The sequence below is a fragment of the Heterocephalus glaber genome, unplaced genomic scaffold, assembly GCF_053883595.1.
Source record: "Heterocephalus glaber isolate CG9 unplaced genomic scaffold, H.glaber_assembly_v1.0 deba00000122, whole genome shotgun sequence".
In the NCBI taxonomy this organism is placed as follows: Eukaryota; Metazoa; Chordata; class Mammalia; order Rodentia; family Bathyergidae; genus Heterocephalus; species Heterocephalus glaber.
This window is the reverse complement of record NW_028258138.1, coordinates 16,173,650-16,245,738: the sequence shown is the minus strand read 5'-3', so window position 1 is coordinate 16,245,738 and position 72,089 is coordinate 16,173,650. Positions and strand designations below refer to the sequence as shown.

The 72,089-nt window shown below is 34.6% G+C and overlaps 1 long non-coding RNA gene across 2 annotated transcripts; it reads right to left on the bottom strand.

The window, feature by feature from the left end:
* Positions 1-16,120: 16,120 nt before the first annotated feature.
* Positions 16,121-45,731, bottom strand: LOC101698810 (uncharacterized). Of its 2 annotated transcripts, XR_015452159.1 has the most exons (4): positions 45,484-45,731; positions 44,946-45,084; positions 21,073-21,131; positions 16,121-16,493 (listed from the first exon to the last, which is right to left on the bottom strand). It is a non-coding gene; the product is annotated as an uncharacterized LOC101698810 (long non-coding RNA). The 2 variants fall into 2 exon arrangements; XR_205135.3 differs by lacking the exons at positions 16,121-16,493; positions 21,073-21,131 and adding an exon at positions 36,893-41,369.
* Positions 45,732-72,089: the final 26,358 nt, after the last annotated feature.

Here is a 72,089-nt window from a genome sequence, read left to right as displayed (position 1 = left end):
CTAGATCAAGCCACCTCTGAAAAGCCCCACCTATGACTACATAAGACTTTGGATGGACAACTAGATACAAGCCACAACACTCAGGTTGTTATGAAATGAGAGAAAATGCCAAAGGAAGAAAAGAATATTCCAATGATATAGTGCTTCCAGCTTCCAGGCATCCTATGTCTATCAGGTATTTAAAGCTCCGTATTACTTGCAATGTATTTTGTGTGTTTCTTGAAACAATTTATTGGCTTCTTTAAACTATAGCTTCCATGATGTGACTGATGCCTCTCTGTGATCCTACCACTGTAATTCACTTTACTTTTTTCCACCAGGAACCATCTGCTAATGAAATCTTTGTTCATTAGGCAGCTGTCTTATGAACAACTATCATTTTAGTGGCCTCAAGCTAATATTCTACCACACATTATCACACCCAGTCTCTAGGATCTATGCACTTTGACCTGTCTGTTCCCAGTGGAAGCACAATTACTTCTCAGCTGCAGCTTCCTCAACTGCCAAGGATACTTTGCCTGTTTTTCTTTGTCATGAATCTTCTCTGTATCTTCCAGTGGAAGGAATACATTGTCAAGTTTGCTTCTTGTACCTATGGAAATTTCTCACACTAGACTTGGACATAGTTCACCTTTGTGAGAAGGGATAATGAGAGTCCTAGCACAGCAATTTCCCTCACAAAACCCCCATTCTCTTGGTGCTTAAATTATTTCCAAGCTTTACAAGTTTTACTTTAATCTGAATATGAATCCTGTGGGTGAGGAGCTGAAGTCTTATATAATTAATTCTCAGATATTTTCATTAAAAATTAATTGCAATGTAACAATTGATAACATATTTTATCAGTTATCTCTCATAACTGAAACTTAAATTGAATCTTCCAGTTCAATATCTTGCTTGTATAAATGACAAAAAATTTAGGGAGGACTTATCTACATCTCTGACCTGATTAATCACTACACTTAGGCAGAAACATCATGGCTGAAGGAAACAAAACTACTCATTTAATAGAAATACAGAGCACAGAGCAAAACCCAAAAAGAAAAGGACCAGGGACCAAGGATAACCCCCAGCATCGTGTTCCCATAACTCACTTCCCCAAACTAGGCCCCGCCACAAAGTAGCCCATTCAACTATAAGAGTCACTGAATTCATCCACTGATCCATATAATTCCCTTACAACCCAATCACCTCTGCAGGATTCCCTTAATCCAGAGGTGCCTAAATGCCTTGCATGAACCAGAACTTCTCTGTGGCCTGTTAGGAAGGAGGTCACACATCATGAATTTGTGTTTACAGTTGCTCCTCATTGCTTGCCTTACTGTCTGAGCTCTGCCTTCTATCAGATCTGCAGTTGCATTAGATTGTCATAGGAGCTCAACTCTACTGTGAACTGTGCACATGAGGGAATTAGGTTGTGCACTCTTTATCAGAATATAATGCCTGATGATCTGATGTGGAGGTGAGTTAATGATGCTGGTGCTGAGAAACAGTTGCAAACACAGATTAACTTTAGCAGAGATGTTTAAGTGCACAGAGAAAATAATAAGTCAATTGATGTGGATTCATATCAAACCCCTAAGAGTGAGTACCAAGTGACAGTTAAGCTATGTCTGATAGAAGGCTTTACAGTGACAAAGTGAGTTGATTTTCTTCCATTGTACAGTTGCATCTGGTGATAGGCTTTAAGTCAGAATCTCACACTGATGCTAGTTCACATACGGACTGCCAATTGTTTTGTTTTATTTTACTTTTTCTACTCTGCATAGTCTTAGCCCACAAATTAACCCTAGCCAAAAGGAGTAAAACACAAATATCGCTGGAGAGCTTCTTTGAAAACTGGCAGAGGCCCAGTGATTGGACAGCAGAAAACCAAAGACTGTCAACAAACAGAAAGCTGCACTTTTAAAAAATACCAAGAGCCTACTTAAATTATATGTTAATGGCAGCAGGTGATTTGCATTCTCTAAACCCACTTTATAAAATAGGCGGTGATGAATAAAGCCATGAAACCTTCAAAACTGGTTTACTACATGTTGCCTAAGCACCCCAAATTAAGAGACAAGCCTTTGGAGTTTAAAAAATTAAACACAAAAAACAGAAGCAATTATTGAAGACCACCACTCATCAATATACCTACACTAGGAGCACCATTCTTAGCAGCTAATGACTACCACTCATCAATATATCTACACTAGGAGCACCATTCTTAGCTGCTAAAGGCATGGCTAAAGCTAATAAACTCTTTATTATTGGTAAAGAGTTAATCCTGCCTGCTACTAAGGACATTTATCATTAATTTTTAGAAGGGGCTGGCACATATTCCTCTCTCAGAAGAACTGATGAAATAGCAGAAGATATTGAAGTACAATTGTAAGAGTATTAATGAGGCACAATTCTATCAAATCCAGGTTAATGAGTCTATCAATTTTGACAACAAAGCAACAATGCTTGTTTTGTTTGATATATCTTTCATGAGTACGTGCATGAGTATATATTATGCATATTTTTTATTGCCAACCAATGCCATGGCTGAGAACCATTCATGTCTTTGAGTGATTACATAATTAGGAGAACCAAATCCATCATTTTTCTTCGTTGTATGAATGGATGAAGTGGCTGCCAAGACTAGACAGCTTTCTCATTTCAGTACTCTGGTCAAAGAGGTCACTTCTGAATGTGAGTCTCTGCACTGACTCATCCACAGAGAAATGCTGGCTAGCCTAAAAATGTCACCTGTGCTTAATATTTTATAGAATATGATTAGAATATCAAATATATTAAAGTAAATTCCCTTAACTCAGTTCTGTCAAGAAGTAGATATAGATCATATGTCTTCTCTTATAAACAAATATGAGATGGCTTTCTAAAGGTAGACCACTGGCCAGAATTCTTGAGTTAGGAGATTTCTTAAAAAAAAAAAAAAAGCATAGAAGGGATAAGAAAGAAAATGAGAGAAAATTGAAGGAAAAAACAGAAACAAAGCTTTTGTATATAGTGAAAAGAAGAGCCAATATATATTATATAGTGGTACAAATTCCTTATGATGAATGTTATCATTATGTATACCAATAAATATTTTGCTAAAAAAACAGTATATTTCAGTGCACAGAATGGGTTGCAAAAAACACTTAGTTGTGTGACATATTCATCCTATTCAATGAACTCATTCTGTAACTTTAAGGGAAAATGACAACCATGTTAAATTTGGCAGATAAAGTGGCTGTATTCAAAACTAAACTGTGATTATGGGGGTGAGGAGCAGATATTGGGATTAACATGTTTCACTATTAGCAGAGATTTTGAAAAAGACTGAGCCTGGGATTTCTTTCTCCCAGCTGGTGTATGATCGTGGGTCTGGGCTTTCCAAAGAGTTTGAGTATTGCCTCCAAACCACAAAAGATCTCCAAACTGAGCAGGAAAGAATCTGTAAACCAATTGTGAACAAGTCAGTGAGCTAACTTTGTTAGCACTACATGAGGATCAGCTGGTTGCTATCACAAAAGACAGTGGCCTTAAAAGTATGTTTGAGACAACTTTAAATTTCCATATGTTCTGGATTAAAGTAAAGGCAAAATATTCTGAAATTGCCACAAAGGCACTGAGAAGCCTGCCTCCATTTCCATCTTTCTATCTTTGTGAAACAAGGTTATTTGCAGTTACAGCAATAAATATAAGATTATAGAGTAGAATGGACATAAGATATACACTGCAAATGTCACTATCTCCAATCACCTCTAGATGCAACTTTTTATTAGCAGGAAACAAGCTTAGAGTTTGCAGTGAGTTCTGTAATTATTACATTATATTTCACAATGTAATAATCCAAAAAAGTGCATAATAAATGTAATGCTATTGAATCATCCTGAAGCTATCAGGAAACATGTCCCTTGTGGAAAAAGTTTAGGGACCACTGTCCTAATCTAGTCAATTTGACAATCAAAGTTAGCCAGCACATCTGACTTCTAGAACTATGAAAAAAATGTGTTGCTTAGTTACCCAGTCAATAGTAATTTTTATGAAAGTAGCAACAAATTAATGCACAGCTTTACCTATATTTATTGTATTTAATAAACACCAACAGTATGACACTTGGAAAATACAAAACTAGAAAAAGAGAAATGGACAAATAAAGACAAATTTTCTTTTTCCAATTCTATTTCCATTCCCCTTGTCTATAATGGTGCTCTAAAAGTCCATATTTTAGCTCCTATAAACACCAGTCTAACCATGCATGATCTTTGAGCTTTTTAAATAACCACAGGCTATTAGGTATATAGAATGGAATAAATTCATAGCTTTCACAGAACTGTCTTTTGGAACATTTATCCATTCTAATTTCAATATTATCTGTTTATGTGCATGCCTCTGTGTGTGTGTGTGTGTGTGTGTGTGTGTGTGTGTGTGTGTATGGAAATAATGGATAAAGAAGTCAAGGTGGCAGAGAAATACACAGGGGTTTGACTATAATTAGTTTATATTTCATTGCATTATTGAATATTTACCTTTCTCACTTCTTTTAAAGGAAATTTTACCATTAATAGTCACCTTCTTTTTATTATTTCTTACTGTGGATAAAATTATTGTGAAATCACACTTTCTATGAAGTCAAAAGATGTTTGAAGATATAAAAGTGAAAGACCTACTTGAATATTAAATGTAACATAGCTGTCTAACTAAGCATCCATGATATTTTACACTTGGTGAACAAAGTGACATTCACTTGGTAAATTCTTACGAGCATCAAAGTTCTGTGCTTCAATACTCCAAGCTTCCCTTTTGACTTTAAATATAAAGCCACTTTGGTCCAAAACTCTCAACCAATGCTCTCTGACATTTACATTTAACTTATGTTTTCTTCCTAACCACTTTTAAATTCAAATTCATTTTTTCAATTAAATAATTGATGCCCTCTGTTTTGTTTTCCTTCAGTGGAGAATGAAGAATAACCTAAGCAAAGCAACTGACCATAGATAGTAATTGTGTCTTAAACATGGACGAACCCTTATTGTCCTTCAGATGCTGTGGGAATTTTCATGAGGTTTGTCATTTCAATGCTCCTATAAATAGTAAATAAAAGAAAAAAGGCATAGTTTATTCAAACTTACATGAGAAACTGTTTTGTTGTAGATTTCATCCTGATGGAAAAACATCATACAAAGATTATTTAAATTTGAAATTAATATTTTATGTATCTATAGCAAAGAGTGTTTTGGTCTTTTCAGAAATGTTTTCCAATTATTTTTTAGTCTAGCAATAAAAATTATACACATATATAATATATACTCATGCGTTGTTTAAAAATATTCATATGTGCAATGGCTAAATGAAAATATGCATTATCTCACATGATTACCATTTATTTTGTGGTGAAAACATTTGGAATATATTCTCTTAGCAGTTTTTAATAATACAATGTATTGTTATTAGCTATAGGGTACCATACAAAAGATCTATTAAACTTATTCTTTGCATGTAACTTAATCTTGTACCTCTGACCAACATCTCACTAACCTCTGTCTATCCCATCCCTTTAGTAGCCACCATTTTACTATTTATATTTTTAGTTAAATTTCTTTAGATTCCACAGATAAGGGAGATCAGGCGATATTTCCCTTTCTGTGGATGGTTTATTTCATCTAACATCATGTCCTTGAGGTTTATCCACACTGTGGTAAATGAAAGGACTTTTTTGCTTTTTAAAGGCTGAATTGCATCTCATTGTATGCATACATACTACAATTTCTTTATCAATTCATTCTTGACATAGGTCTTGTGTATTATGAATGACCCTGCAATGGACATAACAGTACAGATATCTTTTCAACATACTCATTTCATTTCATTTGTACATATACCCAGGAATTGGATCATATGACAGTTATATATATATATATATTTTTTTGGAGGAACTCCACATTTTTCAATAATCCCTGTACTAATTTACATTCTCACCAGCTGTGGGAAGGATATCCTTATTCTGTATATACCTATTTTTATCTTTCATCTTTTTTGTTAATTGGCCATCTTAATAAGTATGAGGTTTTACACTGCAGTTTTAATTTGCATTTTCTTAATGATTGGTTGTCTTGGGCACTTTTTCATGAACTAGTTGCTCATTTGTATGTCTTCATTTAAGAAATATCTATTCAGAACTTTTGCCCAATTTTTAACTGTATTTTTTGTTTGTTTGTTATTGAAAAATTTGAGTTCCTCATTCTTGGGATACTAACCCCTTAACAGATATATGAATAATACAAATATTTTCTCCCCTGCTGTAGGTAGTACCTTCACTCTGGTGATTCTTTACTTTGGATGCCCAGAAGCTTATTTGTTTGATGCAATATCATTTTTCTATTTTTGATTTTGTTGCCAGTACTTTTGGGTTCACCATGTTCTTTATTATTTAATAATTTTAAAATTATTTCTTTGAGTTGTGATTTATTGTAAATAGTAATTTACTGGCAATTCTGGGAGTGAAAATATGGAGAATATTGACGATGAGACATCACAGTGCCTTGTGAGCTTACCACTTAATATAAGACTTTAAAACTTGGGAGCTATAAGAAACTATTTTAAAGAAATCTAACATGACCTCAGATGAAAGGCTAAAATATTTTCAATTAAATGTATCCTTTCACAATTCTATTCCTTTTTATCTACATTGTAAGAACAAAAATAACTTCATGAGAGGATAAATATATGAGAAAAGTGTAGCATTGTTAATTCTGACAAAGAAACACAATAATAACTATAAAAGAAAGAAAAAATTATAGTGCGCAGACAGCATGAAGCTATTTGAGAAACATGAATTAAAAGTATAAACATTGAAATTGAATACATTTTCAAAATGCATTGTTGAATGATAAACATGTATTTAAGACAAATATAAGAAACAATCTTGCCTTGTTTTATAATACAAGTATCTTTTTGGTGTATTAAATAGGTCTTGGAGAAAAAATTTATGTGGACATGTAATACAAATAGAAGTATGCTAGGGCATTTAGATAGCTTACAATTCATTTTCCCTTGTGAGTTCATATTTCTCATTTTGAGTTTTACATCATTATTTGAACTATATTTATATCACACATAGCTTGAGTTGGATGTTAGTCATCAGTAATTATATGATGATAATTTTAGTGTGATGATTTGATATTCAGATATAGAGGAAAGGCTGTTTGCTTTGCATTCATATTCATTGTGATTAGTGTCTATATGAACATGTGTCTTTTCCATTTCATTATCTGACTTTCATTTGGCCAAATAATTTATATTTAATATGTGTTAATATATTTGGTGTTAAGTCTGTCACATTATTATGTATTTTACATTTCTTTCCTCTGTTATTTACTTCAGTTGTTCTTTTGCTATATCTTGTGTTTTATTTGGACTTTACTTTTATTCAATTTCATTTCTTCATTATGTTTAAAATAATACGTCTTTTGTGTTTATTTTTACTGGTGGCTCTAGGGAAGATAATATACATGCTTAAGCTTTAGATGTCCATTTAAAATAGTTTACTCCTTCAAGTGAAATACAACAGGCTTACCAGAATTTTGACCCCTTTACTCTACTTTTATATTGTTTCCTTATGTATTATAGCCAAAAATTCCATGAAAATCTTATAATTTTCCTTCAGCTGTCAACCAGATCTTAAAACTCAAAAGTAAAATAATAATCCCTGATATTTACCCAATATTTACCATTTCTGTTGCCATAGAATTTCATTACTGATATTCAAATTTTTCCTCATGTTTTGTGTCTAGGTTCTTTAAAAATAGTTTTAGTGGTGATCTGCTGATAATTAATGTTTTAAGTACTTTCCATATAATTATACCTTTACTTTCATTCTGGATATCAAAGTCCAGACTGATAGCTTTTCTGTTCAGCACATACAATGTTTTACCAAAGGTAATTCTGTAAAGTGATGAATATGTTAATTAACATGACTTTGGTAATAATTTTACAATGTACATGTACACTGACACACCATGTTATACATCTTAAATATAAATAATTTTTATTATCAATTGTATCTCAATCAGGATGAGCAAAATATTCTATTTCTTCCTGTTCTCCATATTTTCTGATGTGAATGCTGATGCTATTCAAATAACAATTGTTTAAAATACAATTCAAAATTATGCAGCAAAGGAAGGCCTAGGAAAATCTCAACTTGGGTAGGATAAAGCAATCAATATATACAGTTGACTGTGAAATCCTTGGTAATAGGTGAAAATGAAGATTGAAAAACCATGCTTAGGATAAACAAATAGACAAAATTTCTTCACATGCTCCTGAATTTAATCCAATAAAATAAGCAAAGCAGTGACTAGTGGTGTATGCAAATATAGGAGCGTTTCTTATATACTGGTAATGTGGGCTGTTGTTTTATTCATAAATAGTCAATAGGTTTAAAAAGAAAGGTTTACACACAGGGCCAGGGTTTAAACTCGGTGCCGCCGCCTGCCTCGCAACCCCCAGGTCCCGAGTTCAATTCCCGGTACCAAAAAAAAAAAGATTTACAGAAAGTTTCTCTTCTATTAAGATCTATACTCTGATCAACTTTCATCAAATCCTAGCATTACTAATTAGCTACAATAATTATCACACCCATGACTCTAAACTCAAAAGTTTTCATTTTGCGGCGGAAGGATCACTGCAGAAAATTCTCATTTTATATATACTTTTCCTTTGTATAAAAATCACTCTATTTTTCAGTAATGTAAAAACATCTTTTTGTTGTACGACTAAGGACAAATTAGGAAAAGAATAATGCACTATTTACATAGAGTAAAAATTGTCAGGTTAGAATAACATTAATTTAATTTTATTCATTTCTTTGGCGGTGAGTGAGTCAAGTGAATTATCTGTGTGCCCAAGATGGTGCAGTAAATTAGAGAGGCAGAACAAACCCCTGGTTTCCTTTTCCTAGAATTAACACAGTGGAGTGTTTAGAGGATTTAGGAACAGAAATATTACTTCAATGTATTGGACACAGATTAATATCGGATGAACATTAAAATATTTTTAAGTGCCAATTTTAGAAATAGCTGAAATGATTTCATTTTGTTAGAATTCATCTTCAAAACTAAAGGAAACAGGGTCCAGGGATTCAGCTCAGTGGTGACGCTGCCTTGCCCTGCAAGCGCAAGGTCCTTAGTTCGATCGCCGGAAAAAAAAAAAAAAAAAAAAAAAAAAAACTAAAGGAAACAGGGTTTATGGGAATAAAGCATATATTTGGGGTCTATAGGCCACTGAATTCCAACCAGTTTTCTGTTCTTTACTTGCTATGAGATACTTTTCCAGAAAATGTAAAGAGAATGAATTAAATTTGTTTTAAATGGAGAATTGAGCTTGGAAGTTAGTGCTATGTCAGACACATATTAAGTAACCATTTTTTTTTCTCTATTTTCTTTGGCCAAAACATAATTTAATGAGATGCCTTTGGCACATACTAGTTGTATAACATAATTTACCAATCATTAGTCCAATTATTCATACACAACTAAGAATAAATCAATCTAAATAATTCATATGTTATTTAAAAATTCACATACAACTTACCCCAGCCACCATTACATTTAACAGTTTTGACTGTTGTAGTCCTACATTCAATAGGCTGGCTAATATATACAGTACCAAGACTTATGGCAGAAATAACTGATTTCCAGTTACTATGCCCCAAAGTTGTGTCTCCATGCAGCAGGATGTGAAAATGTTTTCTTAAGAAGAGAAGCAGGTCTGAAAATGATCAAACTGCAAAAAGAAAAACTAAAATCCATGACACATCTCTTAGGGAAGGGGTGGTTAAGTCTGACTGTGAGATCGGAAGTGGCAGGTAAATTCACTGATTTTCTGCATACATGAGAAAGTGAGCCTCAGCAGACTCCCTTGATGAGTCACATATTTTGTGTTACTAATTTTTTTCTGTTTTTATACAACACAGAAACAGAAATCCATTAGCTCATATATGTGAGAAATCTTGTAGCTCAGACCTGGGAAGGGAGGAAATAGTCATCAAGTTCTCTGTGGCTACTTGACATTTATTTTTCTGTTAGCTTATTTATTTGTGCTCTGCTTTGCTACACACAGACAACACACATGTAGAGCATATGCAAGTGAAGGGAAAAGAGGAGAAGGAAAATTTGGGGGAATAAGGCTTTTCAGGGTCTGAGGACAGTGGAGGTTCAGCTTAAAGTGGTAAAGACTTATTCTGTTCCAAGATATTGTTCAAAAACAGGTACACACTAAAAGGTTACAATAAAAGGTGATGGATACACATTGTAAAAATGATTACCACAAGCTATAAATTTGCTTGTCTGCATTAATTTTTTTAAAGTCCTCACATATTCTGTGGCTTATGAAGTTTCCTCTCATACTTGATCTTCTTTTAACAGAAAATGAGAGTTTGGAATTTCCTGAATTTCCTCTGAAAAAATGAGTTGTCTTCTACATTTCCATGGGATCTGTGGGACAATGAGAGGACAAGTCCTGTCCTGGTTTGACACAGCATGATATTCTTATGGAACATTCTATATACCCACATCCTGTGCCAGTGCCAAGATCATGCCCTTCATGTCCTCGCCTATTTATTATGGCTCCTTCCTCCTCCAGAGACAATATGCTTCAAACCAAAGTCATCTCTTACTGCTCCATACTCTACCACTGCCCATGGCATACCAATAGATGCATGTGAGAGAAGCACTATTTAGCTCTATTTGTAGGAATCCAGTGTCCCCTTAACATTGTTTGTGTAGAAGGAAAATCAAAGCCATCGACACATGCTCTTGCCCAGTAGGTGGTCGTTTTATACAAAAGTATAAAAGGAGGTATACTTAAGAGAAAACTCAAACCAGACACATGAACCAGAAACAATCTCTAGAAATTGCATAAGATTCTTAACCTCATTCAAGCAAAAAAAAATATGAAACGTATCTGAGAAGAAATAAAAAAGTGACTGAAAATTGAAAAGTACCTAGGAAGAGAGCCTAACTATGCCAAGGCCCAAAGTCCCTGTGCTCCTCCTTAGCTCCATCCATTTCTCATCTGTAAAATTACTAGTAACCCCTAGATCTCAGCTCAGCTCAAGTCCCAAAACTAGATTTACATCTTGACTACTATCTCGAAACCTGGTTTCTTCCACTACCACTTCTGATCCAATACATTACTTTCAAAGCAAGCTGCTGACTCAACTTATACTAAAAATGGTTGGTGTCTTAACGTGCAATGTTTTATTAACGTTTGAAGGAATTTTCTTTTTAATTAAAAATTATGTTTAATTAAAATTGGCTTTGGTTTTTTGGTATGTGGAATTTGTTGAGAAGAAGTATTACTGTGATTATTATTAAATTATACATGGAATATTTTCTGCTTGGCCGATGAGAAAAGTTAAGAAGAGTGAGATTTCATGATCTCATAGGAAGAGATACTTTCTATTTCTATCCTACTCCTACTTTTAGTAGCACCCTACTATTTCCAGCTCCTGTATATCTCAGTAGTTTTTCTTCTGTCAGGATTTGATTACCTAGAGGTCAGAAAATGAAGTACAAAATCATAGTATATAAATCTATCATATAATTTATATTCATTATATCAATAAAATTACTTAAAGTTCCCTTCTAATAAATCCCCCAAATGTACAAAATCTTTCATTCCTTCCAGTTTCCATTTCCTGTGCCATGTGACTGAAAGCTCTTCCACTTAAGAAGGGGAGTGTGTAGGCTCTGGTATTGTGGCTCTTGGTCTTGTGGCTTGCTGTCATCAGTGGAATGCAGTAATTCACTGTCAATGTGCTTTTGTCAAATCCAGGTCTCCAGAGGCCTTGCACAATCCTACCTGTTCAGCTGGGACCTCCACTTTGCTTGTGTAGACCCAGATTAGTCTACTGCAGGAAGAGGTGCTGTGCAGCCCAGAGTTCAACACTCTCCTGCTTACTCCATCTTAGTGTGGATGGATAAGGGCCCTGGGGGCTGGAGAAGTGTCTTCCTGAACTCAGACCATATTGATGATCCAAAGAGTCATTAACTAAAAATGATGGGTTTTGAACCACTGGATTTCTTATTAGTTTGCTATGCTGCCAAATATTTGTCATTTTAAGCCACTGTATTTTGTGACAGTAAAAAGGTCTATAACCCACAAGATAACTTTCTAATGTTTTAGCATTATAATCAAGGCCCTTTATCATTTTCTCTAGGCCTGTATTCCTCATCTCAATCCTGTTACTTCTTCTCTTCTAACATATCTTCAATTTATATACTGGTCATGTTTTCTTAATCAAATAGTTTTCTGTGATTCTGTATTTATCTATTTTATATGTGCTACACTCTGACATCATACTTTTTCCATCTATTCTCTACATAAGCGCATATGTTTATGCAGATTTAGTTCTAATTTTATTGAATCCATGGATATTTTTCCAATTCTGCTAAAGAAATTATAACAGGGATTTAGGGGCTGGGACTGTAGGTGCCTAGTGGGTAACAAAAAGCAGGATGAAGCCTGGTACCTCTAATTTACTTTTATATATGTCTTCTATATTACCTTACAGCTGTGGAAGAGATTTGTGCTCAGCTCTCAGCTCTCAGTATAGGAATGTTAATCTTTTAAGGAGTATCTAAAAGCTAATTGTACAAGTTTTATTAGCCCTAAATTTACCTGGAAGTATCTCATTCCCCTTAAGATTTAGGAGACCAAGATAAGAGTAACTAAAGTAATTTTCAAGATTTGCAGGGCTATCCAGTTACCAGCTTTTACAACATCCAATTCCAGAACCCCTGGAACAATGCCTCAGAAGTTTCCAGTCATTGTCCTGAACCTGCAGTCACTTCAGATTCCAGGAAAAACAGAGCCTCCTGGAAAAGTAAAGCTGCAAAGATGCCCTGTGTCCCAAATGGGAGCAATTATCCCATGATGGAAGCCAAACCTTTCTCTCTAAGCAAGAGACATGATCCCACAATGGAACAGAATTGCCTCTCAAGTGATGACGTCCCCCCTAGAAACTCTCAGAATTGGTCCTAAGATAAAGATCAACAAGATCACTGCTTGACCAGGATTATCAATCCCACCAGCTATGCAAAGTCCCCACCTATTCAACCCCCCCCAGCTCTTGCCTTTGTGCACCTTTTTCTTTAAACCTCAAAGCTTCTGTCAGTAATTTGAAGACAGGTCTTAAATCTGTCCTCAGCATGCCTGTGCTGATTAAAGCTGCTTTCCTGTCCTTCACCGCAGCTTATCTCCTTGAGTGACATTTTGAGATAGGGTGGCCAAGCCTGGTCTGTTGGGTCTCCCTGCTCGAGCCAGGTCTCTCTTCCTAAAATTCCCATAACAGAAACCAGTCCTTCAGCTTCTACATGCAAAACCATTTTCATCCATGTCTAATCTATGGCACTTATCATATGATGCCACATTGTTCTCTGTCTCTAGCACCTGTCAAAGTGGTAGAAAGCTTCAGTCACCTGGATCATTAGTGATCACAATTCACATCCTGCTGTCCAACCCCTGTCCATAAGAGGCATGCACTTGCTTCTCCACTGCAGCCAGCTCTGCCCCAGGTCATAAGAACCATCTTGCTTCTGCTTCTGCTTCTGTTTTCAGGATCTTCCCAACACCCTTATCTAGTCCTTTCAGAGAAACAAAGCTGCTCTCCACCCTCAGAACATGGGAGCTACATGAGTTTATAGGACAATGTATGAAGCATTTTTGTTTCACGATCAGCAACAGCTAACTGAGGCAATAGTTGAAATAATATTTGAGGGAAAAAGTTAAGGGCATTCTAATATCTTAATATAGCTGTAGAAGAAGAAATGAGTTGAATCAAAACTTAGGAAATTTTGGTCAAAACAAATTAATTTCCTTAAAAGACTAATGAATAATACATGTGTCATCAAAGGAAGCCAATGATATGTATGTATCATTTCTTTACATTTGCAAACATTATCATCAATTTTGTCAGAGATTTTGTCTTTGAGGATTTCTAATTACACTGAAATCTCTGTTAATATTTTGTGGGTTAGATAAAACATTTAAGTTGTTTTAAATGTTAATCATCTATCCCTAAGTACGTGTAATCTAAAATGATAGAACAGAACAAATACAAGTTTTAAAAAAGTGATACTGATTTCTTCTTACTTCAGTTTCTAAAATAACATATGTAGAATGTAAAGCTTTTTAAAAACTGAAATCAGATGCTGTAAGGTAAAAACCTACAGTTTTGCATCTTAGAGCAAGTACCATTAGTATATTAATATACAATGTTTCATTATTTATTTTTATTCTGTGACTATAACCATTTAAGTCTTACCATGTTATCCCTTCTAAGAATAGTGAGCATACAATCATTATTTAAATAGTGTTCATGTATGAAAGGATTTTACTAGATTTCTAATGAAAAGCTATAAGTCATTCTTTGCTTTTAATTCTGAATAAGGTCCATGGGGAAGAAGCTTTGTATTTCTCTCTCTTGAAAATCTGTGCAATGCACATAGTTTTGTGATGCCAGGTTGTGACTTATGAATTTTAAAATGTAAGTGTAAACACTTGGCGTATTTCAGAAATACAAGTGAGATTTTCCGTTAGCTCTTTCATTTTATGAGTTGTGGTTTAACATTCTTACCACACTGCAAACATCTAACCTTACAAAACAGAGATGGAATTGGCACATTAAATGAGGAGGCTGGCATCCTGCAGCATTCTTGTTAAACCTTTCTTGATGAAAATATTTGTCTTGGAAAAATAAGATAGGTACATTTTACTTTAGTGACAAAAAAGAAAAATTTTAAATAGTCTTGTATGTGTTCACTAATTGATTGTCTGAAGTGTAATGTAAAATTTTTATGTATGTCTAAATTTTTATGATAGCAAAAAGTCAGTATTTTGAATATGCATTTTCTGAGCTATCCCAGGAAAACATGAAATTTTATTTTTTCCTCTTTGGTAAATCATTTGGTTTATGCCAAAGGCCTTCAAACCTGCAAAGCTTTGACTTGTCCTTTGCTATGCAAGACTTAGTGTGACTTCCTTTCTGCTTCTAAATTTATTCAGCCAAAGTTTATTATGAATTACATGAACCATGCAGAGAACACAGTCTACACCTCTCCAGTCAAGTCATTCAATTCACTAACAAAGAGAAAGGAGTAATAAATACAGGGTTCTGTATATATAGTAGTAACAACTGATACAAATATGTTAATAGAGTTTAAGTAGAAGTTGACATTTTACATACAGAATGAAAAGAAGCTCTAAGATGGTTTGTGAATGTAAGAATAACTATTCATTAAATATTATTGAATATTTATTTAGTCATTGCTATAAATATGTTAGTTAAATTCTGAGGGAGTAAGAACTAAGAGAAGGGCAGAAAAACTATGAATTTAGATATTTGTTTACTATTGAAGAAAAATCTGGGTAATATATTTAATAGACAGGAAATTGAAATACAAACACCAGAAAAATAGATCAAATTGTTAAATGGCTATTATAAGCCAGGAAAGAAGTACAATCAACCCATTTCATACCAGTATTCTATTAGACTCACTATATATAAGACAGAAAGAATGAGTGTTTTGCACAAAATCAAATAGATGGTGAGTAGCAAATGTGGGATTCAACTTCAGGTCAAAAGTCTCTTGAGTCCCTTCTCTCAAAATTTCCTACTACTTCCTACCTACACATTCATAAATGTGGCTGGGATTTCACATGAGCACCTGACATATATAGGTAGTCCTGACTTGCAAAATTTTTAGTCTACAATTCTAGTTCCATTCATGGATTCATACAACCGCTGCATCTACTGCTTGCGTAGAGGGAAAGAACAAAACTGTAATGAAAAGTGTTAGTTGGAAAGAGGAACAAATAAGCATGCAGGGATGTGCAGACAGCCTATAATTTAGAGATTGAATTCTAGGTTTGATATTCACCCAGGCAGAATTTTTTCTTTTTTACTTGAAAAATGCCTGTCCTTGCTGATGAAGCCACAATGTAAGCTTATAATTATTTATCCTTTAAATTTCAGAAGCTGACGAAGGAACTTACAAGTGGAATATGAAAATGAAGGCTTACTTTATGTTCCAAGGAAACAAAATAATTGAAATGAGGAGATTTGGAACTATGTATTTAAAATATTAAGGAATCTGAAGCCTGGAAGAGCAAGTAAATTTGAATTATCGCAAAGAAAATACAAAATTGGCATTTAAGAATTTTAAGAAACAATTTTTGGATCACAATTTTTAACAAATGAGACTCCATGAGTTTGACACATATTAGGAAGTATATTTTATGAATTTGAAATACAATAAATGACGGTCTAGAGTTAAGAATAAAAGGAAATACATACCTAACTGGTACAAGACCATTGTGAATGGTAATGTTGCAATAGGTTGACTTAAAAATAATACAGTATTATATTTAGGCAGATAAATTGGACAGTAGCAATCAGGATAGACTACAAGGAAAGCAGATCTTGCATATGAGCAGGCTGGAATCGATGATTCCTGAAAAACATTAAAAGGATGTAAAATTTGGTGCATTAGCTTTTCCATCAATGAGACACAATACCCCTACACTCACAACTTAGGGGAGAAGTTTAATTTTTTCACATTTTCAAGGAATTCAGTCTACATTCAGTTGGATCCAAGGCAGTAACATCCTGGCAGAGGAAATGACAGAGCAAACATGGTGACTGGGAAGCAAAATAGGAGAATAGGCCCAGAGGGAAAGGGTCCAGGGACCATAAATGATATACAAAATCATACCTGCATGACCCACAAAGACACACTCCCAAGTGATCAAGTGCTCAGCTCCCAAGCAAGTTAAGTTGACAAAAGCTGAGCCACTACATTGCACCTGTTGTTAACTTGACACCCAGACACATCTATTTAAACTAAGTCTCCAAATAAAGACAACAAGAAGTTTATATTTCAGCCTAACATGACATGAATGTCCCATGTAGAAGTAAAAATTCATTAATCCCTCCCCCAAAGTCTAGCATTTTTTTCAAAAGTTCTAGTTAAAAGAGTTTTGTGAGAATCAAGGAAAACTCTTTCTTTTTTTTTTGTTAGCACAACATTTGGCTTTATTTTTTTCCCATTATGTTTATTGGTACATTTTAGGTATAAAATACAGTTACATTCATCATTGGGATCTTGTACTTTTACATGAGTATTTTGGTTCTTATCCTTTTCCCCTTTCCCTACCCTCCCTTCACCCATTCCACCCTTCCTTATTTGCAAAGACTTTGTTTCCATTTTTTTCTTTTTCTCCTATGTTTTCTTTTCCCTTCTTTCCTTTCCCCACCCCTCCCACTTCCCCTACTCCTTTAGACCTTTTCTTCCTATTACACAGGAATAGTCAACTTGTATGTGCAAATCTATTGTGAATGCATGTTTTCATTCCTCTTAAGTAAAAGTTTAAGAACAGAGATGTTGGTTCTTAACAGCAATACAAGAAATTTCTATATTGTTTTCCAAAGTGGTTTTATCATTTTACATTCACATTAGCAGTATTAGAAAGTTCTAACTGGTTCACATCTAAGCTGACATTTGTTCTTTTAAAACTTTTAACTTCATCTCCCTAATTAGTGTGTAATTCAATCTTGTTATTGTACTGATTAGTATTTTTCTGATTTTAGTGTTGCACACCTTTCCTTGTGCTGTACTGGTTATTTATTATATTCTTGTGTCTACTTTTTAATTGGGTTGTCTATTAATGAGCTGTAAGAGTTCTTTATCTATTCTGGTCATAGGTTATATGCATCATAAATATGATCTGTTTAAGGACTACTTTTGATTTTCTTTCTCTTTTTTTGGAGATGGTAGCTACTTTATTTATTTATTTGGTACCGGGGATTGAACTCAGGACCTTGCATTTGCAAGGCAGGTGCCGGAACCACTGAGCTAAATCCCCGGCCCCTACTTTTCATTTTCTTAAAGATGTCATTTAAAGTTCTAAATTTTGATGGAATCTCATTTATCATTTTTTTTCCATTTGCTGAAAACACTACCTTTTTCTCTGCTCTTGAATTGAGTTCATGATCTATAAAATGTTAATGTTAAATAATCTTTCAAAACTCAGTGGACTATATATGAGTAGTTCTATTTCTAGATTCTCTGTTTTATTCCAAATGATCTATATGTCTTTCCTTACACCAACACTGCCTTGATTACTGTAGCTTTAGAGGACGTCTTAAAATTAGGTACTAAATGTCTTCCATCACTGTATTTTTTAACTTTTCTAGGTCCTTTGTACTCCTACATAACTTTTAAATTTCAATATCCAATTCTTCATTTATAGCAAGTATATATAGACCTGAATTTTTATATATGTCTTGTGTTTTCTCATCCTGCTAAATTCAAATATAAGTTCTAGGGGGGTCCTAGAGATTTCTTAGTATTATCACTGTTGATGATTATTTCATCTACATATAAAGATTTTGCTTCTACCTTGCCAGTCCTATCCTAATTGTGTCATTTTATTGCCAGACTATTTTTGTTTAGGCCTATGTTTCAAAGTTTAATGGACAGATGAAGAGTAGGCATATCTGCCCTGTTCCCCAACTTAGGGAGAAAGCATTATATCTTCTCCATTCATATAAGGCATTTTTGCTGGAAGTATGGAGTACATGGCTTATCTGTTGAGAAGTTTCTGTTCTACTTCTAGTCCCTGATAGCTTTTTACTATGAACAGCTGTAGAATTTATTCCAATACTTTTTCTCCAACTACTGACATGATCATATGGCTTTTTCCTTTCCTCTGTTAAAATAATGACTTTTGGGGGTAGATCTTCCAATGCTGAACCAACACTGCCAATGCTGAACTAACACTGCCATTCCTATAATAAAACCACTTTCTACATACTTGTCAGATCTGACTTCTAATAGTTTGTTTGGTTAAACAAATTTTTATCTATGTTCATATTTTTTTCTCCTATTATCTTTATCCAATTTTAGTATTAGCACAATGTTTATTTCCTAAAATGAGGGGAGAAGTGTTCCTTCTTTTTTCTGCTTTAAATATTTGATATAATTTATCAGTTAAAATGTGTATGAGTCTGTTGTTGTCATATAGGTAGGTTTTCAAGTTAAGAATATACTTTTTTTAATAAGTGCTATTCAAATTTTATATTTCCTCCAGAGTTAGTTTCATTAATTTGTCTTCCAAGGTACTTCTTAGAAGTTGTCAAACTTATTTCAAAAAATATTTTTGTAATATGCTTTGTACATCCTTTTAAATTATGTAAAATCAGTGGTAATGTCTTCTAGATCTTGATATTGTAATTTAAAAAATATATAATTGATATTTTGTAAGAAGAAGAAAAGGTCTAAATGAAAACTCTTAACTGTGAACCTATTTACAAAAACAAGTTGCATAATCCAAAGTTACAGTGGCACAGGATAAACATTCCCATTCCAAATGAAAAGAATAGGGGAATAGAAAGGAATAGAACCAGAAGAAGTTCAAAAACTAGCATGGCAAACACTAAGTCCTATAGCTTCATATCTGTTATCTGGGCAACACTGTGCCCAGATGTGTGTTTTAAAGGGCTTGGGTGACCCCATCCCTGTGGCCTTGCTAGTTTCAACCCATGTGGCCTTTCCTCATTCTTACCTTGGCAAATATGCCACTTCCTGGCATCACCAACTTCCTGGGATTTCTATTACACCTTTAGCTTCATCCCCACAGCTTTACACATTGCTCTTGCTCTGACCTTCCTTTGAAATCAGTCTGGAAGCCTTCCTCACACCACAACTACTCTGCATGCACCTAAAATTAACATTGTGTAGATGACAACAAGGTATACCACCACAGTACCGAGACATCATTGAACCATTGGAATAGCAAACTCAGTGCCTGGATGATTGAGCATGGTGAAATGAAGCTTGGGATTCAAGTATCCTAGGTTGCCCCTTCTCAAGAAGGGGGTCCTGGGATTCTCTTCTCAAATGAAAGGTTGACACTTTTGGACCTTTGAACCTGCAATAGGTGAGATTTTTTGAGATGCCCTCAAGGCATCTTTCTTCTAGTCTCTGTACAGATTAGTTGGCTTCATTTTACTCATGCTAATATCTTCAGCAGCTACACCTTCTTTGTTCACAAATTTACACGGTTCTTTCTGGGCCAAAATTTTAGTTTTTAAAATTTTTCAGGTTTTGAATATTTCAAATTTTCTGCTCTCCTTTTCCCCCAATTCTTATTATTAAATTGGATAAAAGCAGCAAGCATTATCCATATCATATCCTGAATGTTGGGTTGTCTTCAAATTTCTTCTGCTATATTAGTCTGCTACCTTCAAATTCAGGGTCTTACACAATCTTAGGCATGGGCAAAATAAAAATAAGTTCCTTACCAGAATGAAATATGCATACTGAGCTCAGACCAGAATTGTCAATCAAGCTCTGATTACAGCATCCAATTCTCTTTCTACCCCATTTCTCTAAATCCTTCCAAGTTCTTTCTGCAAATCTGTTCCAAAGGCTTCTGAACCACATAGGCAGTTATAGTCACAGTAATGACTTCATTTCTCCAGTACCAATTGTTTTTTATCAATCAGTTTTCCTATTGCCAAAACATACTGCCTGACCCTCACAACTTTAAGGAGAGATTTAATTTGTTAATAGTTTCAGGGAATCCAAAACATGGTCAGCTGTCTCCAGGGCAGAAACATTATGGTGGAAGGGAGTGGTGGAACAAATATAATCTTTTAAAAGATTATATAAGCATTATTCTGAGGATGCTATAATAGAAACAAGATATGATGATCACATATAGCACATAAAATATTGTCATAATTAGAAAATAAAGAAGTTACATTATTTATCCTTCAAAGAAAAGCTATACAAAACAATGCACATGTATCTAATCTTAAAGGAAATATGAAGGATAAGTAGGTCAAGAGTATAGGTAGAAGAATTCCCAAATTGAAAGTCAGTATGTGAGCCCTTTTTCTCAAGTTAATAGCCATCCATTCTGGATTTGGTGTGGTGCATTAGGATCTACATATTGAAACCAAGTGTTCATACAGGGTTCTTTTGTAAATAAAGATGAGGTACCTGAAATGTTTTAGACAATACTCACATGAAAACTATGTTCTCAGACTTACGTACAATATGGATAACATCAAGGGTCTGTAGACTCTGAAACAAAAAAGAAAAATAAGGCATAAAAATCACTCCTGTAAAAATATTTGTGCATAGAATTGGTGTAGGAAGTAATAGGAGGCTGTTTCTATTAGAAGGCAATTACATTTATTTATTTATAAATAAATAAAGGTAGTTAATGTTTGAATAAAAAGAGTGTCCATACAAAAGATGAAAGGACAAATCCAACATAAACCAGCTTGGGTGTCTTCAGTGAAAGAAAGGAATAGACAGAGCTGATAATAGGTAGCTTAGGAAGGGGTTGTAAAGGAGTAAGTAAATTGAATAATCTGGAAGTGATTCTAGACAAATGTGCACATATTGTGCTTGTGTCGATGACAGAATATTTTATTTTACTAAAGATCTTGGAATCAATTGGGAATATAAAACCCAAACTTTAGTAGTTAATGATAGAGTTACTTCTTAACAGCATTAGCATAACACAGCTAAACTTATGTAAGTGAGTGATGTTCTTAAGAGGATAGGAAACAAAGACAAAAAGTCCAAGCATTGATACTAGGGAGTCTATTCCTATTGTATATCAAGAAGGCAAATAGCTCATAGTGAAACAAGTGATAATGACTGAGATTGTTGGGATATGACAACTTGAGCTGCACAAGAACTGCCCAGGAGATTAGTAAATTCTCTGTGTATCTGTGGATAACTGATATGTAGGCAGCAACCTGAGGGAGCAAGACCTACTCCAGATGTGGTGGCACCAACCAGAATACTTGTACTTGGGACAGAATGAAAAGGGAAAGAAGGAGGAAGTGTTGCTCTTTTGCAGAGAAGCTCCAACATTGCTATTGTCTTGGGATGTTGATATCCAGCCTTTTCATCATTTCAACCCAGATTCTTTGTTCTTTCAACACAGACTCTTTGGTTTTCCAACACGCACTCACACTGATGACTCTGCAGGAAGCTTACAGGTCTTTGACCTTCAACAGCCACTGGATTCTCTGGCTTCCTAGGGCACAGATGGCCATTTTTGGATTCTTTGTATCTGATCCAGGAGGCAGTCATTGGAACTATTTCATTTCTGATCCTTTAATCGCACCTAATGTATTCTTTGTATAATTATGCATATATTTTAGATTGAATCTGTTCCCCTAAAGAACCCTAATTAATGCAGATTTTGGTACCATAAGTGGTTCTATAAAAAGAGAATTGTAAGAATAAATTTTTCTAATCAGTTTAGTGGCACTGGAGTTAGCTCTTTAATTTGATGAGACTTAAAATTACCATGCTCTCTCCTTCTGAGAAGGTAGAGTACTGACAGTCTGTGGTGTGAATTATATAATTAGTAAGCAAGATCAATCCATTAGGTTATCCTAAATAGATACTTGTGGGATGCAAAGAATTTGGCCACTCTATATACAATATTTTGAAAATTTTTGAAAGTGTAGGATATATAATGATGATGGCTATTTGCTGCTAACATCTGGACAAACTTAGTAAGAAAGTTCATGAGCCCCTCACATGTAGACACAATGTAAAGACTTCTAAATGTGCAGATAAATTAATAAAGGAAAACAAGGCACTTAAAGAATCAAATTCCCAGCTCCAGATATAAAAACTAAAGGTTTCTAAGTGTGTTTTGAAGAAAGATCTTCTCTCCTCTAGCCATAGGGCTAAATAAAGGTGCTGAAAAGCAAACACAAACCCTAAAACATAAGCAGTTGTTGAATATTTTTTTTTGAGCCAGCCCTATGAGAACAGTTTTGCTTTCAATTCATCTAACACTACCTTTGGACAAAAAGATAAGTTAGTTCTGGAGAATTCAGTAAATGATAAGTTAATGCTTCAGAAATCAAGACAGAAGAGATTTTCAGGCCAAAAGAGGTGTTACAAAGCTACTAGAGTGCCCCCCTAGTAAGCTGCAAAGCTTGCTAAAGAGGAGTAATAACTACCTAAGGCAGCTTGAGCACCTCCTCATCATTGGATCATGGATAAGAACAAAAATGGCCAGAGAATTCATATGGAAGAATGATGCTCCTGTACTAAGATGCAGTTTGTTTTACAGTGACTATTTAAGAAATTACAGATGATTCTCTATATGCTGATATGTTAGGCATGTGATTCTGTTCACCTGTGTTCTATGCTGGTTTTAATAAAATTAATAAGTTGATCATACAAATTTTTCCTAAAAATTAAATAATGTTAATAATTATCATCTCTTATTAAATGGGACATACAATAGCCAGAGGGCTCTATTAACCTTGACATTAGCAGAACTTTCAGATAGATAGCATTACATGATTTCAGGATTAATAAAATTGAGATCTGGACTATGAAGTATTTTGACCAAGTCACCGAGCTGTGTGTGTCAGAAACAGGGTTGCTGACCATCACTGCAGGGTCTCATAGCATCTCCCATCTTAGTGTTCCATACTACCTCCTGCAGGATTGTGTTTCTACCTCTCTGCTCCTAAATGCAGGAATAAAAGGTATATGAATAAATTTATAAAACATCATACATAATTATTTTTAACAATCTTGTCATTAACCTGAAATGCTGAGGCTGGGCCTCAAAATATTTGGCACTTTGATGGGTTTAATTTATAAAAGATTTTCTAAGTTATGAAATTGGCAAAGAGCATGATTAATAATATTCACTTTATGAAACCTGTGGTTGCACAGAAAATAAAGCAGGAATGCTACAGGTATGAGCTGTGCTCTGGAATGATAGGAAGATCTCCCTGTAAGATGTGAAGAATGGCAGGTCATTATTATGGTAACTCTCTGCTGACGGATTGGTTTATATGTTTTTATAATATGTGCAAAATTTCCATCTGAGATCATTTTAAATTTATACCATGCATTATCTCTCTTGATCCACCTTTTTCTCAAGGTATGTGATGCTTAGGTTTTGTTTTTATTATCCTACCCACATGTGGTTGCCCTGCACAAACACATGCACACACACAGACACACATGCACACAAATCCTGGGACTTTTTCCAACACAAATGCCAATGGCATTCACACTCTAGGATAAAGAGTAGCTGGGGTAAAAGTTGGTGTGGAGGCTAATTCAAGTCCACAGCCAAAAATATATCACATACCCGAATAGCAGACAAATGACAATGTTTAAGAAACAGAATACTCAAACACTGAGAAGCAAATATATGTTTACTACTTTCATCCAACAAATGTAAAATATATATATGAAGTGAAAAAGATATAATATTATCAAGGAAGGTCAGAAATCTCACAGGGCATAAATAGCTTTTCTAACAATGCTACTTTACCTGACACTTTCATTAATCAATTATATTAGTATAGTAAAATTTTTACATACACAATCATAACAATACATTAATGAAAATAAATTAACTATGAGTAAAATAGTATTGAATCTATAATGCTACATGGTTTTATTTTACAAGTTTTACTGAAGAAAATAAAAAAGATACATGTACACATATTAGTAAAGTATACAAACTCACCTAAGGAGAAACTAGATAGGGCAAGGGGTAAGTTCACATTCAAGGAATATTCAAAATCTAGCAAAATCCTCTGAGACCACCCTGTGAAATCAGGGCAGAGCTGAGAGGTGGGCAAATCATATGTACGGTGATGGATATAAAATATGTTTAGAAAGGATAAATAACTACCAGGATGAGGCAGGCCATTCATTGAGACACATTTAGAAGTACCAAACAAATTAAAAAGCTTTCCTTCCATTTTTGTGGATTGATTGTGTTATCCTGTATATTTCTCTTCAGCAACACCTCTCCAATTTCTGGTTACTCTTATGTGTCACTAAGATACATACACATTTAGAGCTGTACTCCTTGTACCCTGGCCACAAGAACTTGTTCTGAGTCATTCCAATTGAACATAATTAGAAAAGGATTGAAGTAGGAGATGGAGAATGAAAAGGGAGGTAAAATCAGCAGGAGAAAAGGCTTTGCCAAAGCAGCTATAAGAGAGATAAAGAAAGCCCTGTCCTCAGAACCGTTTCCCAGGAAGGTAGCTAAGACATTTATGAAAGAGACTGTAGGTGCCAGGCACAACATTCTCCTGGAACAGAAAACCCAAGAACTAAAAGCCCTGAATCTTTAGGGATCCATAGCCAGCACAATTACAAACAGGTCTACAATGCCTTCTTTGGTGTGTCAGACTGAATTAGTTAAAAGTAGTTATCTGCAATTTTTATCCATCTTGCATGTTCAAAGTGCATTGTAACACTCATAGACTCAAAAATCAAAGTAGTAAGTAGAAAGACATTGAATACTCAGATATAAGGTTAGATTTCAAGAAAAAGGACTTGCTTCTCATTGTACATACAAAATGCCTGCCAAAGAGCAAATACATAATCATCTCTTTTCAAGCATGAAAGGAACAAAAAGAGTGCTGAATTGAAGACAATTATACTTTATTAATTATTGCTTATAGAAGATGCATGAAATCATGTTTATATTTTCTGAATCTAACATACATCTGTATAATTATATTTTTATGAGTACTACAAATTTTAAGCGAACTTCATTAAAGCAATTCAACCTGAAACTTGTCTACCCATAACTCTTAATGCTACAAGGAGGTATCCCCAATTTGGGTGTCTTTCTGCCAAAACCAGAGAAACCAAGCAATTCATAGGAAGTCTCTTGGTTGTAATGTGATAGAAGGTGAGGCCAATTGTGATAATTTTGACATTACATGCCCTGCTTTTTGGTAAGTCGATTTTCTTGGATCATTTGGTACACCAAAGAAATAAGTCAGTGGGCCCCAAAGAGCTTTCTGCCTCCAAGCACTCACCTCTTAATACCTCATCCCCTTGAGCTGCATGGCATTCTGCCTTCAGCAGTGTCAGGAGTACCATGAGTAGGACAGATGTACTAAGATGAAAACATGAGCCACACAAACTCTTGATTTTAAGGAAATAGGTGTTTACCCAGACTTGTGGCTTTCAAACTTCAATGTCTGATGTTTTGTCTTTTCTTTTCTTTTCAAAGAGAAATGTTGTATTGGATATGTGTCAATACTTCAAGAGGAAGCTCATAATGATTATAGTCACTTTTGGGTAGTTTTATCAAAATGACTAGTAAGGGAGCCAGGCATGGTGGCACATGCCTGTAATTCCAGCTGCTTGGGAGACTGACGCATCTTTCTTTCTTGTCCCCTGTCTACTTTGGGTGGCAAGTGTCTTTTTATGTACACATTGCATTTAAAAGAGTGAACATGTAGATGACTTTTTGATTCTCATCTTTGGTAGCCTACACAGATTTGCATTGATTTGCTCTAGGATATTCAATTTAGTTTTGAAGATTAGAAAGATTATGCAAAATATTGAATGGATCTGAATGTAACAAAAAAGCTAGGTTTTAAATGTAGAGTTTTAGTGATATTAACTATCAATGAAACACTGAGCTAAGACACTGGCTTACAGCCTATTAATAATAGAAGAGTCTGTAAAGAAGTTATTGAAAACTTTGTCAACTTTGTTCTGTCCCATATTGGCAGAAAACATATATCATATATTTAAACTGGTATGCATATATATGTATGTGTGTGTATCTCTGTGTGTGTGTGCCATGCACAATTAGAGAAGTGGATTGTGTGGTCTCAATAAATGCCATTTTGCATTGGATGCTGGATTTTGAAGTGCACAGAAAGGAAGAAAGGAAGGAGACATGGATGCAAGTGAAAAAGTGAAGTGTGAACTGGAACCCAGAGTACTAATTAGAACCTCAGGAGGTACAACTAAAGCACACACTAGTTCTTGCTACCTCTGCCACTGCCTTTGGTGGCAAGGGTATCCTGACAAAGCTGGGCATTTTGTCATGGAGCTGAACAAACACACACGCATGCATGCATGCACACACACACACACACACACACACACACACACACACACACGCACGACTTAGCTGCTGCCTCTTGCCAGTGAGTTGAGTCAGCATAGCAGTGAGGGCCTCCAAGCACTCCAACATGGTTTCAGGTTGTATTTCTTACACCAGATGGCCCTGTAATCTCTGCTGTGGCCCACAATAGAAACATACAAGAAAGGAAATTCCGGAATATGCCGTGCAAGTACAGCCTGGCACGTTATCACATTAGAAAGCCATGAGAAATATCAAGGATTTTTATGACCTATCCTAGGATAATACAGTAAACTTAGGGTATTTTGTTGACTAAGTCTGTTACTAATTTCATTATACTAGGCTCTTGGAATAAAAGACTCCATGTCTCATTAGTGTAAATGTCAAATAACTTATGACCATATTTTAAAAGATTCTGTGTGTGTGTGTGTGTGTGTGCGCGCGTGCGTGCTTAAAGACAGAAAGAGAATTTGAGCAGTGCAGCAAAAATGCCAAAATGTTTAAAATTGGAGAATCTAAGGGCAGGAGAGAAAAGACATATTTTACACTTGTCTTTTCTGCCAAGTTTTGAATTTTTGAAATCATTACCAAAGAATGGAGGTAGCAACCCGAGGAAAATGAGATTTCTGTGCAAATTTAAACAACCATATTTCTCACTAAAATGTGATATAAATATATTGCTTGAAAGGTAGAAATGTTAGTAAGAAACAAAAATCTCACCATGAGTACAGGTCCCTCGTCTTTGTGTGTCACCTAGCTTCGCTCCCAAAATGTCACTGGGTTGCCACTGCAAAGCACCACTTCACTGAGTGTTTGAGCCAGTAGATTAGCACAGATTTTTAAATTATCTAGGTATCATAGGAATTTATTATCTCTCATCTCAGTGGGAGAATAACACAGGGTAACAACATTTTCTAAAGCTGAGGACACATAGCAGGAATTTCTGCTCAGCAGATGTTTTCTCGTTTGCATGTAAAATGGGTCTGTCAAAGTTTTGTAATCTAGCATTTCATGTTTTCAAATAGCCTTGTTCAAGAGATTTGACTAAAATTTGCCAAGATAAATATTTCTCTGCAGGCCAACAGTTTCAATCTTTCTGTGGCTGATTCTGTCACTCATTCAGATAAACACGAGTGTCAGGGCCCCAACTGTTTGTAACCCTGGTCCTCTTTCTCAGATGGTTCCGGATTGCAACTTTACTCTTGGGTTGAATGTGCTCATTTCAATCATTTTTCCATCCTCCAAAGAGACTATTATTCTTTATAAAATGCCTATTAGGGAAGACATTGGGAATTCAGAACAATTTCATTCTCTGCTTATCTTCCAAGGGCCATGAGATCAGGATCCAGATGTTCTGACTCAACCCAGGGCAGGATTGTTCCCTGGCAAAGAAAATTTGCAAATGTGCACGTAGGAGACTAAAAGGGATGGGGATGCACATGCCCGAAGACAAATATAGGTGCTTGTATTTACTGACATGGGGAATAGGAAAAATTGTTAGGAGACTGAATGACATTTGCAGCTAAGCACTGTAAATGCAGTTGAAAAATAAGCAAAGATTACATTGCTATGTGAAATACGCATAGCGAGGTCATTGTGAAAGTGGGTTACCTTATTGCAGGCAGTTGGGAAGGTTACTTAGAGGAACTAGGAGGACGATGTGATTTCAAAAGTGCCATTCCCCTTCCTGTGAGTCATCCTTGGCTCCTCTCCTTCCCTCATTTTCATGTTCCTGAGCCTCCCTCTTCCTGTTCCTGAGATCTTTTTTGCCTGCCTTTTAACCAAAGGAAACAATTTGAAAAGGCTCCTACTTAATCCATTTTACTTCTTTGTTTCCCTATACTCCTAGCTAGTACAAATTGAGAAAATATTCCAAGAAAAAAATCAGTGAATGCTATAATTTTTGAACAATTAATAAAACTATTATTAAAATACCATGTTTTCTAATTAACTTACTTTTTGCTTTTTGCAAATTCTATCTTTCTGTATTCACATTTCCTCACATCATTTAGGATTTCACCCAGATGTCTTGTCAGAACGTTAATCCTGTATGACACATTACCCAAAGCAAACTTCGATTTCAAGCCTCAAGTAAACTATTTGAAAAGAAATACTCATTGAAGTTTCAAAATCTAGTGCCAAAACTGATGAGATTTCAATGGCTTGTGGGAAGAATAATTTTTCATATGTGTAAATAAAAGTATATCATTTAAAAAACTACTGTATAATTTTTAAATGAAAAGTTTTCATCTTTTAATGAGAGCAAGTAAACAACAAAGCATTTTTGTCTTTAAATGAGGACAAGTAAAAACCAAAACAAAAAATTCTTTTGGTGTAAACTGTTGCCACTATTTCACTTGAAGACTTGTGAGTCACGCTAAGAAGGTTGAGTTTTTGTGTCCCTAATTAGTGTGGGCACATTGTGTGACCTCTTATTGTTTCAGGACAAGGACTAGTGTTTTGATTTTTTGACCCTTTGTTCAGGTGAGCAATCTTAGATCATGAAAACAGCAAAGCTTTAAAATGTGATATGAAGGAAGCAAGTCTCAGCTGGCTTTTGTATGACAAATGTCCTTCAGAAACATGTTAACAGTTATAAAAGATATCTGTGGCAGCCAGAATATCAATAAACACACAAAAAACATATATATGGTTTATATACATATATGATATACAACACGGGTAATATAATATTTGATATATAATATCAATGATAAGGCATACATTCTATGTGTAACAGTAATGGTATAATTAATCAATCCTGGAGATAAAAAGGTGGGGTATGCTTTGGGGAAATTTTTGTGTTAGCATGTAATTACACTTAAGCCTCTGCTCTTTACCAAGTAATAGTGCTTTATCCTTTAGAACAACATCACAGAGTGGGGAAGAATCTTTATGATGCTTTTGGTAGGTGTTTAGGCTATCTCTACTATGAATAGTCTTTGGAGTCAAAGAGTTGTTTTTATGTTAGCTGTACTCCTTAGCTTTGGGATCTGAGAAAATCTTCTAGGCCTATTTTCCTCATTTAAATGAAGGTAATCTTAGCAACTTCATAAGTTTGTGGCAATTTTCTAAAATAATATATTCATTTTCATTATAGTTGCTTAACAAATATAATTTTTCATTTTCATTTCTCCCAGTTCTGGGAAGTCCATTAATGTTCAAAGTAGTCTGTTCAGTTGCTGAACTGCAATAATTTTTATAGCATTTTTTCCGAAATTGTAATTTGTCTTTATGTTGTTCTCCTTTGTCCTTTTCAGTTTTGACTTTTAGCTTCCCAGAAGTACTTTCTGCCTCCTCCCATAAATTGGGAGGGATTAAATGAAGACTGTAAAATAACTCCATGTTTATCCAGAATCTGTATTCTGAGTTCCCCTAAAAACTGCTTGATTGATCTGGTTTCTGCAAATCTTATCTGTCCAGGCCTTCCAACAGGACAGAATTAATAAAGGAGTGATACAATCTTCTCCTTTCCAAACCAACCATATTCATCAGTCAGAAATTGCAAACACTATACTTCTGTTCATTTATGATTTGTAGATGTTTTTACCTTGCACTGCATTTTCGTTCACTTAAAACAAGAGTGATTTTCATGGAGGGAAACCAATGGGTTGCATTATGCAGCTTCCTTGTCAAAATCACAGAAACACAGCTCTAGTGCTGTATCTGACTCCAAGAGATGTTGATTGCCCATGTAATTAAAACATATCATATCATATCTTTGTTGGATAGAATACTCACATTAATTAATGGAATGTGTAATTTTCCATATTTTTTCATTCTGTGAAATAAAATAAATATATATATGCATATACATACGTATGCATTTATCAGATATCTTTCTTTAGTCAGTGAGCAACTATCTTTCATCTTCTTGAGTTTGGTATGAAAGTGGCAAAGTTACTAGTCAGCCCACTAAAGAAAAAATATTAAAGAAAAAAGATGAGGAAAAATAATAGCATTTTTTTGATTTATTTATATGTGATATTGTTAAGTATTGAACATTAGTGGTAGAAATTTCTACCACTATATATTTATTGAAGTAAGTATAATAAGTAAAAATTAAGTTTTAGTGAACATATCTTTTAAAATTCGGTTTTAATACAAATAGCAATTTTTTAAAATTAATAAAACAATAGGATTGCTTGAAATATGTTTCATCTGTTATTTACATTTAATATCTGATGCCTCTAGTGTGATGATTTTGAAATAAAATTTTGAAATGAAGATTAAGATAAGTTTGATAAAATTTGACTTTTAAATATATTCAAATAAAAATTTCCCACATAAATCATAACCCATGAAAAAACACACCAAACAATAAAAGATCAGTAACCTGGTCTTAAAATAACTAGCACCATTTTTAAAATTATAAACAACAAGATCTACTGTCAACAATGTCTTACTGCCCCATTTTGTTTCCTTGTAAACCTAACCCCTTAAGTTCCTTGCTAGGAAATGCAATGTCATTCTATGTTCTGTTCCAGTTTCATCTGCAAGAGGAAGCATAGTGACAAATTTGTGCTCATCCTATTTTATTGATTCTTCTGATAAATGCACAGTATGTCCACATTGTTTGGACCCTGTTGATTCCAGTCTATTTGAGATCATGTAATTCTGACACAGACATCACAATTTTATATCTCTTTGGTCACAGGTATTGTTCTGGGAAGGAGATGATACCCAGCAAAATGCAATGAGATTCACTTGCCAGAAGTTAGAGAATAATTGGGAAAAATTAATTTGTGATTTCTGCTATGGAATGCTGAAGAGATTGGGTGTATTTCTAGATCATTTTGCAAGTGTCTTGTTAAGAGCAATTGAAAGTCTTCAGGCAAACTGAAAAAATAGAAAAGGTGTTCAATGAAGAGCCAAGACATAGATTAAAATGGAAGCTTGAAAGCTTTGGTGAACAGCTCTCTCCTCTGATAGCAGTTATCTTGGAAAATACTTCTTTCACATTCTTGGTAGTATTTCTTCTTTTAAGACAGCCTGATTTGAATTTTCTGTGACTTTTGACAAAAGCTGGCTTAACTACATTTTAATTCAACTTTGGATACTTGGGATCACATGCTCTAGTTATGCAGATGGGATGACATCGCAATATCATTCCAATTCCAATCCATACTGAAAGGCCTTGGTCCCCTAGATGTGACTCCAATTCCTCCAAAGTGGCAGTTCTATCCAATATGTATTTGCTTACTTCATAGGAATAGGTCTCTACATAGATTCTTCTTCTAAATATTAACATATCTTATTACTTTTTTTTCTGCATTTTTAAAATATTTGGTTCATACATTTAGGTGTTTTATCGTTGGAGAGATCCTTTTATATTCTTTGCCTGAGTCAACCCCTTAACATTATGTAAAGATTTTCTTCATCCATTGTAATAGTTTTTAATTTAAAATCTATTTTGTCTCATAGAACTATACCTACCCCTGCTGGAATATTCTTTTCCCTATTTCACTTTTATTCTGTATATGTGTCTAAAGCTAATGTGACTCACCTGTAAGCAGCATGTAGTTAGGTTGTTTTTTGTTGTTGTTGCTGTTGTTTATCCATTTAGGCACTCTATATGGTTTGGTTGAAAAATATAATCCACCTATATTTAATGAAATTATTTTTAATTAAGGACATACTGTCATTTTTGTAACTGATTACTTTTCATAGCTTCTCTATTCATTTTTATGTTTCCATATTATTTTGTATCCTAATGATTTTTGTTAGTTGTATACTTCCATTTTTTTAACTTTTGTGTATCTGCTTCAAAAGTTTTTCATGGTGATTGTCATGAGGTTTTCATGAAGTATCTTTTAATAGTTATTTTAAAGTAAAAATTTACATTCAAAAAATCTTCTTTGAACTTGTCCTCCTACATTTTATTTATTGACATAATAATTAAAATCTTTTGTATATTTTAGATAAAATCAAATTACTTTGTCCATACTTAATTTAATACTTTTGTTTCAGCTTTTATACTAGAGTTAGAAGTCACTTTTGTACCACTCTTACAGTATTATTCAGAATTTGACTAAATTCTTATCTTTATAGTGAGTTTCATATTTTCATGTTTTCACATTTTTAATTAATATTCTTTCATTTCAACTTGAAGAACTCACTTTAATATTTACAGTATGGCTGGTCTGGTGGTAAATAATGTCTGCAACTTTGGCTTTTCAGAGAAAAACTTTCTATCTCTTTAATTTTTGAAAGGCAGCTTTTCCACGTACAGTATTCTAGGTGGGATTTTTTTTCTTTTACTTTCATCTCTTAAAATATATCAATCTATGTTCTTCATGTCTACAAAGTTTTTACTGAGAAATTCACTGATAAGCAGATTGAGATTCCTTTGTATGTAATGAGTACATTTCCTCTAGCTGCTTTGAAAATTCTCTTTTGACAATTTGATTATAAGATATCTCAATGAAGATCTCATTATGTTCAATTTATTTGAGGGTCTTTGGATTTCATGAATCTAGATATTTACTTCCTCCAAAGTTTGAAAGTTTTCTTCCATTTTTTTCTTCTCCAGAGTTGGAAAGTTTTCTTTTATTTCTTAAATAAATTGTCTATCCTTTTCTTTTCAAACTGCTACCAGAACTTCTGGAATGATAGGATATTATATCTGTTCTCTAGAAGAACCATATCAATGTAAAATATATACATAATTATACAAACGAATTTGTTAGATAAATTACAAGTTCAGAGGTACAAAAGTGACATTGGTGGTTTCTAAGGATCATAAGGAGAAAAATTCAAAATGGCTGTCTGTGTGCTGGAGAGCCAGAGGATACAGTAGCAGTGAAAGTTTGAAACCTTTGAAACTCACTATAGAGCAACCAGTGAGAATTGGTGTTGGAAAGCTGAAATGTCTTCGTTGGAAGGATAAAGAAACTGAAGACCAACATTCAAAGCAGTGGCCACTCCTGGAGCTCTTCCAGAAAAAGGGAAATAGACCACTTCTTTCTTTTTCCCTATTTTATATTCCATTCAGGTTAAAAGCCAATCAGTTGGTCCCACCCACATCAAAGTGAGGCTTTTCCCCTCAGTTGTCTGGCCAAGATATCAATCATCCACAGATACACTCACAGTTTATTAATCTGTCCTGTAGCTCTTACTCAAATGAAGTTAACTATTTACAATCACCGAAGGAGATTTAAAACTATTGCCATCCTTTTTTCACCCTTTTTATTAATTATTATTTATTTATTTTTGTTCATCTGATGATATAACTTTAAATGACCTGTCTCAAGTTCACTTTTTCATTCTTTGATGAAGTCTGCAGTTAAAGTTCTCTATGGATCTTATTTTCTTCAACTCAACCCCAGAATTTCTGTTTTGTTCTTTTTTATGGCTTCTCTTAGTTGAAATTCTTTTACTCATTTATTGCTTTCATGATTTAATTTGATTGTATGTTTATTTTGAATTCTTTCCTTCAGGTAGTTAATATGTCTTAATTTTTTTAGATTCAGTTACTAGTGCTTTATTTTATTATTTGATGATGCCATGGTTCCCTGATTATTCAAAATCCTTGTATCCTTATATTGTGGTTTAGAAATTTGAAGAAGTAAACATCTATGATGGTAACTACCAAGTGGCTCCAGTAGGGAAAGGCTTTTACCAGTCATCCTGTCCAGAGAGTCTCGGCACATGGCTGGTAGGGTCCATTGGTACATTTCACACTGGAATGACTGATGTGAACTGGCCTGGTACCTAGGCCAATGTGTTTACAGGCCTGTTTCTGGGACTATGGCATCCTGCTTGAATTCTGCATTTGAAGAAGTAAGCCTGTTGGTTTGGGTACTCAAATCTGGATCTGTAGAAGTCATCCTAATGCCTATAATGGCCTTAAGTCTGAGTTCATGAGGGTTGTCCTAGTGCCTGAATCCAAAATGGCTGACCTGAACACAGGGAGTAAGCAGCTGACCCAGCACTGGGGAAGTGAGTCTAATGGCTGGATGCAAAGGAGTTTGGTGTTTTGGTCCCCAGTTAAGTCAGATGTTCTCTTCTTGCATGTGGAGGAAATATCTCTTGCTGCTATGCTGTGCTATACAGGCTTGGGAGAGGATGTTACAGATTATGTGAAACTGTTCTTACTTCATTCAATACAAATTTCCTTCTTTCTGTACAACACTCAGGTATTGTAATATCTCACCTCAGTTCTTTAGGTTTTGCAAAAGTATTTTTGCACATAGATTGCTTTTCAAATTAATTTTTCTATGAGATGAACATTAGAAACTCTGTGACCTTGTTAACAACAGGTCTCTAACATTATTCTTAATATTATAAAAAACAGATGCCAAAATATTGATATTTTGTTGTATAAATAATGAATATGTAGGAGATTATTGTACAATTTTGGTCTCATCTGATTTTGTATTTTGTAATGTGCCAAGGAATCATCTGTGGGAGAACAATTAATTTTTTGAGGAAAAGAATTTACTCATAATCAAAGTAATTGTCACCAAGTTTCAAAGTTAAAATTTGTAAGAATTCTGAAGGAACAAATAACATGGGGGGGGGGTTGAGTTTATTAGTAGAATGGTGAATAATTTTATGAAATTGAAATCAGATGATTAAAAATGAAATAACACCATAAAAATATTTAAGAAGATCTTGTACAGAAGAAGTACAAAAACCTGATGACTAGTTAAAATACCTCATGTAACATTCTTGTGTGTATATCATTTGATTTAGGAATCTGTACTATGAAGATTGTTTGTTAAAGATATAATCTATTAAGCAAGAAATGCAGTGTTAAACTGTGGATGGATTAATTTGCATCTTTTTTGCTGAAATTCTTTTATTGGTACATTTTAGGTATACAATACGTTTACATTTATCATTGGGTACTTGTACCTTTACATGATGTATCTTGGTTCTTATTTTTCCCCTCAGTCCCTGTCCTCCCTTCACCCCCTCTACCCTTCCCTATAATTTGCATCTTAATATCATCCTAAGATATTACCTCCATTTGTTGCCTTAAACCTAGAGAATGATAATTATATTTCAAAATTCAGATAGCTGATTTGCAAACATTTTGAAATTTTAACACTTACCTAATGTTCACCAAAATTACTTTTTTACTGCAATTTGAGGAAAGTAGTTATTCTGCCTTATTTGAACCTCCAAACTATATTAATATTAAGATTAATATTAATATTCAGAGGGCTAGGGCTCTAGCTCAGCAGCACAGTACCTGCCTGAAAAGCACGAGAGCCTGAGTTCAATCCCCAGCACAACAAAAACAAAAAATTAAAAAAGGAGGTAGAGTTCTTTTTTTCCCCAAGATCCCTGAATAAACTATGATCCCTTTCTTCACTTTTAGTAGTATTTTAGATTTAGACTTGTACTTAAATTTGTAGTGTGCCTATTTTAAGAATATATTAAATTTTATTCAATCTCTCGATAAGATTTATACTTAATTATTTGTTATAATGGTTAATATTTATGGATAGTAGTGTTATTATGATGATTACTTTAAGGATTATGGCCTTCCTTTAATAACTCAATACGTCTAATATTTTATTTTTAATAATAAACTTAGGATCAAGAATCGCACCCTTACTTCACCAAATGGAAATGGATATCCTTAACTGGCTTGCCTAAATTCAGCAAACATGCCCAAGTTCAGTGCTGTTTAATAAACAGACCCAGGCCTCAAAAAGTATTTGTCAAACTATGATCTAAATCAAATTTCTTATGTTTTTTATGAATAAATTTTATCAAAAAATAAATATTTGCTGAATTGATGATATACTCAGATTTTGCTTTTTCCAAAAATTTTAGTACATGAAGGAAACAAGTTATATTATTAGTATTTTATTTTTATTTGAAGAGAGTATATATGCATATCTCATATACTAAACTATGGTAATTGTGATAACACAAATATATAAATATATAATTTTGAAAATTTTCTTAGAGGAATAGAGAATGGAAAATTTAAGATATACAATGGGATATTTATGTGGTAAAAGGCAAAAAATATGCAGCACATGACCAACAAAATCAAATTTAAATAACAATATTAGACATGAAATGACTTTGATTATTTTACATTTAGTTAAGCAGGATTAGTGGACTAATATGTGACGTGTTTTTGAGAAAATACCACACAATGCAGAAAAAGAATGTGTACTCTTCCAGGAGACTGACCTGTTGATTATGCCCAAAGCAGGCTATAAGCAGTTAACCCTACAATTGGCTTGTTTTAAAAAATGAGTCTGCTGGAAGCCTATATGACTCATAGGAGCACTGCAGTGGGGTGTGGATTAAAAATTATTCCCCGAACAACATCCATAAAAGAGGCTAGAGAAATGGTCATTGAAGCTGTGGGGCTCTGATATGAGATAACATGATAGCTGAGGTCACACTGACTCTTAGTCTAAGTCTGTTCCCAGAATTGAAACCTTCTTTAACTGAAAAGATAGGTTAATTGTAAATCACAATCTATACCTGGTCTGTTCTGTTCCCAATGCTAGAATCCCTTGCTCATTCTTTTACAAGGCTTGCCTACATCAGTATTTTATCTCTAGAAACTACAGGTAGACTCCTGATCCCCATTTACTGAACAATTGTGTAACCAATAAATATCAAATATCACCGGTTCTGGCTGTTCAGGGACTTCACTGCTTACTCAGCTCTGACCATCCCAGTTCCCCATTTTACTTTGATTCCATCTTTGAGTCTTTCTTCTCACCCTGCATCATAGCCCCAAGCAGGAGGTCAGGATCCTCTGCAGAGGTCCCCAATGTACTCTGCTGTCCTAAGGTAGAATACTCTGTAGATATCTACTAAGTCCATATGTTCAAAGGTGTGGTTCAGCTTTAGTGCTTTTTTAATTTTTTGATTAGTTGATCTCTTTGCAAATGTGGGTTATTTAGAACATACACTATGATTACATTAGTATTTATTTGATTCTCTATATCTAGCAGTATTTGTTTTTAAATGATAGATGCTCCCAGTATTCAGTGCATAAATATTTGTAAACTTTATTAATCTTGTTGGATTGTTCCCTTAACTAGTATGTAGTATCTTTCTTTTGGCCTCTAATCAGTTTTAGCTTGAACTTTACACTCTGTGAGATTAAAATTGCTACCATATTTGTTTTCAGGGTCCTGATGCATGAAATATTGTTTTCCATCCTTTGAATTTTAGGCCATGAATTTTTAAATTAGACGAGTTTCTTGAAGGCAACAGACTGTTGGATTCATTTTTTTATTCAGTCTGACAATCTGTGTCTTTTAATTGGGGAGTAGAGGCCTGTAACATTGAAAGATATCACTGAGAGGTGTTGACTAATTTCTATCATTGCACTCTCACTCTTTTGGTGACTCCTTTGTTTTTCTCTTCCTGTATTTTAATTGTTTTGTTTATCCATTGTCCTTGCTTGGTGTTTCCATTCCTTTTGAGATTTTGGCTTTATTATGATATGTCTCAGTGAAATTTCTTTTTCATCATAGCTGTTTGGTGTTTTGAAAGACTCACTTACCTTGTATTTTGAACTCCTTTCTTATATTTGGGAAATTTTATATTATTTCTGTAAACAAATTAATAATTCCATTTCTGTTATTATCTAGTTTTTCTCTAACACCAATTAGCTTAAGGTTAGTCTTGTTAGTGTCATCTAGTAGATGCTGGATGATTTTTTTCATGTTACCTTGCAGTTTTTGTGTGTAGCTTCTATGGACCCTTCATGATAATTTTCCATTTTGTCTTCAATATCAGACACTGTTTTCAGACTGCTCATTTTGGCAATTTATGAATTCTATACAGATTTTTACTTCTGGTATTTCTGTCTGATACCTCTTCATGAATTCTGTGTCTTTGGTAAATTTTTCATTCATGTTTTGAACCATTTTAAACAGCTCTTTCAATTTTTTACTTGTTTCCCCCATATCTATATTGGGCATTTTGAGTGATAATTCCATAACCCTAAGGTCATGTCCTCTTTGAACTTGCCAAGTTTCTTCATCTCTTATTTAAAATTTGTGTAGAGCAATACCACATGGTATTTGCTGTCATCTCCATTTGTGCCTCCTTGAACTGCTATAGGAGTTTAGAGACTTGGGGGTCCTTCATTGCCTTTCTCATGATCCTGTGTGTATGTATATCTTTTTTATTTTTGTTTATTTCCCATCTTTTTTTGTTTTTGTACTTCAGGTTGAGGTCTAGCTAGGATTGGAATAGCTTCTACTTTATATAAAAAATTTTAGTAAGATACTCCCTCTATGTGATATGTTTTCAGCTTTATATGTTCAGAGATAGTATTTATTCCTTCAAGTGAAATGAACAGACACTTCTCAGAAGTACAATTGGGCAACAAATATAAAAAATGTTCAACATCTCTGGCCATTAGAAAATTACAAATTCAAAAATACTAAGATTTCACCTTACATTATAAAGAACAGCAATCTCAAAAAGTCCAAAAATAACAAACACTGAAGGGGCTATGGTGAAAAAGAAATCCTCCTTCATCATTGGTAGTAATGTAAACTAGTACAACCATTATGGAAATCAGTATGAATATTTCTCAATCAACAATCATTAGAAATTCCATGTAACCCAGATATCTTCCCCAAAGAGCTAAAGACATTATACTAAAGAAATACATGAATGCCACTGTTTTTAGTAGCACAATTCATAACAGCTAAATCCTGGAAACAAGCTGTATGCCCATTAACCAATAAATGGGTAAAGAAAACATAGTATCTGTACATAATGGAATACTACTGAGCTACAAAGAAGGATACATTTGAGACATCTGTAGGAAAATGGATGCACCTGGAAAATATAAGTTGAGTGAAATGAATTAGACAAACAAGCTTAAGTAGCATATGATATCCTTCATTTATGTAAGGCAAAGTACAAAGAGCCTGTTAAAGGATAGCTAAAAGGAAACAATGGATAATTTTCTTGCAAATGGGAAGGGGTCCAGGAGATCAAGGTTTAGGGAAGAGGAGGAGGGGAAGAAATAACAAGAATTAAGATAGTCCATGTAAAGAACCTAATAACCTCCATAAATATAAACATTACATGTCATAAACATGAGTTAAAAATAATAAAAACAACAAAAATGAAGATGTGGAAAAGAGATTTAGAGGTGGAGGAAGGTGGATGGGAAGGAGAAGGGGATTAAAAAATAGAAAACAGCTGAGATATGTACATTACTTACTCCACCAGATCAATGTAAACTTAATGTGCTCCAAAGATGTTCTAATAAAATAAAATAGTAAGAATAATAGAAAACAATAGGTAAATGAGTTAGAGAAAGCCTTGAAAAATATTTCAGTAGTATTTTTTCAGTTTACTATCTTGAGTACTATTGAAAAAGTAACAAAATTATATTGCAGAAGTTATATGGTCATATTAAAATCTCTTAGAGAGAAACAGTTGACAAACTCAGGTGGGAACAACCTGGAGTAAACTGAGTTTGCTACTTAAAAGTTTAGCTGTTTTGTGGCATAAAAGAGAAATAAAGCAATAATGTATCAAACCTCATATTTCAGAGTAACTGGAGATTTTTTAATATGTTCTATTTTTTTCTGTCTCTGGATGAGAATATTTTGACATAATTGTGTAATTTGGATCACTCCCTAACATGTATTTTTGATGTTAAAACAAGATAATTAACTGGCTTTGGAAATAAATTGGCATCATTTTCAAAGAAACCCTGCATAATAACAAGAAAGCTATATACATGAAGAAGTAGATGAGAAGAATGAAAACAAATATAGGGTAAGGTTAAAAAAATGTGAAGGTCATGAAGATTTGTCAAGTGAACCACACTTTCAAATAAATAAAGCCTACTGTATTTATTTCAATACTTCAAAGTGTTTAAAATCTATTTCTTTTTCAGTGGTTTTAGTGTATGAAAAACTAACTTTCAGGGAAGGGAAGGTGATGGCAAGTTCCATAATATGGATATTTATTTATGAAATGTGAGAGCATCTCTTTTCTAAGCAAACAGTAAGAAAACTCGATAATCTGACACCATGATACTGAATGATTCTGTTAATGAGGTCTGTCCTTCAACTTTGTGTAAAAAAGAGGTAGCTTTTAGGTTCTACTTTCTGAAGTGCTGAAATATTCTCTTTTTCTCTTTTGTCTCACCACAAGTGGAAAGGCTGGGAGAAGATTTATTTTTAAATATGTATTTGCAACATGTTTATCATATAAAGAATGTCAGGAGCCATTCTACATAATTTGGGGTAAAAAAAGAATTTCACAGTTAAATTATAATTATGGCTGTGTAAGGCCTAGTCTTCTTGCCTGCAGGACAGTTCTGGCATGAAGAAAAACAACTGTTTTGCTTCTGGTCACAGCTGGGGCCTCAATGGTTCCGTGATGCTGTGATGCTTAAGGGCAAGATTCCATCAGCAGAAGACATCCTGGTTCTTTGAGAACTGGGTAGCAATACAAAAAGAGAAAGGTTTTACCCAGGGATGGGCAAATTTCTCATCAGTTTAACTTATCCTACCTACTGTTGTAAGAACATTGTGTTCATCTCACCGTCCTAATCAACATAAGCTCTTAATAGAACTAAGATCCTCACTATCCTAGGATTACCACCACCTTTCGAGTCATCTGATACTTCTGATTATAAGATCCTTGTCAATTTGGGATTATTGACACCCTGTGAGTCATCTGATACTTTCTATGAACCCAGTAAATAGTGGCAAGCTTGAAGTGTCTATATCTTTACCCAATCTGAGGCACTGACCTCCTGGTCCACCATATACTTAGAAATTAACAAGTATCTATTGTCTTTTCTTCTTTAGCCCTCAGTGTCCCCCTTTCTAGGCAGGCAGAGGATTGATCACCCTCCAATAAAAGAAAATCTAATTTAAGACAGCAATTAGGTCAGTTTTCCATTTCCATTAGCAAACTTTCTTTGCTGATTAAAACAATTCATTAGTCATTTCAAGTTTTATGCCAATTCTATATGTGATGTCTCCCTCTGCTGTCTCTGCTTAATGCTTTCTGTGCTTTTACTGATTATTGATTTCATATTCTTCTGTTTCTCTGTCATACAGAATAGTAGTCCTATGATCAAGGACATGGAATCTTGGGCTATCACCTTTCTGCATTTAATATAATGTGCTTAGATATTGACTCTGTAGATCAGAGTCCCTTAGGATGATGACTGTTACAGAAGTAGAACATATAACATAGTACAGTATAAAATATGGCATAAAGTGTGCCCATTACAGCAGTCAACTATAGGAAGCAATCAATAGTACTGAGGCTGCCACTTTTGTGGATTATTATATATTCATCTACTTTAAATCAATTTATTTTTAGTAGACAAGTAAAATTGTATATATGTGTAGTGCATAATGTGATATTTTGATACAGGTATATGTTGTGGAGTGGCTTGATAATGCTAACTAATATATTTCATTACTTTGCACATGTCATTATTTTTTGATTTTGACACCATTTAAAATATACTCTTTTAAAAATGTGGAAATACACCATATGTTTTTATCTACTGTTGCCACAGTGATGTACTGTAGATCTCCTGAACTAATTTCTAATGTCTAACTGAAATTTTAAAATCAATTTCTTAAAATAAAAGATAGATAACAGGAAAAGAAGAAATAGATCTTTTGCAGAAGAGAAGGCAAGTAAGTGATGGGAATAGGGGAAGGGGATGAAAAAAGAATTAAGATATGTTTATGTACATGTACTGACTCCCCTGTAAGGGATACAATCATTATGTACTTCAAACACATGTACCAATAAAAGAATAGAAAATGGAAACAAAAGAATTTAAATAATGTGTAGCATGTGAATCTAAGAACCATTTTTTAAATTCTTAAAAAAATATTACCCAAGAAATAACTACTAGAGTCCCTAGTGTCATATGACAGGACCGATGGTATTACACTCTGGGGAGGAGGGGGAAGAAGTGGAAACTTACTTTTGGAGTTATGCTCATGCAATTTTGCTTTGGGGTGGGGATTCTCTATGAGGCTTGATTGTCTTGGCTTAGTGTGAATATTCTTTTATATATTAGGAAATCAGAAAAATCAAGGGAGGGCATGTTTTTATAACAGCAGATCCTCCATTCTCTCAACATGAGTGAGAAACTTTGTCTTACAACAAGATGAGAAGGAGAAGAATAAATTTGTTTTGCTATTCAGTTTAGAGAGAATTGGTGGATCACATACTTCTGAAGGATGCATGATCTCTTTCTCAGCAGAAATTTGCTTTAGTTGCTGATGGTAATCTACAGAGTCAAGTTTCTGCTTATCAGAAATTAGCTTTGCCTCAAAATACAGTCTAGCTTTACTCCAAGATACACTGCTGAGTGCACACGGACACCCACACGGAGTCTGCCAGTCTCAAAACAGCATTGTGTTTACAACCTTCCAGCCATCCCTAAGTCACTAAGTTACTTGAGTCTGATTATATCCTCAAGACTGATTATATCTCCATAATAGGAGAATAAAGTGCTTATGTTATTTATGGTCATTTCAATGAGAGATGACTTAGCTTTTGTATTTATTTCTCTTAACTTGGGTATATGGTGCTGCATTATTGTTTCATTTATTACTTGAAGCACCTATGTCTCTCCCAATAATTTAAACCTTTCAAGCATTTATTGATGGTCTTCATATTCCCATTTAGTGTTTGCACAGTCAAGAAACACACGTAAAATTCCTTTAATCTGTCCTTATAAAATCAAAGCTCTATTGCCTTGTTTATTCTTCACAGTGCTTTCTGAAATTTACCAGCCTCATTTGGCAGGATCGTGGGAGGAAAGCAGGATCCAGACTGTTAGTCGGTAGCAAAGTGTTTGCCTTGCCATTTTGCTCAGCAATTGCAGACCTCCTCTGGGCTACAAAACAGCCCAGTTCATGTTCTCTCTTTCCAACTTTCTGCCAGCCTACAGATTCCAGATGCAGTCAGCTGGTGAGCGCCCAGATCCAGAGACAGCGTGGTATGTTTTGGGTCTGATTCGGGCTCATGTAATGTTGAGACAGTTAACTCACAGAAGGGACTCAACAACAACCCTGGATGTCTTCACTTTTTAACCAAAATGTCTCAACTAATTCAATCATCCTAACATCAATGAGGGCAGCTGGAAAAATTCTTTATGACAACCTTAAAATAAAATGATTTCCAAAATGTTTTCTTTTCTGTTGCACATTTCCCAAACCTTGATTTTTCTGATGACACACTCCTTCCATGTGCCATGTGCCTAGATTTAACTACATTAGGGGAAGATGATTATCAAGAAAAGAAGAGTTCCAAATACACATGACTTTACATCATAACACTGTGGTAACGCTTTCAAAAGGGAATGTTGTTTTGTGTTATGGTTTTGAAAGTGATTGCAATTTTTTTTTTATATTTTTGCTTCTCCTTAAAATATTTTAAAATGAAAGAGCAGAAATGGTACAACTTTTCGTTTAGTTACAGCCACTCTTACTATTGAAATTATGAGTAGAGAGATGGGGCATACAGAATGTTAAGTGGGGTATTTAAGATACGAGTTATGTGTCACTTAACAACAAAGACATGTTCCAAAAACACATGACGTCAGTCAGTTTGGTACTTGTGCAAATATCAGACAGTATGCTTACAAAATTTATCTGCAATGTCACCAGTCAATATAATCTTACGGGATCATTGTCCTGTGTGGTCTGTCATTGACCAAAATGTTGTTATGTGACACATCACTGTGTTTGTTCATTTTGAGATGTAGATTTTTAATTTAAGTGTGTAGGATTTGTTTGGTTTTTAGGGCTAAAAGGTCAGGTAACTGCTATCATTTCACATCACTATTCTTTAGGTTGAGGTGCTGGAAACTGTGTGTGTGTGTGTGTGTGTGTGTCTCCATGTTTATGTCCTCACACACTTTCTGTCCTTATTAGTTTTTAAATTCTGCTATAGCACATCAATACAGATTTGGTCTCTTAAAACACTTAGGCCTGACAGATCCAAGGTTTCAGGAAGGTGAGACTCCTTACCTGAGGCCGTAGGAAAAATTCAGACTGCTGAGTTCTGTTCCTTGCAGGATGTAGGTCTGAAGCTACGTACTCCTGCTTTGCCAATTGGGAATTGGCTATGTCTGCTAGAGTCCTCTTCCCAGATCTTGCCTCTAGCCACCTACAATTTAGAACCAGCAAAACATGGAAAAATTAGATTCTTATCACATTTGAATGATCTGTATCTTTCCTTTCTGATCCCCCACACACACCCCACCCAACAACATCCCTCTGATACCAGCCAGGGAAAATTCTCTTCTTAACACTTAAGGCCTTGTGATCAGGTGCAAGCTCTTCAGATAATTCCAGATAATTTCCTTAGAGTACATCTAAAAAGTCTCATTTTGCCATATGCCATAAGTTGTTCATAAGTCTATAGATTCAGTCATAGATATTTTACATATACTTTTCCTTGGCCTAACTGCCTCTGTCTCTGACTCCGTCTCTGTCTCTCTCTCATCAAAAAGTGGAAAGAAAATAATACATTAGGTAACAAAAACTTCAAAAGTCTTTTCCTTACCAGCTGTTCATTAATGTGGCACCAACTGGTGGTGGTGTTCATGAGAATTTTCTTCCTTCTCACAAAGTTTTTTTCCATTTCTTCTTGTATTTACCTACTATGAGTAATTGTGACGTTGATGATGTAATCATGTGTATGCTTCTCCTCTAGGTTTAGATGGGAAGAGATAGTGCATTTTTTAATACAACTTTGTTTCAGAGGAGCCACTGAGCATCCTGTCTCTTATCAAAACCTTCTCATGGCAGTTGCCCCAGGTCAGTGAGACCAACCCAGGGCTGTCATTCTGAGGGAGGGGTTGGAGGAAAGAGAGATAAGAACACAGGGGCGGTACCAGCAGGGGAAGGAAGCTGGACTCTGTTCTTTGCAAGCCCAGCATGTGGGAAACAGCTGGGAGTGTTAATTTAACCTTTGTCATCACTGGCACTGGAAAAGCACGTCCAGTTTACACAGAAACCATTCCCAAAAGGAGCTTTCACAAGGTTATGTGGAAAAACATTTGAAAGGGCTCTAAGCTGAAGCACAGCGGATTCCCTCTGTTGAACTCTCATGTGCTAAGTGATAATTAGAACCTGTAGGTACCTTTCAGGATAAAGCAAAACAAACAAACAAAATACAATCACCCCCAAAAGGAGGAAGGAACTGTATTATAATAGGAAAAATATGTTTTCCTCTAATATTTATTTATTTTTTAAAATATTGTTAGCAGGTGATACAGAAAACCATTTGAGTTAATACAAAGTATTCCATTTATAAAAGATAGGCTATGTAGAGATCCTCCTGAAATCAGTTGCCCACCTTCTCATCACATAGTAATTATGAAAATTTGTCCAGCTGGATGTATCCTGCCATATGGCTAAAATGTAATGTTTCCATAATTATAAATGAACCCACAAAGGTAAATAGCTACTGTTGGGGACCTGTAAGCAGTGAGGTGAATCCGAATCTTGAGTTTATTTCCTCTGTCAGTGTCAGTCAGAGATAAATGTTCACCTAATTGAGAAGATTCATTCTTTCTCTAAATGCCTCACTAACAGTAAAAGAGGGGATCCCTAAGATGGGTAGTGTACACTTGTTATTTTCTAAAATTATGTCATTTCTTCCTGTTTTCCAAAGCAAGGTTTCAATTTTTTTTCAGTAAGACTTCTTAGCTTATATGAAGTAGATATACTGTAAAATCTTCAGAATGAAAACACTATATTCAGATTATAGGAAAATTAAAATATATGAAAACAGGGCCAGGGATTTAGCTCAGTGGTTCTGCTGCCTGCCTCACAAATGCAAGGTCCGGAGTTTGATCTCCAGTACACAATAAATAAATAAATAAATAAATAAATAAATATATATATATATATGAAAACAACTCAACAGAAAAAACATGTCATTCCTTTATCATAAATCATTGGAAAACTACATTTAGCAGAGTCTTGTGTTGTATGATAAGATATTAGTTTGGCATTAAAATTTAAAACGTTTTTGGCAAAGATTATTTGATCTCATTCTTCTTTTGAAACCAGGTACACTGAATAATCACTATTTCTATCTCATCTATAATAAAATTTTGTGAGGTTTTTTCTTCCTGTCACTTTCCATGTGTGGAAAATTAATGTTTAATTATTTTCTATTTTGTTTGGTTTTTACAAATATGCTGAATGCTAATTTTTTCCTGTCTTTGCTGTGTCATGTTTGCCAAGTATTATCTTCATTTCTAACTAATCTTTCAGTAATAGTATTCATAGTATTAACTTTATTTTTAATCTAGGAGTTAATTTATAGGCCTGTGCTATTTTAAAATGATACACTGTATCCATCTGTTTTTCCATCCATCCATTAATACATTCAACAATGTCCATTAATTCTATTTATCTCTATTATTTTTCTTCTGAGTATTTTGTCATTTACCTCTTATTTGACTGTTTTTACTTAGAAAATATCAAATGTAGCAGTTACTATCTAAGGGCAAAGTGGCATTTCTTCAGTTATCATTTTGGATTTGTGAAACACAATTTTTAAAAACTAACTTGTTTTTGGCTTGAGGTAGTAGCTGTGCTATTCAAATAATTTATTTTGTGCTCATTGCTTCTTTTGTATGATTCTACTCTTCATCATAAATATCACTGTGTCATTTACACACTCTGCCATACAAAAAGGTAAATGAGTCATTGGTAGAAAATGGATGCACCTTGTGACCATAATGGTAAATGAACTAAATCAGACACACAAGCTTAAATATCACATGATTTCTCTTGTACGAGAAACCCAGAACAAAAATAAAGAGGAAATTGAAAGATAGGTACAGATAGATAGATCATTCGCAAAGATGAAGGGGAATTAAAGGATGGGGAGGAAAGAGGATGAACAAAGGGATGAAGAAGTGTCATGTAGGGCTGAGGATTTAGCTCAGTGGTTTCGCTGCCTGCTGCGCAAGCGCAAGGACCCGAGTTCCATCCCCAGTACAAAAAAAAGAAGTGTCATGTGCATGCACCAACTTCTCACAAGGACTATACATGTAATATTCTACACACATGTACAGTAAACTTAGATAAAAATTAAAGAGTTTTTTAAAATGTCACCATTGTTTCTTGTAAAATGTTGTGACCTATATGACATTTTCTTAGGTACTAATTTTTCCTTACCTCTTATATTTGTATTAATGCTTGCTTCACGTAACTATTTACCCTTCTGTGTTTAACTCTTTCTTTTAATATTCTTTTAGTTATCTTTTTTTTAAAGAAAAGTTCAATTTTATAATCTGATTTGAGTTTCTTAAAATAGTAATCAATCACATTCACATTAATGGTGAATAGATTTATTGAATTAATATTTCCATATTATTTTATAGCCAAATCCATTTTTATATTTTTTTATTCTGCCATTTTCTCATATTTGATGGAAGGAATTTTAAAATGTACCTGTTTACTAATTTATTTGGAATTTAACTTTGCTAGCTTTTGCATGTATGACTTAAAAGTCATATTTAATTAATATTTCTTCACCAGTATTATAAATTGAACTATTTTCTATTTACATTCTCCTGTCTTGCCACCAAATCTCAATAATTGCAGAAATAATTTAGGATGTAATCCCAACCAATGATTAATCTGTAAGTGATGCTTCCTTCCATTCTTTTTTTTTTTTTTTGGTACCGGGGATTGAACTCCGGTCCTTGTGCTTGCAAGGCAGGAACCAGAACCACTGAGCTATTCCCTAGCCCCTTCCTTCCATTCTTTAAGTATTAATATGCTATCTTACTAGTTTTGGAATTTATATTCACATATTTATCACCCATTGACATTCATCTATACACTTCAATGTCCATTCCTTCTACAACTAATTTTTCTCTATTTTAAAATTTTAAGGTAATTTTTTCTTTGTATGGATTACTTTTGCAAATAATATAGCCAGGTATAATTGCTTTTTGTTTCTTTTATATATAAAAAAATTTAGGAAATTACTGTTTGACTCTGTCAACATAAGGTAAATTCTCTGCTACAGAATTGTGATTTTGACTTTGGAAGAACCAGAAAGTTTTGTAAACCTAATTGTCTTTCCTTATTAAATAAATTGTTAAGTAAGCTGCCAAGATACCTGAAAATGTTTTCCTAATCCTTGAAGCACAAAACTCTCACTAAGTAAAGGGTTAGCATTTTAATTAATTTTTATGACCTTCAATGAGTTCATTTGTTCTACAATCTCAAGTCTGAATCCAGTTTGAAGAAATATTTGTAGGCTACAAATTTGATGGCTGATTTTCATCACTTTGTTCATGTTACTCCTACTGATCTCCTCTTATTCTTATATAAAGTCCCTTACTATAAATACTGATATGCCCCCAAATGGCTATAGTGCTGATGTTGAGAAGCTGTGCTTTAGTTTGAACTGAATCTAGATTTAGAAGTTTTCTCTTTTGTTACAAGTACAAGAGAAAATATTAGTTATATATAGGATAGCTCAAGTTCATCGTCGTAAAAAAAAAAAATAGCTACTTTGAAGTAACTACTAGGTTTATATCTGAGTAAGATTCCCAAACTTAAAAATGATTGCTAGGTTTTATCTCTAGAAAGTGCTCTGCAAAGGCAAGCTGATGGCCCCTGGGGAGCAATTGGCTCTTGAGGGTGCTAACATCATCAGTGATGAGCCCGAAGCTGAACGGGATATTAGAAAATGGGGTCTAATTGAAGCAATGAGATGGAGATGAGACTTTGGAGACTGACAATATCTTGTCCCCAGCCCTTTCCCTTGGGTCCTAGTCTGTGCCTCCTGGATGCCCTGAAGTGAATACCTTTGTTCCACCACACCCATCCACCATGATGTTCCCCCCTCACCTCAGGGCCAGAGCAGTTATTAGGCTTTATTTTTTATTAAAATACTTCAGAACTTGATATCTATCTCCTGCTATTAAAATTATTTGCCTCATATTAAGCCTATTGTGTGAGACACTTGGCAAGAATATCAAGGTGAACACATGGAGAGAAAGGATATGGGACTTAGGCTGCACTGCTTGCTAAGAGATACTCATGATGTGACAGTAGTTATTAGTTGTGACTTATACCCTGTAACTTGCATGATGGTAGTGGATAAACATAGGTCCTATCTTCCTCTAATCACTGGAAGCTTCAGATATTTGCCTAAACAACTTAAATAAACTATATGGCTAAGTGATTTTGCTATAGCCAGAAATACAGATGACAAAATAAATAAACATAAGACATGTCAATAAAAAGCTTTTAATTCAAACTGAAATTTACTAACTTTAAATCATTTTTAGTCTGAGTATTTTGTTACTTCATCATTAGCCTTTTTATAGAGAAGATTCCAAGAAATAGATTGTAAACTCAAGAAGGCCTTACAACTAGAAATCAGGCTACTGCATGATTTAATAGAATGTGTTGAACTGTTTGTGGGTTAAACACACATCACTCTTAGAAAGGTAAAGTCAGGTGCAACCCCACAAACTGTAGATCAAATCTCATTCCATGGCACAATTCCAAAATGGTCTTTGAATCTTTTTCCAGCAACACTGAAAGAAGAAAAAAACAAGCAAACATATATTTTCAAATATTTTACACATGATCTTCCATTTTTCTTTCCTTTCTACATCTATTCATTTTTCCAGCCAAATTACTTGCCAATTAAAATAGAACAACAGGCACCATTGTTAACCACTGAGCTGCATAAAGTCCAAGTATGAGTTGGGATTTCTTTGTCATCCGGATTGTAGCTCTCACAGACTTCTTAAGGCATACCAGATGTTGAGTCCAAGATTGTGTTCTTTGGGAATGCAAATTTAAGAAAACTTTTACACAGTTCTCCTTTTTAGGGAAAACTGACCGGAAATAAAAAGCAAGTGGTAACACACTAAAGCAAATTAACTTAGATGTGGGCTTACATCAGTAACTTGACAAGAAGTCATATTATCTGAAACTACTGTTATTTCCTCTGAGGATGTGGCAACAAATACATGTTGGAAGTGATGCCTGGAATTCTGGTAAAACATTTCTCGGTGTATCTGTATACTTCTGGAAAAGATTGGCATTTCAATAAGTGGTCTCAGTAAAGACTTCTCTTCACTGGGTAGGAGCATTTAGTCCATAGAGGGCCAACTTGAATAAAATAAAAAGGAGATGGAGAAGGACGAGGAAGAGGAGGAAGAGGAGGAGCAGGAGGAAGAGAAAGAGACAAAGAGGAGGAGGAGGAAGAGGAAGAGGAGGAGAAGGAGAAGGAAAAGGAGAAGGAGGAGAAGAGGAGGCAATCTCTCTCTCTCTCCCTGTCTCTCACTCTGTGTCTCTCTCTCTCCCTCTCTCTCCTTCCCTCCCTCCCTCTCTCCCTCTCTCTTTCCTTGATGTGTCTTATCCATTATCTCCTGCCTTCATCATCTGATGTTCTGGTTCTTGGATCTTCATACTCAAGGGCTGAGACCATCAATCCCTTGGTTCTTATGATTTCGGCCTTGGACTGGGAATTAGGTCACTAAAACCCACGTTTCTCAGGGTTTTGAACTCTGATAATTATGCCACAAGATTTCCCAGTTTTCCAGCTTTCATACAGTAGATCATGGGGCATTTTGATCACTATAACTGTGTAAGCCCATTCCTATAATAATCACCTTCTACACATCTATCTATCTATCTGTCTATCTATCTATCTGTCTATCTATCTATCTATCATCTATCTTACCCTGTTCAGGTTCTTTGGAGAACTTTTACTAATATTGGTGTTGGCCACAGTCTTGCACCATATTTGCTCATTTTGCATTGAACATGCTGAATAGAGATCTTAAAACTATCATGTCAAAGAATTTCAAGATGCTTGATTTACAAAAATGCAATGTGTTGACATTTGAGTGACCAAAATTGTACTCAGTTCTAAGAGATTCACAGCCAAGTAAATCTCACTGGTGTGAATAGAAATGGAAGAAAATTATTAGGCTTGCTGAGTAGTTTAAGAACTGTAGTGATGATACAGTGATGTTGGAGACTTTTACTAGACATATTTTGATAATTAGATTAGTATTAAATTCTAAAATGTGGAGCCAAATTAGGTCAGTATGAGCTTCTAATAAATAGTGAGAAGTCAAATGAAATAAAACAAAATGTAAGAAAGGCTTCAAGGGAGTTGGATTGGTCATGACATCAACTCTCAAGAATTTTTAATGTCCATACAATAAAGTAAACCAGTATTTAGACAAACTGTAGGAAATACTATTAAGCAACTATTCGAAAAACTATTAACTCTTGGTTTCAAGTGACTGGCAATTCCAATGGCTTAACAATAAAAGAAGGCATGGTGTTAAAAACACTGAGTGGCACAAAAGGATAGGAACAAAACTGGGGGTTCAGAACAAACTAGATTAGGTAACTCAAGTATCAGGGAATCCATAAACATTTCTATCTCTTTTTATCTCTCTTCTGTTTTTCTTCATTGTTTTCTCTGAAGAAAACTATTTTTCTGTCCACAATTTAGAAAATATGGTTGCCAACTTTGATTCCCTTTGTAGTTTTGTTTCAACGTCCATTGCATTTCTTCCTTTTAAAATAAAAGAACATTGTCTTTGCTAATCAGCTTTTGTGTTACTGTGATAAAATATCTGAGCAGTAACTTAAAAAGAGGGAAAATTTGCTGTGGGTGTCTGTTGACATGACGTCTGGCTGCGGTCACCTGGCCCCATTGTTTCCGAGCCTGGGGTAAAGCAGAACCACAAGATGGGAAGGGGACAGTGGAGCCAAACTCCTCATCTCACAGTGGCCAGGAAGCCAAGAGCAAGAGAGAACAATAGGCTAGGGACAAAATGTGCCCTTCGGAGGCATGCCCGCGTGACTACTCTCTCTGACTATGCTGCCCCTCCTATATTTTCCACCATTTCTCAAAAGCCCAATAAAGTAGGAATCCACAGGTGGATTGAGTCATTAATGAAGTTGGAGCCCTCGTGATCCAATAATCTTCCAACAATCCTCACCTTTGGGCCCTGCTGCCTTGGGAACCAAACCTCACTTAGCACATGAATTTTTGGCGGATATTTTACATAAAAACTGTAATATTTTTGTTTCTATTTCAGGTTAGTTTCCCTCCTCATTTGTTTCTTTGCATCCCAGATCCTGTCATGTATTTAAGACCTTTACCTTTGCCATAACTCTCCTCCCTTTTCTGTAATCTGGACTTCCCTTAAGTAGGGATATTTCTGGTAGTTTGCAGATACATCTTACTCTTCTATATGTTAAAAATAAAATATAATAAAACTGAAACAATAGTAACCATTTTTCTCTTTGTTCCACAGCTCTCTCCACCACTACCTTATTTTATTTTTAATTTTTATCGATGTGTGTTTGTATACATAATGATTACATTTATCTTGGGGAATTGGTACACGTAAGTGACACATCCTAATTCTTCTTTTACCTCCTCCCCCTCCTCTTCCCTCCCTGCTGCTTCCCTCTCTCAGTCCCTTCCTGTTTGTGAGAGTTCTATTTCCATTTTTTCCATTCTTTATTTTCAGCCCTTTCCCTTCCCCTTCCCACTTCCTTCATCTCTTGTCCCCTTCCCAATTGAAAAACATCTCCCTGCTTCCTATGTCTGTCTTGTGCTTTGCACTTCTGTTTTATTTAATGTGTCCACTGAGGCAGTGAAAATCCTGTCAAAACTTTCACAAACTCCCATCTTGTCAACCTAAAATTCAGAAACTCCATTTCACTCCATTACCAATGTTAGAAATAATAGATTCTTCCGTCTTCAAATTTTTTACTTTGGCTTCCTGGAAGTCTCAGTCCCTTGGCTTTTCTCCACCTGGCTTGCTTCCCTTTCTTGGGCTCCTTTGCAAGATTATCTTTCTTCCTCTTTTCCTGCCCTAAGTTCAAGAGGTTGGAGTGTCACAGCACACATAACTGGATTAATTTTATTTTTTATGTAAAAGCTTTATATTCAATTTTATACAGTTTCATAACTTTAAATATTCCAAAATTTACATTTTCATCCTTATAAACACAAAACTCAGAATTTCTTCTATTTTTTCTATAGGTAGGCTTACAGATCTATTTGGCATTTAATCTTAACATGTTTAAAGGAGAACAACATTTCTTTTCCCTTTCCAAATCTACTGTACTCTCATTCTTTCCCATTTCCATAAGAAGCTCTATTATACCTTATTAAGTCACTGAAGCCATAGAATTCTATCCAAAACTGTGGTGACTCTACATATCAAATCCATCCACATATTGTTTGTTTTTTAAAATACTTATTAGTATATTTTTACAACACATTGTAAGGAATTTGTACATATACATATCACATGTTGATCTCTTTTACCTTTCCTTTCTCTCCCCTCCTTCTTATCTCTCTCTATCCTTAAATCCCCTTCTCTTTGAATTGTCTTCAAAATATCTCAAATTTCCACATTTCTCACCACTTTTGCAGCTCCCTCTATTGTCTTAGCTGCTGACATCTTTAATCTGGATTGTAGCAACAAGTTCAAGTCAGATTTGACTTTCACTCCTCTACAAATTTGTTTTCTGTGGGGTATGTGAATGTTACAAAAATGTAATTTTGATCACATCACTCTCACACTTGAAACATGGCAGTAGCTTCTTCTCCTAGTCATCTGCTATATTTTCATCCTCTTTTTTTGCCTTCATTGCTTTCATCACTTGTCATGCTTATTTAATTTATTTAATTTCTCATTTCCTGAATCCTTCATAACTCTGTAAACTTTTTGAGGACATGGACTTGTCTTTTATAAGTTATGCATTGCAATCTTATTTTTAGTGATTTTACACTGAGCATTCTTCATCAACTCAATTTATGTGGACTAATTTACTAATATCCCTATTTATATACCCCTTAAAGAATCCAGAGAAAAAAGAGAAGGCACAACTGTCTCATATTTAGAGTATTTATATGGTCTTCTATATCAATATCACTAAAATCCATTTAGAATATTATATTAATAATCCTTCTTCAGATCCCATTTTTCTTATACTATTTGACATTATAATTCCAAAATCTAGAACTGAAACAAATGCTTGGTAGATGCTCAATAAAGGAAGATTGAATAAAAGATTACTTGAATGCATAACTGAGTAAATAAATGTCCTATCTGTGTTTTATGGGTGCAGATTTTTAAAAAATTCATATTACTACTTTCCTTGGTCTTATAACTTTTCCTTTATTTATTTCATTCTTAAAATTTCCCTTTTAGATTTTATAGCTAAATAAACCAACTATTGCCTATTTTTGTCTCACCAACATAAAAGAGACTAAGACAGCAATCAGTAGTTAAATTTAGTTAGAAGAAAAGGAAATGGACAGAAGGTTGCCATTGTTAACTCATCAATAGTTTTATTCTTGTTTTATTTTTACATTCACACAAAATATCATAACGGTACTGGAATAACTGTGTCAGGAAAGATTTTGAAACCAGTACTCTTTGGTGATCAAAGTGAGCTATCAGCCTTTAAATTATATACCTGTATAAGTAGGAAACCACTGTGCTCACTGTTCCTTTCTCATTCTCTACTAAGGAATGTGTGTGTGGGGGGTGTACCTGTGTCTGAGCTTTAATTGAATGGTCTTTCCTTTTATTGGCCTACAATAGAACTGTTGCAATCACCTTCATAAGTTTTGATAACTGTAAACTACAAAGAAAAGGAATCTCATTCTATTTTATCATAGATGACTCCTTGAGATTTAAACCATTTTGAAAAAAGAATACATACATGTATTTTTCAAAATGGTTTAAATATATATATTAGAATATATATTATATATATTAGAATATATATTATATATATATATATATACACACACAAAGTATGCATACAAAGGAATATAGAGATAGCACAACTCAATCCGCCCTGAGTCCAGTCCTTAATGAATGTCTTGTCAAACATTTTCAGAAAACTCAGAAAGGCATTGGGCCATGACAGTGTGTTCACCTGTAGAAACTATTAGTAACTGTTAAATAACAGATCTTTTTCTAAAATAATAGAGAAAAGACAATGTCTGCCTAGACACAGTGGTTGGAAAATACAACTCATCTCAGTTCCAAATTCATCAACGGTCTCTAATTTACCTTTCTTCAAATCTCATATCACGCAATCCAAATGATAGCATCAGCCTTTGGGAGCCCTGGACTGAGTATAGTTTCAGACTTTGAGTGGCTGTAAATACTATGACAATAGTCAAATGACTCCACTCTGGACCCAGCACATAGCGCAATACCTGTATACAGTAAGTCCTGAAACATTATAAAAACTTATGTCTGTCATTCTCCTCAGTGGTATTGGAAATATCTTATCCCTTCTTCCAACCAGTTCTTGTTTGTTGAGTTATAGTTTACTAACCTAGAAGCTTGAGGGCAAAATAGGGTTAATATTTGTGGGAGATGAAGCCTAAGAACTTTGATGGCTGTAGCTTTACCAGTTTAAGGACTGAAACATTCTGTAGTACATGAGTGGGACAGAGAAAAGCAATAAGAACCACATTTACTGAACTTAACCATAGCCAGCTGCAAATCTTGTATTTGGGATTATGCCCATTAATTTCTGAGATTGATCTTGTTACTCTAAATTCCAGGAGAATACTGCATTTTATATTTGAGCAAAATCCTCACAATCCCCTACCATTAGGAGTAATTACATAGGTAAGCATAGGTCATATTGACCAGGTATTTCAAATACCTCACTCCCCCTTTACTACAGGATATTTTACACACCGAGCATCTTATGGAATTGTAGTACTTTGATGTAGTTTTAGTATTTCCTAATTTCACTATTTAATAAATTTTCTATTCCTTGCATTTCTAAAACTGTAGTCACACCCAAGGTTGTCTATTTCTCCACCTTTCACCCTAAAAGTGAAGGTCAGAGAATAGTAAGGTATAACAGTTAATTTAAAGGAAACTTTTAGCCACTTCCTATGTAAGCATTCAATTAGCAAAGAAAAACCAGCTTTAACGTCATCCTTTGTGCCTTGACCTAGTGGCTGCCCATTAACTAGAGGAAGAGCAAAGCCTATCAGTAGCTTAGCAACCAGCCTACTTTCCTTCCCACTTAAGGTGAGCATCTATTCAACAGCATTTCCGGCCTCATTGACGTCCATCTGGCTGAGCAGTTTCCTTCCTCTATTGAAATAGGAAGATCCTACAATTATGTGCTTACCCGTGGGCAGGGGTTAGGCTCTTATAAAGCAAAAAAATGGTGTCCAGTTGGAAGGGTTTCAAAAATAGAGCCCAATGCCCGAATTACAGAGCCTATAAAATGCTGAGCGTTCATTATCGCTCCTTTTTTGGTCTTCTTTATGATGCTTATAGCCTGTTTGCCTCTTTTTCTACAGGCTTTTTAATGCCTAACTTTCTGGAAGGATTGAGGAAGATGAAAGCTTAGCAATAAAAATGAATTCACTTAATCTTACAAAATGGTGTTTTATCATGCAAAGCAGAAAATCTATCCCGAGGGGTAACTTTTATTAATAGTATCATGGATGAAGTAAATTTCAAGACAACACTCGAGGATAAAGAAATTATTTCAAATGTTTTTTACAATATTGTTAGCTTACAAAGTGCTTAAAGTAACATGCATTTCAAGGAAACCCTTAAAAGTTACAATAACATGCATTAAACTAATTTTCATCTTGCTGAAAAATAAATTTTTGAAAAATATAATGTAATTTGGATTTGGAAAGTGTTACATTATACTTGAGGTTTTTCTTCTTATGGGTAGTAAAATGCTGTACCTAGAACCATACTGGAAATATGATTTTTATGAGATAATAAATTTAAAAGTAGCAGAGTTTACAAAATTGTGCTGCTATCTCAAATATATTTGAAGGTTTGGCAAAAATAAAAATAATTTATTTTAGCAACTAACAGAAAAAATTTCTGTTGAATAGTGATTTGCATGCATGCAAATAGAGATACATTTGATTAAATCTCCATATGTAACATTACAAAAGATTTTGAATACTTCCAATATTCTCACATGCTAACTCTAGAACAAGGCAATTGCCTCTTTGCTTACCAATAAGGTATTTGGGACATACAAATGGTAGGCAACTCTTATCTCTATGTTACTGTTCCTACAGTAGACTCTGGGAATTAAATTAATTTTAAAATATTTTATTAACCTTTCCATCCAAAAAAGGAATTCTCTAATGTTGATATTTTGTTCTTCTTTCTTAGAGGCACGAATGGTACTTCAGTTTGTATTTAGTACATGGTAAGATTTTTAACCTCAGTTTTTGCTTCTTTGTTTTAAATCATGATCTCAAAAAACAAAAGTGGTAGATGAGGAAAAGTGAAAGCCGAAAAGACTTTAGGCAACTGTAAAACAATCTATTGGTGACTTGAAATTATTTGATGAGGAAATGAAATGTTCTTATTCATAGCTCTCATTTGCACTGATTAAGTACATAGAGTCAAAAGGCCTGGAAATTTGCTAAAGCTCCTAAGCCAAGCAGATTTTCCTCACTGCCTCAGAAAAGCTCAAACAGGAAGCTAAGAGCGGCTTGGCAGAGCTGAAGCAAGATGCTGTCAGGACAGTTCTGTGTGGCTGATTCCTATACCTGGGCTAAAGAGGACTTGAGCACAACATAAATGGCGTCCTATAGCTTCCCTTCCTTTGCTGCTCAGATCCCAGTAATGAGCGCCAATAAGTCAAATCTGTCATAAAACTTTAAAGGACACAAGCCAACTGCAAGCTTTTCTAAAGCTTTAATGTTAAAGAGTTAGTGGAGTAAATTTCAGTCTCCCATACAATAACTTGTACTGAGTAGTTTCCATCATCTGTGGTTGCTACAACTGTTTTCTCACAATTAGCAGTGGGAATAGAAGTATGATATGCCCTGATAAATGCCTGGGCTTCAGAAAATAGTCTTACATGCTTTCTTTTGTAGCAACAATCTTAGTTCCTTACAGTGGTCAGGCGAATTTATGCCCCAGTGGTATACTAACTGTTGTCTTTGTCTCATTTCTGTGAAGCACAACATGACTAGTTTATCTCCTTTAATTCTGTGGTTCCCCTTCTGTGTTAAACTAGGGCTCCTTAACAGGCCAAATTTGTCTTCTAGTGAGTCAGTGTGGCTAAGCCATCATCCTATCCCATTATTCAGTTATGCACCAATCTAAGCAAATCTTCTGGGTGCTATTTTAGAGGTATGACTCGGGAACATAATTACTTCCCTTTAAATAAAGAAGATGACTTCAGGTAATCTGCGTGGACCAGGTCAATCAGCTGAAGAGCTTCAGAGCAGAGCTGAAGTGTTCCTACAGATGAAGAAATTTTGCCTGTGGACAGCACCTTCAGACTGTGCTTGAGAGTTCTAGCCTGCCCCCCTTCTGGGCAGCACTATGGACTTATAGACCCTATAAAAATCCATCAATTTTTATTCCCACTGGCCCATACTTTTTGGTCTATAGTGCAACATATTTGCGTAAGTACTTACTAAAGTTATAGGTAGACATGTAACACACAAAAAGTGTACTAAAATAACATCAACTGTAACCAAAACATGAACTGTATGAGAGCAAATTCTTAATGGAACTGAAATGACAGAATGACAAGTGGCAGATTTGACACTTTATATTAGCTATTTCTTTTGTGTGGATGAAACATAGAACTAATGAAATACTCATTTGGAATTGAAGACATTTTATTGAGTAATAGCAACTGAAGCTAAAGTTTTATAGTTTTAAATTGAGGTGTACCATGAGATAAATATTCTACAAAGAAATATGATCAGTTATTAGTAAGAAAAGCTAATGACTTCCCTTTCAAGACTTACAACTAAATAATAGGTCTCAGACCAATAGTATTGAAATAAGTAAATAATATATTTGTAAATTCTACGTGCATTTAAGTTTCTGAAGGACAGAAGATAGAATATCTTAAGGTTAGCTAATTAATTTAATTGGATCAAGCTATTTGTAAACTAAAACCAACATTAATGGATATCTTTAAGACTTAATACTGCCTTTGGTTAATACAAATTGTATTATAATGTGTTATTTTTAAATGTACATTAAATACATTTAAGTATAATTAATATGTACAAACATATATACTATATATGTATCTATTTATAAATTATGCATGCACATATTATATATCTCATAAAATTGAATTAATCACAGAGAACTGAGACAATGTCTGTGCTTGCCAATATGGACGTCTACATTCTGCAACAATGAGCAATATTCCACATACTAGTGGCTAAATCGGATGGAAGTTAATGTTTTTCTCACACTGTGTAAGCCATGAACATTAGTGCCAGTTTTGCCCATCTAGGGCCCTGACAGTGGGTCCTCCTCTGGAGCTCACAGTGCCACTGTAGCGAAGCATCTTGTAATTCAGTTTCTTGTAACCGTACCATCTTCAACGTGTCCTTTCAGTCACCTCAAAAGAGAAAGAGAGAGAGTGGAAAATTATGAACACACTTCATTACCTCATCTCCATGGTGGCATGCATCAGTCTTTCTCACATTTCATTAGCTAGGGGAAAAAATTACGTATCCCCATGCAGGGTGCCTGCTCATGGTGACGGGCAGTGGAAGAGCTGGCTGAACCCAGGTACCTCTATTACAGTCCACTATATGGTGTCCAAGACTCATTTGCTGTCTCCTTTTATGTGTATAACTCATTCAAGTTATTTCAAAGAAACCCAACCCAAAGTATTATCTGGTCATTATTTCCTCCTCAAATATAGAAACTTTAAGTGATAAGTCTTAGATTAAAAAATGAATGAAAGGGCTAGGGATGTAGTTCAGTGCCTGCCTGGCAAGAGTGAGGTCCTAAGTTTGATCCACAGTACAGCAACAACAACAAAAAATTAAGTTAAAATTTTAAAAAATAAAAGATAGATGAAAACATATTGAAGGGTCAAATAATCTATTGTAATATTCTAATGTGTCTAAAAACTGGAAATAAACAGCAACAATAAAAATCCAATGTATGTAATGAATACATGTAAATATTTGAAGCCATATAGTTTTCATTAAAGGAACTCCCATGTGTAGAAAATATGACAGTTGGACTTCCACAATCATTGTTTAGAAAGTTATGATTAATGAAGAACGAAATATGCCCATAATAATAGGAGATAGAAACAAAATATTAACAAGGGAAAGAAGTTTAAATAAGTTGGTATAACTTCAGTGGTCTCTTCTTATCCATGGTTTTACTTTCTGCATTTTTGCTATCTGCAGTTTCAGTTATCTATGGTCAATCATTTAAAAATGTTAAATGGAAAACTTCAGAAATAATTCATAAATTTTAAATTGCAGATCTTTTTAAGTAGCAGCATTTTTTTCAGTGTATAGTGTATATACTGCCCAATTATTATAATTTAGACCTAGAACGTCCTCCAATATCTCATATGTTCAGAGATGAGGCTTTCTAGAATCAAATCAGATCACGGGGGTGGTATACTCATCAGTAGATTGAAACACTGATGAATTGGTAGCTAAATGTGCTGTTAGGAGGTAGGGCCTGCTTGGAAGAGTTGTGTACCTGAGGACACGCATTTGGAGGGAGTATCTCCTCCATGGCTCCTCCTTTCACTCTTTGCTTCCTGGGTGCAGGAAGGTGAACAGCTCCCCCCCGCCCCCATGCCCTTTCACCATCCCACTTCTGCCCTGGAGCCAGCTGAGGATGGACTGAAATTCCCAAACAGGGAGTCCAATTAAATCTTTCCTCCCATAAATTGTGGGTGTCAGATATTTTGTCCAAGCAAGGGGAAAGCTGACTAATACACCACCCACTAGTCATTTAGCAGCTGGCTTGGTTATCAGATCAATTGTGGAAGGATCAGAGATATCACAATTCATGTGTTAAGGTAACATTTATGTAGTAGCCTAGTATTTCCTCACAGTGCCAGTGTTGTTCACCCCAACTCTTCTCATCAGGTAGGCAGTATATTACCTCATGTCATCACAAGAAAGATGTGGATGATAAAACAAGATGTTCTTGAGACAGACAGACAGACACACACACACACACACACACACACACACAGAGGGAGAGAGACAGAGAATGAAACTAGGGTCAAATAACTTTTATTACAATATGTTGTTATGATCAGTACTGTTTTTAATCTCTTATTGTTCTTAATTTATAAATTAAACTTCATCATAGGTATGTATAGGAACAAATATAATATATACGAGAGTTGGTGCTCTCTGAGGTTTGAGGCATCCCCAGGGGGTCTTATAACATATCCACCTCAGAAGAGACAAGAGGGAACTGTTATAGAAAGGCCCCCAAGGTTCTCAGAACTCACTATTTTATGACTAGCTGCAAAATAATATAGGACTCTGTTTATACCCTTTGAACTTCCTTTCCTCTACCGCATATTGACCATTATAAAATATCTAATTGTTAGCAAATTTGTTTTGATATACACATTCTACATTATCTTCTTTTTTGAATTTTTTCCTTCATTAGTACATGATGTTTTTACCACATGATGTTTACATTCATCTTAGGGAGTTGGTGCATATACATAGTATAGCTCTTTCTTCTTTTAGTCCTCTTCCCCTTCCCACCCACCTCCCTCCCTCCATCTCTAAATCCCCTTACCCTGTTTTCATTCTTGTTTTTCTTCCTCTTGGCTCATGTTTATGACATATAATTTTTATATCCATTGAGGTCATTAGGTTCCTGTACATGACACATTTTAATATTACCTATGTTCTTCCTAAGGACAAAGCTAATTCATTAGATTTTTTATTAAGGATAAATACTAAAGTTCAGAAAATGCCCTGTGTAGGGTAGGGGATTTAGCTCAGTGTTGCCACCGCCTGCCCCACAAGCACAAGGTCCCAAGTTTGATCCTAGTACAAAAAAAAAAAAAAAAGAAGAAGAAAGAAAATGCCCTGCATATCTGAGAAAAGCAATAACTCTATTGTACTAAGAAAAAGCAAAGCACTGGGCTAACAAATGAAAAGTTGTAGATAGGTGAATATAGATAGGTAATATACACATAAACACGTGGTATGAATAAGTCACATGTGTGTATTATATACACATAGATATACTAATATACAAATACACACATGCACACACATTTATACATATATTATACACGTATTTATCATATATATGTTAAATTTCTCATCTGGGCTTACATTTTCTTATATTGCCGTAGAATGTGGCAGAAGAAACAGTCTATACATCTGGTTGTTTGACTAATCAAAACTTTCTGTGTTTCACTTTTCACGCCCTCCCTCCTTCTCTCTCTCACCCTTTCCCTCCTTCCTTTCCTTCTTCTCCCCTCTCCCCTTCCTGCTTTCTTCCCTTTTTCACTTCCTTTCATCAGAGCCTTATCACTAAGATTTAATCATAGCATCTGTGTTTATTTGTAGAGTGGACCTGAAGGGTCCATCCCTCACAAACCTGAGTCCTCAGGCCCTAGCAAATACCCCCAAGACACACACTCCACAGACTCGCTCACGACTGCAGGCGCTCTCTCGTTCTTCTGCTACAGTTACCCTCCTACACTTACCTTCTCTTCCTCTCTTTTGAAGGCCATCTTATCAGAAAAAAATCCCTGCTTTTTCCATCTAATGCAAGTATTTTTCTATCATTATTGGGTCCTTGCTTCAGGTGCATCACAATTAATATTTATTTCATGTGCTTGTTTCTATGCTTTTTGTCTATTTTATGTGCCAGAATCCAAGTCCGAGAGGTTAGAGGTCTTCTATTGTATCAGTGTTTCAGCATCCACCCTCGTTGGGATACGTGGCGTAGTGATAAATCCTATGTTGAATAATTCATCAGTTTCATTGTTGATGTAACGTGAGTCAAGGCAACTGGCCATGTTTATCAGCTATATCTATGCTTCTGTGGGATTGTAGCTGGGTGTAAATCACATACAAGTTTTCAACCTGGCAGTGTTTCTTGGCAATTATACCAATGAACAATACCTCCAGCAGGGGCTGGTATAAACTTCCAGGAAACAACCCTAAGCCAGAGGCAATTCTCTGAAGAAGGAAGGGTGCGCTGCCATCCATTCCCAGCACTTGCAAGAAAGAAGATCGAGGGGAGGGACCTGGACAAATTGGATCACGCTCCTTTCAGCTGAATGGGTTATGTCCTTGGAAACAGCAATATTCTTTAAAATGTCCTGATCAATTGTAGATCTTCAATGTGCTTTTGGATTGAGAATTTATTCAGTGTCTACTAAAGCACTGGTGGCCCCAGTAGCCATAAAATAGAAAGAAATAAGGTACTGACATTGAGTAACAAAAATGAGTTTGGTGCTATTTTCACTGACAATAATCTCACAACCCATTTGGGAAAAAATATGCCAGTTTATTGTGCAATAAATATAACCCTGAAAGCCTCAAAATATACCCAAAAGTTCTCAAATATTTTTAAGAAATGAGTTTTCTTTGAAAATCCAGAATGGGATATCTGGAGCACTCTATTTTGGCTAATGCCAAAAGACTCAACTTCTCATTTTAAGTAATTAAGAGTTGAATATTGCCACGATAGAAAAATAGTAACTTCTCCAATATTTCCCTATGAAGAAGACTGTGCTTTTGAACATAATGTTTCATTTTTTGTAAGAATATATTTTATTTTTTATTTATGTATGTATTTTTTTTGGTACCACGGATAGAACTCAGGACCTTGCGCTTGTGAGGCAGGCAGTGGAACCACTGAGCTAAATACCGGCACTGTAAGAACATATTTTAAATGGTAGAAAAGAAATGGTTGCTCCAGATTTGTTTTTAATACTTTATTTTAATTTCTGTATCAAATGTTCATGGTCAAAAGAATGTTAGGGCTGAGGTCAGTGAGAAATCTGCTGACCTGAGGATAGCAAGATGGCAAATTTGCCTTTCATCTTTTCTAGAGTAAAAGATAATCTATTGAAATTTAAGAAGGTTTTAAATTGTACTTACTATAAGAACAGTAATTTTACTAAATGCATGAATTTTTGGACACATAAATGTTTATCAAGTGCATTTATACTTTTGATTAAAATCACCTGACAACTTTCAGTTATAGGTTCTACAGAAAGAAAACAATGAAAAATATTCTTGCAAATACCTTTTGTACTTTTAGGAGAAGATAATTTTACATCTTAAGAAATAGGAAGGTCATGTCAAGTAACATAGTATATTAACCTCTGGAAACAGGAAATTCCTATTGGATTAAACTTGGCTCCAAAGTAGCAGGATTTCATGCCTTCTGTTCTGAAGACCAATTTGCAGTCACAAAAGTTTTAAAACACAAAACTATACAAGCAGAACATTCTATTATCAACCAGGACTTTGCCAGTGTCATAGATCGTGCCACCCATAGGAAACTCCACTATGCACTTGTGGGAAGGTGAAAGTGAAAAAAGATGAATACTGTCTAGCTACTGTTAAGGTGACAGTTTGGTCCTTGTAGGCCCATTTAAAGACCCGTGAGCATTCTGATGTTGCATTGTTTAATAAGGAAATTCTAAGGGATTAGCCGGAAGAGAGGAATTTTTATTCTTCATTTAACAGCGTAATGAAACTGTAATTATAATAGCACAAAATAAGATGCATTGTTCTGTAAATAACTTAATAATAATATAATGAAGAATCATATTTAATGCAGTCATTCACCTACTTCTAATATTAATATATATTCACTTTCTAAATTATTTCTATACTTATTTATAATAAGGCTAGTGCCAAAGTTACTAACAGGTAACTTTTTAAAGTTAAAGTTGAATAATTATACAAGGTATTTGACTATCTAGTTCAAAGTGCTTAGTATACAATATGAATTCTAAGCAATTTATTTAAATATGTACTATCTGAAGGACTAAATTGAGAACCACACTTTGCCTGTTTTCAAAGGTTTTCAAGTCTGTTAGGGAGAATAGGAAGACACGAATAACTATAACAAAAGGCAGACTATGTTCAGTACACATCTGCTTGTACTATCAGAAGAACGTCTTGGCAGAAGTGAATTTTAAATGTGAGTTTTGTTAATCCTAAAATAGTCATACACTTAATAGTTCCTGTGAAGAATATACATTCTATTAATGATTTGATGATTCAGATTTTAATTTATATCCTAAAATATTCATTTATGCATGATAAATGACAAATAAGTCCAATTTTCTATTGAAATTTAATATCTTTGCACTTGCAGATGATTCAGATAGGAAAATGTGAAGATTTGAAATGTTGTTTTCCTAAGGTATAATTGACTAATTTAGGGCTAGGAGTGGAAGTCTGGATTCAGACAATACTCACCCTTAATCAGTATATTACTCAGAAAATCCAGGTGATGGAAAGAAAGGAAAGGTTCACTGGCAGAGAGTTCAAACAATATTTTTCCAAGTCACACCAAAAAACAATGCAGTAACTAGTTTCGGAAAATTCTTATGATAATGAAGTAACTGATATTTCTACCACAAATGCAAACTAAAATATTCTCTTAAGGTCCTCACAAAACCTATCATAGATTGAATTTCTGTCACAACCAAGTACAAAGATGACTATTTGGATGCCCAGTAAGTTTTTTTTAAAAAGAAAAATCAATACCTGTTTAGGAAATAATCTAAAGGAATCTTTATTCTTTGATATAGCTTAGGTATATCTTTTGATACATCTCATTTAATTTTACAGAAAATGCAATACAATTGAAACTCTAATGAAATATAATTATTTTGATATAAATTTAATATATACTATTTCCTAATCATACTCATCATAGATATCAATTGAGATCTGGACTGCAATCATATACTAGAGTTTACAAATGTCTTTGTTGAACATTTTAATTGTATTTCACAGCTCTATTGAAATACAGGTATTATTACCAGTTCCATTTGAATTTTGAAGAAACTCGGCTTTGAAAAATCGTGTGACTAGCCACAGGTAATAGAAATAGAACCCAGGTTTTCTGATTCCTATCAGTTAATCAGTTCCATCACATTATTGCTTTGCCAACATGGTTGCCAATACATTTCTCTAGTTTTCTTATGTTCTTGGGAAATTAAATATGAAATTTTAACTTCATTAGGAGCCTTATCAAGCCTATAATCTAAGCACTTAAAGAAGTGCATCTTTTCCCTGGAAATATCTTGTTTATTTACTTTGTGGCAAAGATTTTTATTGAATAACTCAGATCAAAAGTTAAAATTATAAATGTAGTAGAGGAATAAGATCAGATACATTCATATTATAAAATAAATAAATATATAACCAATGGGAATAAAACTCTGATCACAGGATAATGGTAGAACCCTGATTTCACCCTGGGGACCACACCCTTCTATTATGCCAGAGTGTCCTGGATGAATTGGGAGACTCTCTCCTCCCAGATAAGAATCTGCCTGGACTAGTTTAAGATTTTTATCAATGAAGAAAACTACATGTGGAAATAAGTCTGATCAGATAACTCTGAGTCAGCTATAATAAATTATCTTTCAGTTTAGACAAACCTCAAGTAGCTCTGATAAACTACTTTTATTACTATAAATTACTTGAAATTGCCCTTTTAGGTCAACATCAGTTAGAAAGTTTACATGATTCCAGTTAACTTTATTTGTGTAAGAAATACTGAGATATTTTCATTTAGAGCATGAGCTTTAAGGTCCCAAGATCTTCATTAACATGTAAATGTATGCTCATGCAAATAAGGGCAAAATAAGTAGCTCTGAAATGGACATAATTCTAGTAGTGATTCAGTCTTATATATTTGTTATAAAAGTTAAATGAAATTATGAACACAAAGTGTTCATCAGGTTAATGTTCAACAAATAGAAGATACTGTAGGGCTAACATTGTTGATGGGATCCTACAGGTTAACTTTGAACCCATGCCTCTGTCTTATCCAGAAAGACTTACTGGTTACTTCTTTTTTTCCTTAAATTCTTTCATTGGTACATTTTAGGTATACAATACGTTTACATTTATCATTGGGTGCTTGTACCTGTACATGATGTATCTTGGTTCTTATTTTTTTTCCCCATTACCTGTGTGCCCTTCACCCTATCCCTCCACCCTTTCCTATTTACATAGACTTCGTTTCCATTTTTTTCTTTCTCATAATGTTTCCTTTCCCTTCTTTCGTTTCCCCTTCCCCTCTCACCACCCCTACACCTTTGGACCTTTTCTTCCTATTTTAAATTATCAATTATTCACTTTAATCATTTTAATCCTTATTTACACTTTCAGTTTCTCACACTAGAGAAACTCTTCGATATTTACACGTGTGTCCTATTTATTTCACTTAAGAGTATGGCCTAGATATGCATCCATTTAGCTATAAATGACTCTAGTTTCTCATTTTTTATGGCTGAGTAGTACTCCATTTTATATATTAAAAAAAAACACATCTTCTTTATCTACTTTCCAGTTGATGGGCACTTGGGCTGTTTTCAAGCTTTAGCTATTACAAACTGTGCCACTATGAACAAGGGTGCATATATATCACTGTGGTATGATTCTTTTAATTCTTTTGGGAAGATACCCAGCAGGGGAATAGCTAGGTCAAATGGGACTTCCAGTACTAGTTCTTTGAGGTATCTCCATACTGATTTCCCACAGTGGTTGCATCAGTCTGCACTCCCACCAACAGAGGAGAAAGGTTTCTTTCTCGATGTACCCCCACCAGCATTTATTATTGGTTGATTTCTTGATAGCAGCCATTCTTTCTGTGGTGAGGTGGAATCTCAGTGTTGTTTTCATCTGCATCTCTTGAATGACTAGCCATGTTGAACATTTTTTCATATATTTATTTGCTGCTTTTACATCTTTGAGAGATGTCTGTTCATTTCAGATGCCCATTTTTGAATTGGGTCTTTGAATTTGGGGGCTCTGATTTTTTCAGTTCATTATATATTCTAGATAGTAGTCCTTTGTCTGAAGTGCAACTGCTCAAATTTTTTCCCACATTGTAGGTTGTTTGTTAGCTCTGTTGGTGGTTTCTCTTGCAGTGCAGAAGTTTTTAATCAGATGAGATCCCAGTTGTTGATTCTTTCTGCTAGCTCCCATGCTACTGAGGTTTTGTTCATAAAACCTATGCCAATATCTTCAAGAGTTCTACGTAACTTATCTTCCAGCAAGTTTAGTGTTTCTGCTTAATATTTAGATCTTCAATCCACTTTGATTTCAGTTTAGTGCATGGTGAAAGATAGGTATCTAGTTTTTATCTTTGGCAGCTTGAAATCAAGTTTTTTCAACATCATTTATTAAATAGGTTATCTTTCCGCTAATGAGGGTGGTTGGCTCCTTTTTCAAAGATGAGGTGGCTGAGTATATCTGGAGTTGTTTCTGCATCTTCTAATCTATTCCACTGATCCTTGGGTCTGTTTCTTTGCTAATACCATGCTGTTTTTATCACACTAGCGTTGTAGTATAATTTCAAGTTGGGGATTGTGATATCTACAGCCATGTCTCTGTTGCCTAGAATTGCTTTTGCTATTCTAGGTCTCTTCTATTCCCAAATGAATTTTTGGAGTGTTTCCTCTAGTTCTGTGAAACATATTGTTGGAATTTCAATTGTCATTGCATTAAATCTATATAGCAGTTTTGGAAGTATGGCCATTTTCACTACATTGATTCTTCCTACCCAGGAACAAGGGATGTCTTTCCATTTTCTTATATCCTCCTCAATCTCTTTTTTCAGAGTGCTGTAGTTTTCAGTGTAGAGTTCTTTTGCTTACTTTGTTGATTCCTAGATATTTCATTTTTTTAGATGCTAATGTAAAAGGAATTATTTCCCTAATGTCTCTGTCAGTGAGTCTGTTATTTGTGTATAAGAAGGCTATTATTTTTTGAGTGTTGACCTTTTATCTAGCTACTCTACTGAATCTGTCAATTAAGTCTAGAAGTCTTTTGGCAGAGTGTTTTGGGTCTTCTATGTAAAGTATCATATCATCAGCAAATAATGACAGTTTAAATTCTTCTTTTTCAATCTTTATTCCTTTTATTTCTTTCTCTTTTCTAATTGCTGTGGCTAATGTTTCCCGAACCGTACTGAGCAGGAGTGGTGATAGTGGGCATCCTTGTCTTGTTCCTGATTTTAGCATGAAAGTTTTCAGTTTTTGAACATTTAGTATTATGTTGGCTATTGGTTTTTCATAGATAGTCTTAATTAGGTTGAGATAAAGACTTTCTATTCCAATTTTTTGTAGGGTTTTTACCATGAAAGAGTGTTGGATTTTGTCAAATGCCTTTTCTGCATCTGTTGAGATGATCATATGGTTTTTGTCCTTGATGCTGTTAATATTGTGTATTACATTTATTGATTTATGAATGGTGAACCATCCTTACATCCCTGGGATAAATCCAACTTGGTCAAGGTGTATGATCTTTTTGATGATCCTCTGTATTCTGTTTGCCAGTATCTTGTTGAGCATTTTTGCATCTATGTTCATTAGGGTGATTGGCCTGTAGTTCTCTTTTTGGGTTGGGCCTTTCCCTGGTTTGGAAAGTAATACTTGCTTCCCAAAATGAATTTGGAAGCCTTGCTTCCCTTTCCATTTCCTTCATGAATTTAAAGAGTAATGATGATAGTTCTTCTTTAAATGTCTTATACAATTCAGAAGTGAAGTCATCAGGACTTGGGCTTTTCTTTGTTGGTAAATTTTTTATTACATTTTCAATTTCACTCATTGTAATTGGAGTGTTTAGAATTTCTCTATCTGCTTCATTTAACTTTGGGAACTCATATGTATCTAGGAATCTGTCCATTTTTTTCTGTTTCCCAGTTTATTAGAGTACAGATTCTCGAAGTAGGTATTGATGATCCTCTGGATTTCTGCTGGGTCTTTTGTGACTTCACCTTTTTCATTCTAAATTGCATGGATTTTAGCCTTTTCTTTCCTTTTTTTTTTTTTTTTTGATAAGGTTGGCTAAAGGTTTATCACTTTTATTTACTTTTTCAAAAACCAACTCTTTGATTCATTAATTTTTTGTATCATTCTCTTAGTCTCCATTGCATTGATTTCTGCTGGGATTTTTATAATTTCCTTTCCTGTATGAGCTTTGGGTTTGTTATGCTCTTCTTTTTCGAGGAGCTTGAGGTTCTGCATTAGGTTATTTAACTGAGTTCTCTCTGTTTTTTCTAATATGGGCATTCACTGCTCTGAATTTTCTGCATAGAACTGCTTTCATTGTGTCACACAGATTCCTCTTTGTTGTACTGGCATTATCATTTACTTGTAGAATCTGTCAAATTTCTTCTTTAATTTCCTCTGTGACACTTTGGTTGTTCAGAAGGGTGTTATTCAATTTCCATGTGTTTGTGGGAGTTTTGTGGTTTCTTATGTTATTGACCTTCAATTTTATTGCACTATGTTCTGATAATATACAGGGAGTAACTTCAATTCTTTTACATTTACTTAGACATGTCCTATGAGCTAGGATGTGGTCTATTCTGGAGAATGACCCATGTGCAGATGAAAAGAATGTGTATTCTGATTTTGTCATTTGATTTTGTATCTATTACATCCATTTGTTCAATAGTTTGGTTCTGTTCTAGAATTTCATTGTTAATTTTTTGTCTAGAGGATCTGTCTATTTGTGATAATGGGGTATTGAGGTCCCCCACTACTATTGTATTAATGCTTATTTGTTTTTTCTTGTCCATTATTATTTGTTTTGTAGAGTTGGGGGCATTCATATTTGGTGCATATATATTTAGGATTGTCATCTCTTCCTCTTGGATTGTTCCCTTCACAAGAATGCAGTGACCATCTTTGTCTCTCTTAATTAGTTTTGGTTTGAAATCTACTTTGTCTGCAAATAAGATTGCTATTCCTACTTTTTTCTGGGTTCCTGTCGCATGAAGAACTGTTTTCCGTCCTTTCACTTTCAGTCTATGAATTTCCTTTTGAGTTAGGTGTGTTTCTTGTATACAGCATATTGCTGGATTTTGCTTCTTAATCCATTGTGCCAGTCTATTTCTTTCGATTGGTGAATTGAGGCCATTAACATTGATAGTTATAAGTGATATATATTGACTCATCCGTGCCATGATGTTTTACTGTTGTTGGCTCTTTTATTTCTTTTTTTCCCCCTTTCCCTTTAGTTTCTTACCTTGCCTGGCGGCTTCCCTCTGTTGGGCCTTGTGGAGTTGTGACCTTCATTGTCTTTTTCTAGGATATTGCTTAGAATTGTTTGGAGTG